This window comes from Medicago sativa, chromosome 1 (assembly GCF_051527215.1).
Source record: "Medicago sativa cultivar Bolivia chromosome 1, Bolivia_mono, whole genome shotgun sequence".
Lineage (NCBI taxonomy): Eukaryota > Viridiplantae > Streptophyta > Magnoliopsida > Fabales > Fabaceae > Medicago > Medicago sativa.
Window position 1 is genome coordinate 62010234 of NC_140749.1, and position 71593 is coordinate 62081826.

The 71593-nt window shown below is 32.8% G+C and overlaps 5 protein-coding genes, 1 long non-coding RNA gene and 1 pseudogene across 17 annotated transcripts; 6 read left to right on the plus strand and 1 right to left on the minus strand.

Moving 5' to 3' along the window:
• Positions 1 to 7586: 7586 nt before the first annotated feature.
• On the plus strand, positions 7587 to 8839 carry LOC146956137 (uncharacterized). Its single transcript, XM_085717280.1, has one exon. It carries the CDS (start codon positions 8184 to 8186, stop codon positions 8628 to 8630), a length of 447 nt encoding a protein of 148 aa, XP_085573406.1. The 5' UTR covers positions 7587 to 8183; the 3' UTR covers positions 8631 to 8839.
• Positions 8840 to 21341: 12502 nt separating this feature from the next.
• LOC146956138 (protein CANDIDATE G PROTEIN-COUPLED RECEPTOR 7 pseudogene) lies at positions 21342 to 23172 on the minus strand (annotated as a pseudogene). The gene has a single exon (XR_015019303.1). The product of XR_015019303.1 is annotated as a protein CANDIDATE G PROTEIN-COUPLED RECEPTOR 7 pseudogene (transcript).
• Positions 23173 to 29476: 6304 nt separating this feature from the next.
• Positions 29477 to 35463, plus strand: LOC146956139 (phosphatidate phosphatase PAH1-like). 9 transcript variants are annotated; one of them, XM_085727052.1, is made up of 11 exons: positions 29477 to 29672; positions 29813 to 31484; positions 31585 to 32150; positions 32249 to 32322; positions 32515 to 32599; positions 32965 to 33051; positions 33123 to 33195; positions 34041 to 34084; positions 34183 to 34311; positions 34398 to 34496; positions 34589 to 35463. In XM_085727052.1, the coding sequence occupies exons 2-11, from the start codon at positions 29963 to 29965 to the stop codon at positions 34640 to 34642; spliced, it is 2733 nt and encodes a 910-aa protein (XP_085583178.1). In that variant the 5' UTR covers positions 29477 to 29672; positions 29813 to 29962; the 3' UTR covers positions 34643 to 35463. The 9 variants fall into 9 exon arrangements, with proteins under 9 accessions (XP_085583178.1, XP_085583192.1, XP_085583216.1 ...); XM_085727066.1 differs by having other exon boundaries at positions 29813 to 31475; XM_085727090.1 differs by having other exon boundaries at positions 29813 to 31451.
• A 470-nt stretch (positions 35464 to 35933) lies between these two features.
• On the plus strand, positions 35934 to 37855 carry LOC146956140 (uncharacterized). Of its 2 annotated transcripts, none has more exons than XR_015019368.1 (2): positions 35934 to 36075; positions 37630 to 37855. It is a non-coding gene; the product is annotated as an uncharacterized LOC146956140 (long non-coding RNA). The 2 variants fall into 2 exon arrangements; XR_015019365.1 differs by lacking the exon at positions 37630 to 37855 and adding an exon at positions 36238 to 36440 and having other exon boundaries at positions 35963 to 36075.
• Positions 37856 to 38996: 1141 nt separating this feature from the next.
• LOC146956141 (uncharacterized) lies at positions 38997 to 50383 on the plus strand. Of its 2 annotated transcripts, XM_085727024.1 has the most exons (18): positions 39006 to 39420; positions 39893 to 40111; positions 40216 to 40311; positions 41209 to 41261; positions 41390 to 41486; positions 41605 to 41678; positions 41804 to 41909; positions 46819 to 46929; positions 47398 to 47474; positions 47783 to 47849; positions 47971 to 48036; positions 48174 to 48281; positions 48363 to 48493; positions 48656 to 48722; positions 48826 to 48890; positions 48961 to 49054; positions 49170 to 49240; positions 49769 to 50383. In XM_085727024.1, exons 1-18 carry the CDS (start codon positions 39226 to 39228, stop codon positions 50085 to 50087), a joined length of 2016 nt encoding a protein of 671 aa, XP_085583150.1. In that variant the 5' UTR covers positions 39006 to 39225; the 3' UTR covers positions 50088 to 50383. The 2 variants fall into 2 exon arrangements, with proteins under 2 accessions (XP_085583157.1, XP_085583150.1); XM_085727031.1 differs by lacking the exon at positions 49769 to 50383 and having other exon boundaries at positions 38997 to 39420; positions 49192 to 49240.
• Positions 50384 to 51726: 1343 nt separating this feature from the next.
• Positions 51727 to 59791, plus strand: LOC146956142 (DNA topoisomerase 2-like). Its single transcript, XM_085727036.1, has 18 exons — positions 51727 to 52316; positions 52848 to 53140; positions 53241 to 53310; positions 53405 to 53669; positions 53759 to 53919; positions 54144 to 54347; positions 54471 to 54587; positions 54683 to 54793; positions 55863 to 56024; positions 56119 to 56454; positions 56542 to 56675; positions 56791 to 57139; positions 57223 to 57409; positions 57501 to 57550; positions 57648 to 58067; positions 58828 to 58947; positions 59034 to 59097; positions 59228 to 59791. The coding sequence occupies exons 1-18, from the start codon at positions 51903 to 51905 to the stop codon at positions 59422 to 59424; spliced, it is 3654 nt and encodes a 1217-aa protein (XP_085583162.1). The 5' UTR covers positions 51727 to 51902; the 3' UTR covers positions 59425 to 59791.
• An 8489-nt stretch (positions 59792 to 68280) lies between these two features.
• On the plus strand, positions 68281 to 69594 carry LOC146956143 (putative membrane-associated kinase regulator 4). The gene has a single exon (XM_085727040.1). The coding sequence runs from the start codon at positions 68405 to 68407 to the stop codon at positions 69428 to 69430; it is 1026 nt and encodes a 341-aa protein (XP_085583166.1). The 5' UTR covers positions 68281 to 68404; the 3' UTR covers positions 69431 to 69594.
• Positions 69595 to 71593: the final 1999 nt, after the last annotated feature.

The window sequence follows — 71593 nt, forward strand, 5'->3', positions numbered from 1 at the left end:
AAAATTAAATGAGACAGAAAAAACAATTATCTCGTGATATTAACAATCATCTAGATAATAGCAGCATCTTTATATAATATAATACAAAAGCATACATCTTTGGGCAAAAGTACAAGTGGCGTCTCAAGTTTTCTCTCAAACATTTATTGCTCCTCTAATAAAAATGTTCAATGCATTGTACATTTGATCAAGAAAGTTGCCTTAATTACGTTTTGTGTATATTACATTCATTCTATTTATTTAAAATGAAATAATTATATGTATTATCTACATTTAAATTGAACCATATTGTCTTTTTTTTTTTTTTTTTGATAAGTCAAGAGCAAAATGACATCAAAAAGAATAGTGTCCAACCATATTGTCTTATCACCGTAAACTAAATTATATAAAGATTAGAACAAGAAGAATAAATATATTTTTTTCTTTTTCGACTCTAATTTCAAAAAATTATTATTGAAAAATTTCAAATGTTCATTCTCACGGTTCCATGTTCTATGCTAAATTATTGTAGAAAAATTTCAAATATTCATTCTTCAACTTTCATCCTCATATTATCGCCACAATCCCATGTTTTATGCTAAATTATTATAGAAAAATAATCAATGTCTTCAACGCTATTAGTGTAGAATAAATATTACCCTTGATTTGAAATCAATCTCAGAGTTTATGCAAAGTATCATTCTACCCACGATTAGTATATAAAGGAAGCATTGCTACATTTTCAACCTTATTCTCTTTTATTTTATCCCTCAATACTCATTCTATGTATTGCTAATATTTATTTCTTATTCTTAATCTGCTTTTTGTTGTGATTTCTTATCTTGCCATTTTCTTTTTCGTATTTTTCTCTTTTTTCCGGTGCTTATACATTTTTTGTTTTCGACCGGATTTTTATCTTAGACATGTGGAAGCCAATCAAGAAAAAAGAAGAAATGCATCATGTATCAATTAAAATGTATATGAAAGATGCTATTACTACGTTCAAATATATCCGCTTTCAGCCCTCTTCTATTTATTTTAATACCTTAATACTCGCTAATTTTTCTATCTCTTGATACATTCATATGTTCTTTGTTTAACATTTCTTTTCTTTTTTTTTTTATTTCTTATGTTGGTATTTTACTTTTAATTATTTTTCTCTTTTATATTTTATTTTGGTGCTTAGATTTGATTTATTCTTTATTTTTCCTATTTATACTTGAGAGGGAAACAAACCAGTAAACAAGAAGAAATGCATCATTGTAGAGTCGAGATCAAACTCGAAGTGGATTTTAACTTTGGAGTGGTAATAATAAAAAGAGTAGTGATATTTGCGCAATCAATTTTGTGACAACTTTTAGGATAATCTTCTAATTGGTTAACCAAAATCAGTTAATGATTTAAAGATTGGGGATTTTTTTTTTCCTTTCTCATATCCAAATTCAAATGTTAATATAAGATAGCATCTTATATACGCATATTCTCTCTAGCAAGCTCCACAAATATTTGGATTCTCTCTAACCTATTAGAACATAAATAAACTGCCTTAGTGGATTGTTTTAATATAGTTCCCCAATTTTTTTTAAATGGTTTGTTATCAAAAAAAAAGTAGAATTGCTTTAATAGCGCATAAAATAAAATTAATATCTAAATTTTGTAGTTTAAAGAACGACAACGACACTGTCATATATTGCAAGTGGTTCGTGAAACTACTGCCACGATATTAAGCATTACCCTTTAAAGCATAAAACATAAAGTACACTTGATACTATTCATTGGTAAACATAATTAATATGTTAAATTAACATTGTTAATACACCTCAATATGACTAATACACAAACCAAATAATCGAGTTCAAATAGTTAATAAGTTCTCTAAGGACATGTTGAATGAAAAAACCCGGATTACTATGGGTTAACACAAAACATCACTAACACACGCACACTCCTCATCATCTAAATAAAGCTTGCTTATTGGTTATTGCATAGTCACTCATTCATATTAGCACGTATATTTTTTTAATAAGTTTCAACACATATTGAATCACATGCATGATACATATTAAAATTTGTCATTTATTCTAATTGCTTAATAGTGAAAATTTTCCAAAAAACATTAACTTACAAGGTGCAAATTAACCAAATTTTCTTCTTACTTTTAATTGCTAATAAATGCATTACTTTTCCTAAAAAATGCATTGCTTTTCAATTCATGTAATCGATCAGGCAAAGTAACTAATTAGCCTTTAATTTTAGCAGATTCCCTCACTTTTTCTATTCTACGATCCACAAATCATACGCAATTACTTATGTGATTTTTAGTCATATGTGGTTTTTTAACAAGACCATAATCACTTCTTTTTTTGGTAGTGAAGACCATAATCATTTATAATTACTGAATTCTTTTCTAACGTGTCTCTATTAATCTTAAGTTACTGTAAATATAGCTTCCAATCTAAACGTTTGTCATAGAAATAGAATAGTGATCTATCTTCTACCAGTTTTATATTTCTTCAACCTGTTTTTTGTGTGATAGTTGATAATTGATTTTTTGGTTTTGCTTATTTTTTTCTATTTTTCGTGTATGGTTGATTTGTGTTAACTATAAACTAACATATTATTCTACTATAGGTTTGTTTAACTATTGTTGGTTTATCAATTAAACCATGTGTACTTAGTTGTATCTCTCTCTTTGTTGTTTTCACTTTTGTGTTTAGATGCTATCTTATTCGGTTTTAAAAAAAAATTGCTAACTACTTTGTTATTTGTTCACTTTGTTTTCATGATAGCCAATATACCATATAACTTAGCAGTTAGCAATTTCATCTCACGTGATCTTATGGCCTTTTCCTCAACACACTTCATAATAGATCACAATAAGACATATTTGAATAATTCAAGGATGTAAGCATTAACTCACAATTCCCATGATATAGCTATATTCTATGAAGCCAAACGCAAACACGACATAAACACCAATATGGATAATAATCTGAGAAAATGATGTAATTCAGTGTCACCATAAGTGTCATAGGCTATGTGGCTATTTTTTTTTAATTTTGTGGAGCAAAAATAAAAATAAATAAATAAATAAATAACTATACGTATTCTAAAGCGTCAATGACATCAAAATATAAAGCCATAACTTTTCCCTCAAAAAAAAAATAAAGCCATGACTTTTGGAGTGAATGACTAATGACAAATCTTATATGCAGAAGAATAAGATCATATATAGTCTTGAGTACGGTAAGATTATATTGAAGGACTTCATGTTGTATTGCCAAGATTTTTTTCCAAAGGATGTTGTATTTGTGAGATAGGAGTTTTTTTTTTTTGTGGTGGCTGGGGTTTGAACCCCGGACCTCGCATATATTATGCATTGTTCTTATTAACTGAGTTAAGCTCACGAGGACAGATAAGAGTTTGAAACATTGCAAGTTACACTCATAGTCAAAATAAAATGCTAATTATCACTTTATGCTGAAAGATTTAAATTTCAAAGAAAAAATGAAAGCAAAACTCCAGTTAAAAAATTAAAGAAACTTCATTTCACTTCTGACAAGTACGTTCATTTAGTATTAGATAGATTTCTAGATTCACATGTTCTCTCTTCGTGTGTAATCAAAATTTTCTAAAGGATGATGATTTCAAAAATAACGGTTATTTCAAGCATAAATGTAATCAAGTAAAAGAGGTAAGGAGATCTTTTCAATTAATCCCCCCTTCAAGAATTTTTTTTCCATTAATTTCAGTTATTTTCCTTGACTGAATTGTTTTTATTGTCATGTTGAATTTCATTTGACAATAATATTGCATTTTGAATTATCCCCCTTTATACATTTCTAATTTGTCAGTAATTAATCAAATAGACTGTATTCATCAATAAGACCAAATACACCCACAACAATATACAAAAGTATAAATTACCTCAAAAAAAAAATATACAAGAGTGTAAATATGGAAAAAAATCATATAACAACAACAAGAACAACAACAACAACATTTTGAAGGAGAACTAAATGATACCCAATGATTTTTTAAATTTAAATTTTACTGATTTTCTATAAAATTTGACTTTAAAAAAGGAGCATGTCATGTTTTTTCATAGCACGTAAATGCCTTTTAAGGTAATTTTTTTTTATATATTTATGACTAATTTAATAAAGAAAAAGGTTTACTGGATAATTCTTTAATGATCATTGCATGATAATGACTATTGAGGTATAACGTTTGATGTTTTTATTGAATAAAACAGACACCATAAAAAATGCATGAGAAGAGCAAAAGGAAGTTAGAAAAAAGAAATGGATTTAAAAATAATTTAAACATGAGAAAAATGATAAGGAGAAAAATAAGGTGTATGGTTTGATTGTGAGAGTATAAGGAATAAAGTGATTTGTTGGTAATCTAATGAGTTTGTTGAAAGAGTTGAAGATTTTTGGATAATTATATTACCAAGAAATTAGACTTAATTAAAAAAACTCCACCAAAGAGCAAATGTGAAGGAATTTTTAATAATAAAGTTTTAATAAAAAAAATAGTATGAAACCAAATGACATCTCAAAACTAAATTTTAGGGTAAAAATGACATCCAAACACAAACAAAATAATTCATCATAATGTTAGAACTTCGGGGGAATCTACACTATGATGAATCATCATATTAGACTAAGAGTAACCATATAAATGAGATTGATATCACATTTTTGCTTCAAATGTCTAATAAGCATCTATTTTGTTAACATAACACATTTACATTTTTCTATTGCCAGATCTCACCAAAGAACAAAAGTGAAGGAATTTTAAATAACAAGGGTTCAAGAAAAAAATGCACCAAAGTGAATGACATACGTACAAGAACTAAAATTTAAGATAAAAGAATTTAGCATATGACATCCAAAAATGAACAAAAGAATTCACCACAATGTTGGGACTTTCAGCGGAGTCTATACTAAGTTTGATAATCGCATTAGACTAAGAGCAACCACACAAGTGATATTAACACCACATTTGTATTCAAATCTTTAAGATATATATTAGGCATAAGGATCGTCTCACTTATACGCTTCTTATCGTCTACTCATGCATCTAATGTGAAACTTTAACTCACATATGACATATGACATATTAACATATCTCTCTTTATATGTGAGACTCTCTGCATATGTGATCTGGTAACGTAACCAAATAAGATAAGATAAAGGTATAACAAAAGCTTAAGATATATAAATTAAATAAATGACATGTAAAAATTAACAAAGAATTTATCGCAATGTACAATACAAGTGAGATTGATGCCACGTCCTCACACAAAATCTTAAGACATTAGGTAAATGAGACGTCTCACTTATATGTTGTTCAAACTCTTTAATAAGGTCAAACGGAAGCACAACATCTGTAAAAAAGGTGGGTTAGTATAACGGAGGCACAACATCTGTAAAAAAGGTGGGTTAGTACGTAGTGGTTTCATGAAGGAAGATTTATGTACCTTTCTTTCATGAGAAGAGAGACAAAAATTATAAATAAAAAAACAAATACGGAGGTTTATGTATCTATATTTGTCATAATATTCTACCCATTTCTGGAAAATTTTATTAAAAAAAATAAAGGTTAGACATGAGTTGACTGAAAAGTAGGGACTAATTTTATGGATGGAAAAATTTTGGAGGGACTAAAAACCTAAAGAATCTTTTAGGGGAACTAAAATCAAATGTTTGTATATTTAGGGGGACCATTTACTTATTTGAACAAAAAAATTAAGCAAATGGAATCCAAAAACTAACAAACCTAGAATCATAAAGTTCCGAGTTCTGAGGAAGTCTACAATTGGTTGGATCATTGTATATAGCTAAGAGAAACCCCGCAAATGAGAATAACACCACATCTTCATCCAACAACTTAACTTATATGTTGCTCAATTTCTACTATTGCAAATAATAAAGAACTTTAAATACACATGACACATTAACACCTCTCCCTTAAATGTGAGACTCTCTATGTCTATGATCTGGGGTCGTAGGTACAAATGGTAAAAAAATGTGGGTTGATGGCGATTTCATAGAAGGGTATTTTTGCTCCTTTCTTTCATGAGAAAAGAGAAAGTAAATTAGAAAAGGATATAAGATGAAAAACGAATTTAAATATATAAAAGAAATGATAAGGGAAAATAACGAGTTATTGGTAATTTTATGGGTTTGTTGAAAGAGTTGGATATTGTTAAGTAACTATGATACCAAAATATTAAACTCATTAAACAAATTCAACATCAATTTCAAATGTCTAATAAGCACGTATTGTGTCGAATCAACATAACACATATTTGGTCAAATTTCAGATTGACACCACATTTTCATTTAAATTCTTTAGGTTTATGTATATGATCATCTTACTTATAAGTTATTCAACATCTATTGTTCCATCCATTGTAGAAATTTAACTCAAATTTGATACATTAACATCTCTCCCTCAAGTGTGCGAGTCTCCGTGTCTGTGATAAGGTCAAACGAAGGCACAACATGGTCAAAGTAGCGATTTGATTCTAATTTAATATAGGGGGTTTATTTTCTTTTCTTTCATGAGAAACTAAAATGAAAACTAGAAAAATAAAGAAGATGAAATAGAAACTTGAGATCGAGAAATATATATGTCTAATAAAAAGGAAACTTTAAATTCAGAGATTGAGTGAGTTGCCGGTAATTTTATGAGTTTATTGAAGGAGTTGGATATTTTTGTATGATTAATTTAGAAAAAAGTTAGACACATAAAATTGGATTTTTAATTGTGTCTAATGTTTGAATTTTCATGGGAGACTATGTTGGGTTGTTCAACATCTACTCTTTCTTAAACCGTAACTTTAACTCACTTGACACATTAACATCTCTTCATTAAATGTCGGAGTCTTCGTGTTCGTGATTCATCACCAAGAACCACTCCTTCTCTCCCACAATATTAAACCGGGACATCATACAGCTGTTGGGCCTTATGGGGAGCCAACACTGTTGTGGATTGACACATTTGAGAAAGACCAACCACACAAGTGAGAGAAATATCACATCTTTATTCGAAATTTTAAGACTTAAGCATGTATTTTGTCACTTATTTGTTGTTCAATGTGCACTCTTTTTATCCAATGTTAAGTTTTAAATGACATTTGATACATCACAATATCATCTCCCTTAAGTATGACGAAATTCTAGCCCATACTTGGCACGGGTGTCCATACTAGTTACGTCACATTTACAAAATTTGATGAGAAGTATTTGGTTCACCAAAATAGAAATGAATTTATTCACATAAAAAAAAATAAAGAAATGAATTTATATTAGTACTATTTATTTATTTTTCATTTCTTTCACGCTGCCTCCAGCCTACGTAAGCCATTCAACTTTCAACTCGAACATAAATGCTGCCATTAACAGTATGCTTTTCTGGGCAAACACTAATCACACGTGTTCCCTGTCATCTTGTTTTGGTTACAAACGTGTATGCAGCCGTTTATAAGAAGAAAGAAACTAAGTTTTAAATAGAAATAAAATAATTATTTTGACGAAATATTAAAATACATAATTTTATCATCTTTCTTTAAATTCGTTTAGTTGACGTATTTCATAGTTTATTGTTATCATTAATGGTCATTAGATTAAATAGCAATTCCATTTAATAACAATCGTCAACTGTCAAAATTGTCAAATAAAAGTCAACTGTTAATAAAAAAGTCGCGTCATCAAATACCAACAAACAATTAAAGTAAGAAAAAAGAAGCAATGGGTAAAAAAAAAAAAAAAGAGAGAGAGAAGAAACATGATTATTCCACATAACCTAAGCATTTTTGGCACATCATACATACATGTCACAAAGCCACAAAACCCTTTTTAATATGCATTTTCTTTACGTAATCTAACTCTGGCCTAACACCACACTCTTATCATATCTACAAACAAAATAAAACATATTCATTTCAAATCATCACACATGATAACAAAACGTGACCACCCAAAAAATAAAACCATTATAAATAAATTCAATCATCCCCTCTCCCTTTACACACTCTTTTCTTACAATCCAAGCCTTTAATTGTTTTCCATTATATCATTAATTAATGATTTTCCGTTTTATTATTAATTAATTACCTTTGTCCCTTTCAATTTATATACCCCAAACCTGCCTCTAGACAAGTGAAAAACAAGCAAACACAAAAGCCAAAGATGAGTTCTGTTTGTATATCAAATTGTGTGAACGATGCACGTGACCCACGCGTGCCAGTTCGAGCCACATACACAAACCTCTACAAATGGCCGGAATCAGATGCAGAATTTGTGAGATCGGTGAGCTTAAACGGAAGAAAAGGATCATCACATGTGTCCGGTCATGGTCATCCAAGGGTGGTGGATAGCATCTCTTGCAGACAAATGTATCTTAGGAGCTATACATTTTCGAGAGAAGAAGAAAAATCCCAAAAATGTTTTGGGAGAGTGAAAGAGAAAGTGGATCATGGCGCAAAGAAGAAAAGAAATCAAAGTAGAAGAAGGAATAAGTGTTTGGTTCTAAGTAAAATGAAAGAAATTTCTTGTAACACTTTGTTTCGGATTTTTCATAAGTTCTTGTCCTGCGGCACTAGTGTTGATGTTGTGAATCAAAAACAACAACATTGACCTTTGTTTTTAATTTTATCAATTAATCAATGGTTTGAGACTTTGAGGTGAGAAATTGGTTTTGTTTTTTGCTAAATATATATTTTGGGTGTTCTTATTTTTTTTATGTTTTTGATTAATTTATTTTTTATGTTTATGGCAGTATCTCTATCTATTTGTACATTATTTTGTAATTTTCAATAAAGAGATTTGGGTAATTTTGCTTTGGATTTTTTGTATGTGTATCTGTCATTGTTTTTACCCTAGAAACTTCAGTTGGTGCCTTTTACAAAAGTAGTAGAGGAAGAAGATAAAGATACCCCGTTGGCATGTTACAGATTTCGCACTTGGTTTTTCTTTCATATTCATTTTCTTTTCTAGAAACATTGCTTCATGATCATCATCTTCATGCTGTTACATTTTGATTGTTATAGCACGAGGATCCAAAGTCAACGTGATTGTTAATGTGAGTAATTTGTTCTTTTACAAACAAAGTAGTGAAAAAACGTTTTGAGTTTTGAAGGAGTTACTTTTTTTAAAGAAGAACGTTGTAATTAATAAAAGTAAATAAATATTGTGACATTTTAAGTCAAATTAGGGTTGTGAATATCGTGCCTATTTCAATTTGACTATAAATAAATTTTTATATAGTTCAAAAATTTTGGTTTTTTTTTTATTAAAATTAAAAAACATTTACTCCCGAATCATTTATTGTAAAACATCTCAACTCAAAATGTATGTTTGATTTGTCAAACAAAGAAGGGACTGCATATGACAACCATAGTAGTTTGTTTAATTTGAGATGCATCAAAATTATTTAAAATATCAAGATACATTTTTATTCAAAATATTAAGATACATTTTTATTTTCTACTCTAGAAATATTCTCTCTCTCCCTCATCCCTCTCTACTTCCCTGCTCTCTCCTAACTCATTTCCATCTCTCCCTCTCTATCTCCTCTATTTTCAACCATATTTCACTTTATTATATCTGTGTTGCTATTGCATACCAAACATCAATCATATAAGAAAAGTTAATTGCTTGATCTTTTGCGGATCAAACAAACGATAAAACTTCACGATCAATGCACGTATATGATGAGGTGAAATGGTGAATTGACAAGTCAAACTAATAAAAACATGAAAGTTGTGAGTCTTGTGAGATCAATCCCTGGTGATGTTTAATATTTTCCTTTATTTTTTATTTTTCTGATAAGATGAAAATTTTAAGTTTAAGTTTGAATATTAAACATGGAAATATATTGAAGTTTTCTTTGATGAATACAGTATATTTTATGCTTATATATATTGAAGTTTTTTTTTTTTTGTTGGACATTTATCTACTATATAGCTAGTGATCGCTATCGAAATTCAGAAATACTATATAATTAGTCTTTCTTATTTTTTGACACCTCATAAGAATTATTGGTTGATTTGTAATTTGATCACTTTTAAATTTTCATCATTATTTTTAAACTTAAGAGGGACCAAGTTGGAAGTACAATTATTAAATAAAAATTAAAGGGTTAATTATGTTTCTAGTCCCTATAAAATAGCGACCTTGTAAGTTTAGTCCCTACTTAATTTTAATAGCATTTTTAGTCCCTATAAAAAAAATTTACTTATAATTTTAGTCCATGCTAAAACAAAGTTTGATTAATTATCCTTAAACTCTTAAATTTTTGAACGATTTTTTTGAGACAAGATTAGAACACTATGAAAGGTTCGTTTACTAAAATTTAGAATTTTCTGACATGAAATGAATTAAATATGAATTTTTTAAAACGGCAAAAGTTAAAGATAAAAAGTAATAAAATCTGGATGTAGAAATCAAATTTTGCAATAATTTTTTGCGGACGAACTTTTAGTAATGTTCTAAACATGTCTGCAAAAAAAATGTTCAAAAATTTAAGAGTTTAAGCATAAATTAAACAAATTTGAATTGAGTAGGGACTAATACTCAGTGCAGAAAAACAAAATTAGGGACTAAAAATGCTATTAAAATTAAGTAGGGACTAAACTTACAAGGTCGCTATTTTATAGGGACTAGAAACATAATTAATCCAAAATTAAATTGGCAAATGCATAAAATATACAAGAAATTTAAGAAACTATAAGATATATTTGGAGTTAAAATATAGGATTAAATATGTTTTTGGTCCCTATAAAATTGGGACCTTTTAAGTTTAGTCCTTAGTTTTCGAACAATTTTTTGCAGACGTGTTAAGAACATTACTAAAAGTTCCTTTGCAAAAAATTGTCGCAAAACTTGATTTCCACGTTCAGATTTTGTTAATTTTATCTTTAACATTTGTCATTTTAAAAAAATTCATATTTAATTCGTTTCATGTTAAAAAAATCTAAATTTTAGTTAATGAACCTTTCGTAGTATTCTAAACTTGTCTCAAAAAAATCGTACAAAAATTTAAGAGTTTAAGGATAATTAAACAAACTTTGTTGTAACAGGGACAAAAATTAGAAGTAATTTTTTTTTGTAGGGACTAAAAAACCTATTAATATTAAGTAAGGACTAAACTTAGAAGTTCTCAATTTTATAGGGACCAAAAACATATTTAACCCTAAAATATATCCAAGACTATAGGAAATTTCAAGTATATAAGAAAGATGAGTATCTTGAGGTTTGCCACTAAATGACTTGACTAAAACAATTTTTGAATAAAAAGACAGAAAACATGAAACAAAGAAAATGCAAACGTATGAATTCACAAGGAAAAAGGACTAGGTAATCCGTTGTCTTAACACCCTATAGAGATATCCACGAGCAAAATGATATCTAATTGAGGAGGGAAAAATGCCCACATTTTCAAAGAATCGACGTTGGTATCACCAAATTTGGACAGTCAATCAACACATTCATTGTCTTCTCTTAAGGTATGAGTAAAGGAGACCATCCAATGAAGAGAATTGAGCTTTCTGGTGAGAGATAGTAAGTTTATATGTGGATGAAAATCATTCTATGGAGTATCTGCAACCGAATCCAAAGTTGTTTGAGAGACGGATTTTAAAATGATAGACCTATAACCAAAATCTCAAGTCAATTGAAGACCTCTCTGTATAGCGAAAGTTCAGCCAATAAATTAAAAACTCTACCACAAAATTCGGGAAAAAATAATCCAAATTCTGAATTCTATTTCAATGATAGAAGCCTGGTAAAAATTTGAAAATCTATTTGGCTGTACATTTTTCATCATAGATTTATCCTTGACAATACATTTCTTTTTCAAATTAAATTAAAATCTTCACCATAATTATAGAAACTCCAAAACTAAGTACAGATTTCGATCTAACAGTTTTATGTTAGAAAGTTCCATTTGATATCGCAATTCTCTTTAAATTCAAATTTTTAAACAAAAACTTGAACATTAAAATGGAATTTAGATAACAAAAGTATTATAAAGCTGAAACAAACAAATAAAATTAAAACATACATTAATACGATAAAACATACATACAACGAATCACAATAGGAAAAATATGGATAGACGAACACATAACGTCCATCCGTACTGGACCTCCACTTGAAAGGCTTAAATCCACCATCGAATAACTCACAACCTCTTCAAATAACCGCATCCATCAAATGGTGGTTAACATCGTGTGACGCGTTCCTTGCTATACAAGGTAACATATCCCTTCTTTTTTTTTTTGACAAGGTAACATATCCCTTAAAATGCAAAAAATAAAATAAAAATAAATACACTACATTCCATAGGTGCCAAATTTCAATTAACTCTCGTATTGCTTCCAGCTTGAGAGTGCTTCCAAGTACACCAATATATACTTCCGTTGGAGAGCTCGTTTCACGGTCTTCTACCACACTTCAAATCAATTTTATTTTAAATAAACAATTAAAATCAGATATTAACATAATAAATTTCAATTTGTGTTCTAAGTATATAAATTAAGGAACTTAAAATAGAATATTGTTATTTAAAAAATAAAGTTTTAGAATAATTATTGTGTGAGTGTTTTCAATAAAAAAAATTATTCCTTAATTCCTTCTCAATCGAGTAGCTTTATCAGCATGGACTACCAAGGCTCTAATAAGATAACGGTGTAATGATCATCCTCTAGATGTTACGATTGCAAGTTCCATGCTCTGAAGTGGCAGCCAAAAAAGAATGAACATCCATGGCCATAAATTGACAAAAATATAATCATAACTACCACCAAACCATATAGTACTTGGTTGGCTTTAATGAAACTTGAGTTTTACTCCTAGTTTTGGTGCAGGTCTAATCAGTATGATCCTAAGCTCACTGTTCACTTAATTATTAGACTAATGTATAACATGATGACTAGGGCAATCCATTTCTACACCAAGCCAAGATAACATTGACACACAATTAGTCTTGCAATCCGACATTTTTATAGTTGTTTATACTTTGCAGTACATCATTTCATTTGTGGCCGAAAGTGTAGCCATAAACATTTGCTTAGAAAATGTAGTTAAATTAGTATTTAGGAAAATGTTAACAAGTGTCCGTGGGGCATTAGTTAAAATACTAAAATAAGTAACTTTACAACTAAAAGTTGTGTAATTATTGCTAAGATAAAGGTAAAAATTTGCATTTCCAAGACAAAATTTCTACTAATGGATTCCTTAACCATTACTCTTAGGACACCGGTTGGCAAAACCCAATTATTTATTGTGTTTTTTTCGATTTTTTAACATTTTGTTATATGGTTTGATGTGTGTCCTCGTGAGCTTAGCTCATTTGGTACTTGGTATGAACAATGCATAATATATACAAGGTTTTGGGTTCAAATCCCGGCCACCACCAGAATCCTGGCAAAAAAAAATATGGTTTGACGTGTGTAACATGAGGGAAAGTTTTTGATAAACTTAGTTTTGTCCCAACGAGTGTAATTGTATTAATGCCTAAAAAAAAGTGCAATTATATTAAATTCAGTTAGTTAATTATTTTTGTAGCTTTGCATTTAGCAACCAGCAGAACAAGAATATGATTTGTTAAATAATGTTATACCTTAATCATATGCTTAATTTGCTTTTCTTCGCATTTAGCAATCAGCATAAAATTGAACTCGTTTAGTTAATCATTTTCGTAGCTTCCGCAACTAGGAATCAACAGAACAGTAGTAACATGTTTTGTTAAGTAATGTTACACATAAACAAGTGATTGAGCTCAATCAATTAATAGATTTCACTCGAAAGACGTCATTCGAGAGAACCCAAATTTAATTCCTTGATAGAACAATATGACTAAACTATACTTACATCACCTCAAGGTCGAACTTACCTTCATCATAATACTAAATTTGCTTTTCTTCACCTTGTATGGTGGCTTGCATAATAAGGGCTACTCTGTAATGATATGTGTGAGTATAGTCCTTCGAATAAGGGAAGTTATACCTCACACCCCTATTATTATCCCTTCACCCCAACATTTTATACAAACTACCAAATTTACCCTTCATATAAAATAAGACATGTTTCACCCTCTCACCTATTCACTCCACCTTTCACCCCTACATTTATGAAAAAAACGGTTTCTGGAAAATGCAAACAACGCAAACAGTAAGCTTTGTTCTTTCTCTTAATCGTTCAATGGACTTGGATTTGTTAATCGCTCAATTGATTGAGGTTTAAGGTTTTTTAGGGTTTGTTAACGTTTTATGGGGTAGTGGGTTTGTTCCCGGAAAACGCTTGTGAAGATTTTCCGGAAATCGCATGCAAAGCGTTTCGATTGAGTCTTCCGAAATTGTTTCGAATTCTTTCCGGAATCGTTTCGATTTCTTTTCGGAATGGTTGCGTGAATGATTTCCGGTGCAGGTATATATATATATATAGGGGAATGCTAATACACACCCACCTTAATTTTAGAAGGTGTGCATTAGCATCCTACACCTTTCAATTTAGACAAAAAATACCCTTCCTCTCTTTTTAATTGTTATAAAATGCATGTCCTTTATAGTAATTGTCCAACCCACACCAGCCATAGTTTCTCTCTCCACCACTCAAATCCTTCACGTGATCCACCCAAAAAAATTCTTCACACGTCTTGTGTGTTTGAACAGGAAGGTCCATAAGCCATGGAAATTGGAACTCAACGGAGATGATGGTCCATCCAATGCCAAAAAAACATATCTTCCTACCCTGATCCGTCAAAGTAATAAGCTCGGCTGTGGTAATGTCATAAAAAAAACCTCACGACAGATCTTCCTACCCTGGTCGTTTCGCTGGACTGAAGTCCCAACCCCTCCATCCTCGTACCAGAATATATATATTTTTTTTTTTTTTTTTCCAATTTTAAGTTCTTACTTTTTTTTTTTGGACTAAAACTGTTTTAATGAATGAACAAACTGTTTAGCTAAGAAATGCTTACAGATAAATACCACTTACAGATTAATCATAAAAAGGCATATTAAGTCTGCTTGCTCTCCCAATAGGTTGCAACTTACTAGAATGCTATTAGAGTGAAATTATGCTCAAAATACGTAAACCTCCATGTGCTAAAAAAATCCATTTATGTTTATTAGTTCTAGATAGAATGGATTCAAATAGTAAGAAAGGTTTGATCAAATTATTTTTATTAATGGGTTATGGGTGTAACTTGCTTCTCTGTGTTAATCTTTTGTTAGTTGGTTAAAAATCCAATTTTTTTTATTAGTTGGTTAATCTTTTGTTTGGATGTATTTGCTTCTGTGTGTTCTCAATGTGTTGTGATGTTGAATTTTGTGAAGCATTTGCAAGCTTCGGGGTAATCAATTTTCAATCTGCATAAAACCACTCTTACAAAGAGTCAAAATTTTAAGTTGCAACTTAGACAATGAGTAGAGATTAGAGTTAAGCTTGTGGTTGTGTAAATAAAAAGTAGTACAGATGCATGGATCAGGGTAGAAAACATTGTTTGAATTTTTTTCTATGCATAGGACGAAACAAACGACGACAAGGTGGCAAGATTATATGCATAGGACGAAACAAACGACGACATGAGGTGGTTCAGGATCCACATTTTACCTCATCTTTCCACCCGAGACCATCTTTCAAGGTGTTGATCTAATTTTGAACGGACATCCGCATTTTTTGTAGCATTTTGTGTTGAACTTTCAGCTTGCTTGTACCTTCCACCCTTGTCACAAGTTGTATCTAATTTGTGACTCACAATCCAATATTAATTTATTACTTCTTCCTCTTTTTACGGTCTCTGTATCTGATCTAGTAATGGTTATGGTAGTAGTCACTTTATTTTTAAATCATATCTCCCTAGCCCAGCTTACTACAGCTTCTCTTGTATCAAACCTTTGTGTAGTTGTGATTTGTGAATGCTGCAGAGGTATCTACACATGATTGATCTTTATCACATACTTGAGGTATTTCCGTAACTATTTAAAAATTATATAAAAAAATAGAACTTTAGAAAAAGTGAAAAAACTAAAATATAATTTTTTAAACAAGAAACTATTGCTAAAATGAACATTTAAAAAGAAATATATAAGCAAGTAATAATATAATAATCAAGAATATAATTACTAGTATTAAGCAAGTTGGAATTTAAAAATAAAATAAAAATAAATGCACCGGAATACTAGCATCAACGTTTTCGGTTCCATTTTTTCTACAGTGAAATTGTGTATTGAAACATAGCTAGCATGAACCGGAAAGGTTGTTACATTATATCCGGTATACATATTCAGAAAGCTAGCATTCTAGTATTCCGAATTATTTTCGGAACCGTACATGAGTTTTCCGAAATGTTTCCGGAAACGTTTTAGAGAAAGAAAAAAACGATGTGGGGGTGAACTCATTGAATTAGGAGATGTTGAAAATAAGAGTGAAAAATTTATGTTTAAAAGGTTAAATAGTAAAAAGGGTAAAATTGGAATTTTTAAAGATTTGTTGGGGTGAAAGTACATGTGTTGGGGTATAGGGTAAAATTTCCTCGAATAAGTTGGATTGTTCAATTCGCTTGTGAAAACAAACTCGTTTGCATAATATTTTACTAGGGGTACCGAACCAAACCGAATTGAATTGTCGCAACAGTTGAACCGAATTGTTTATGGTTTGGAACGAACTGGACTGAACCATAAATATGATTCGGTTAACTATTTTATTGCCTACGAACTGAACCGAACCGAAATCAATATTTTATACCGAACTGTATTTTTTCTGTTGTTCCTTTTGCGAACTTAATTGTGATGGAATTGAAGGCACTTGTAACCAAATATTTTGTGTGTTGAATTCTGCTATTATTTATTTATTCTTTTTATTGCTTGTAGGTGAATATTAGAAGGTAATTTGTATTTGAAGATGGAAAATTGACAGTTATGTGGACATTTTTTGTTGTTATATATGCTAGTAACACACTTTTTTTAGGGGAAATTACATTTACCTTCCCTGAAGTCTCTTTAAACGACACAAACACCCATTCTATTTTTAAAATACACATTAACCTCCCTTAAGTTTTTATGAAATAGAGAGTATCCCCCCTTCTCCCTTAAATAGACAGCTAATTTTTTCAGTAACACTTTCTTCGAACAAGTGATTTTTCCATTGTTGAAGGCGTTCTTCTCTCACTAAGATCACATTATTAACTCACACAGTTGCCATCATTCAATTACATCAAATACTTCATCCAATGACCCCTTCATTCAATGTCATCTCCAATTGTGTAAAGAACCAAAAAAATACCCTTATGTAAAGAACAAGAGGGTGAGGATGATATCAATCCAACGTAGAAAGAGAACGAAATATTTTAACCAAGTGATTTAGCTGAGGATGATATCAATCCCATTTAAAAAGCGAATGTGGGTAGATGTGGACGAGTGCTTTAATTTTTTTACTGTGATAAGTATGCTTAATAATTTTTTGAAAAACAAAATTGACGGAAGATGACTGAAGTTTAACAGCAGGGGAGGTTTATGCTAAATAAGAAAATAGAGGGGGTGTGAGTTACATTTAGTTAAACCTCAAAGGAGGTGATTGTATTTTTTTCCCTTTTTTTATTATTAGTACAGTACTATAAGCTTTTAATTTGTACAAAACTCAGCCTGAACCAATGATCTAATATGTTGTTGATATGTACAACACCTTCCCTTACTCAACGAAAGTATGAACCAAATTCAACACAAAATTCAACATAAAATTATGAACCAAATTCTCAGTTCATATGACCCAGAAACCAAATTCACAAAATACCCAGAAACTAAATTCATAAAATACCCTATGAGCCATTTGTACCTTCAAATTCGGTTTCAGTTTGCACACGAGAGAAGAGGATTTGCAGTTTAAGCTTCGCAAGAAAGAAGAGGAAATTGAAACTTATACAGTTCGGTTATGGTTTAACAGTTCGGTTATGGTTTAAGAATTGTTAAATTATTGGTTCGGTTTGCAAACCATTGTAATGAGGATTACTAAATTAGTGGGTCTGCTAAGTCATCTTGGCGGTATATGGAACAACCAAATTAGTTTTTTGTCAATTTAAATTCAGGATATGCAGTTGATGTCACAAGCCCAAAGCTTTAGTTTTTAACTGATACAACAACGATTAATTTGCTAATGAAAGTCGACTAGAGTCACACAAAAGCCTTGCACTTGCGAGACTGCTTCTACTTCTCAATCAGCATGGCACATACATATGGTAAATTGTCGCATACACCAACATATCATCTTCATATAAAGCATTAGAATGAAAAGCCAACACGTAGGAACTTTCTTCCATCTGGGTAAATTGTCCCAGTCATTGGCAAATACATAGGAACTTTCTTCCATCTCAAAAGCCAACAAGTATGAAAAGATGGAAAAGAAACTAAATAAAAAAGGGTGAGTAGCATTAGAATGAGGTCATGCAAGCTGAACTCAAGCCCTTCATGCCCACAAGATATGGATTTTGGTGGATCTACCAAAAGTGAAAAAAGGCAGACTTGAGTATGGAGACTATGAAGATGGCCAGCGAGTAAGCAGGACCACGTGAACCATGGCTCACTCAATATCACTTGCATGATTTTACCAACAAAGGTGCATTCCCAAGGGTTTGGAGGAGAGTTGTTTTCATGATATCAACACAGATTGAAGTATTTAAACAAGATTGTAATCTTGAACCATCAAACAACTGTCCCAGCACACAAAATCCCAACATCAGATCTGGGTCGAGATTACAACCCAAATAGTCCAGCTGTTGCGTAGCAATTACCATGGCTAAAGTTTAATCTGATTCCCAAATTTGTTTGCAAGGGAGCTCTCACAAGCTAGATAAACTGCTTAGTTTTACTGCTGGGGATGCTGAAGGTTTTTATTTTGACAGTAACTTGGCTAATGTTAAACATTTACAGATTTATTTCATAAGAACGGTAGACTATGAAGAGTTCTAATCCCACTTCATTCTTTACATAGTATGCTCTCAGTCACTACGTATCCCACACAGTAACTTACCATGGAAAGTGGAAACATCATTCATAAAACCCAAGAAAGACAACTACCAATCTACAGTGATTGTTCAACTACAAGGATGAAACCCAAAACTTAATTTCTTTTTGTCTAATCAGTCCACAACCTAAGATTTTGACTAGCCATCTGTATAGTATTCATGTAAGAGTACTGTGATTTGCAAATTAGCAATAGGATGCCTTGTACACTACTGAAGACGTGCATCATTCTAAATATAAATGGACCCACTTGAACAACTTCTTACAAGGCTTGGATGTTTTACACCTTCCCACTAAGCATGCAAGAAACATTCACCCAAGGTAAAATGTTCGCAGGCCTAAACAGAAGCTACACCAGCAGTTAGACACTAACTTATCAATCAGAATTAACTGACCGAGAAGTTCACTATTAGTAATATGTAAAATGATGGAAGACAAACTATAATGATTTTGGCTCTTAAATCTTAATAGCCTTAGTGCAGTTAATAAGTCCCATATGTAAGCCGATAATTGCAAAAAAGAAACTTTATTCGACTGAATTTACTGTACAACACAGCAATTGAAAACCAAAAAGCATATGGATGCTTAAGGTCAAGTTCAATGGAAGGTCAGACTGGCTTTCAAACTATGTGGTAGTAAGTAACCATAAGCATTTCCATCAGGCATAATATGTATTGCATTCTTTTGAAGTCCATATATTTCTGAGCTACATCAAGTAACTTCTAGAACTTCACTCTGTTTCTTCATGAACATTCACTTTCTAAGACTAAGTTTAGACACTCTCATATAGAACTAAAATCTCTCCATGGCCATGCAATTCATTGTTGAAGTTAAAAGACAAATGTCATAATAAATGCAGAAAAACAAACCTGGCTCCCCACCACAAATTCTAGCCCAGGTCATTTTCCACACAAGGTCAAGTTGATGAGTTTGTGTTTGTTCTCAATTCAAATTTAAATTTCACAAGTACTAAAAGCATTGGTATTCCTAGTAGATCTTTCACCAAAATGACCAAGTTACAAACACAACACACACACTTAACAACTAAATAGTTAGAGGGTCAAGCATGCTAAGCAACAAGTTGCTTTTCTAGTAACTAAGTGGGGAATGAACAAACCCTTTGGTGAGCCACTAATAGGTAATCTGTTCAATTACACACTTAACTTGCTCTAAATAAAGTTTCACATGCTACCAACAAATGAAACCATATTACTTATATTAGGGGTGGCAAAACGGGTCTGACCCGTCGGGCCGGCCCGTTTGGCCCGCTATTTTTGGCGGGCTGAGTCAAAGTTTTGAACTCGCTTTCTATAGTTGGCTCGGCTCGTCTCGTCTCGTTAAAATACGGGACGGACACGGGGCGGGGCGGGCCGGCCCGCTTAACTAGTTGGAAACGGGACGGGCACAGGGCGTGGCAGGGCGGCCCGCTTAACTCGTGTTTCAATTTGTTATTTTGAGTCTTATTTTATGTTTTTGGATTTATTTTGGTTGTTAGATATATTTTGAGACTTATTTTATGCTTTTGAGTTTATCTTGGTTGTTGAGTTTATTTATTTTGAGACTTATTTTATAATTTGGTTGTTAGATTTATTTTATGATTTGTTTTATGTTGCGCATTTGCCTTATTTTGCTATTAGTTTTTTTTTTTTGAAGAAAGAAAGCTATTAGTTATGATGTTGAATTCGACAATGATAATTATCTGGTTTTTCACAAATTTACTTGCTACCTATTCTTTTATATTTTTTTACGATAAAAGCAACATAGTATTTTTGTAACAATTAAGTTGTAAAAAAAAAAAAGTTTTTGTTTGGCGGGTTTGCCCGCCAACTCGCAAGCCCGCCACAAAACGGGGCGGGGTGAGATTTTGGACTCGGTCACAAAATTTGACTCGGTTCGTCTCGTCTCGTTTTTAGCGGGCTTAGACGGGGCGGGCCTAAATGGGGCGGGGCGGGGCGGCCCGCTTTGCCATCCCTAACTTATATAAGAAAATATCACGGACCTTGGAAATGAAAACTAAGGATCAATCAACAACATGAATTGCGACAGGGAAGCCTCTTCTTATAGAAGACAGCTATACATGATTGCACAATTCCGATAAACTATCAAAGGAAAACAAAAATTTAAAGAGAATTGGGCTATACATGATTGCACACTTCCGATAAACAAGCAAAGGAAAACAAAAATTTAAAGAGTATACAAAGTGTAGAATGTGAATTCTAAAGAATGTATGTCCAATTGATTGTGGTACATTGCTCGTTTTTACCATACAATTGGGAAGAATGTGTATATGTAACATTCAAAGTAAAACAATAACAACAACAATAAGTAACAAAATAATTCAGCAGCAATTGAGCAATTATCTCCTGGAGCGAAAACAAGATTTTATCTGAGAAAAAACATTAACAAACTTTTTCTATTCCGCACAAATACAATATGAGCATTCCAAACAAAAACAAAATAAAATCTAAAAACATACAGGCAGTATTTCAATATCTCTAACCGTAGAATAGAAAGTTAAAAAGTAAGGAGGTACAGCAATGCACTGACAGCAGACTTGAACCACAAATGTAGTTGCACTTGCAGTTATAGGCGAATCGTGAACAAAATATCCGTGATAGAGTTAAACACATTCTTTCAAAGCTCAAACTCTTCTTCCCTGAGAGCAACCTCCGCAGCTTCTTCTTCCTCCTCATCAAGCACAAAATACTCATTCTTCTCCACCGGCATAAACATGTAAAACATGACAATGTAAAATGCAAGACTAGCACCCTCCTCAGCAAGATTGCTAACCCACCTATACTTATAAGCAGTAATGGTCTTGAGAGCAAAAACAACAATGCGTGTGAAGTAAAGATAGCCGATAACAACAATGTAAAACTGCCTAAAAAGTGTTAACTTCGCGAGATTCCTAGCAGCTTTTCCATCGGTCTTTGAGGTTTCCCTAAGCGATTTAATCGACCATACAATAGGAAAAATGATTGCACAACAACAAATGATATCAACAAGCAAGAAAACCTGATTCCAAGTAACCCAATCCTTGATAAAAGGACCAGTTTCGCCGATTACAACGGAAGCTAAATTCGCCAAAACCTGAAGAGGAATAACAATCATAAGCACCTTCTTCTCCCTTTCTTGCAAAAAGGGCTTCAAAAACGACCATCCAGTTCCGATCAATACAATGACGGTGAAAAGCAACACGACACGGATAAACTGGAAAATGTAAAAGAGAACATCCCATCCATGTGGAGTACCGGTGACCTTGACATAATGTTTATCCTCGGCGGCGCAAATCAAGTTAAGAGCTTTCATCAACAGAAGTGCCGCCATGAGGAGATGGATCCGGTGAACGGAGCGTTTGTTATTGTAACAAACATAGAACCAAACACCGAGAAAACCGAAGTACACGACGGAGAAGAGAAAGAACAGAGACGGTAACTGAGTTTGACCGGCGGAAAGATAATCACGGACTCCGGCATCGAGGTTGAAAAGCTCGGTACGAACCGCCATGGAAACGGAGGTTTCCGGTGCACAGTTAGCGAAGAAGAGACTGAACTCATTCGGAGAAGTTACGGGGTAAGAACGGTTAAACGCCGCAGTTGGAGGTGGTGAAAGATCACGGAAAGTGAATAAACGCGTGATGTAATGTGAATCGAGAACGCAGAAGCTAGGGTTTTGTTGGATCTCGATGAGGACTTGTAGAAGCGATTCTTCGCTTAAGAGGAAGAATCCGAGACGAGATGGATCGGGTTGTGTTGCAGCGGCAGCGACGGAGACGGAGGAAACGGCGATCTGGATGTGGCCGGTGTGGGTGAACCCGAATTTCTCTAAGAGGATCATGGGTCGGGTATCGGAGGTTATTGTGAGGGATTTGATCTCAGCCGTTGATTGGGGGATTGTTGTGAGGATGAGGATTGTGATGAGTGAAACGACGGTGGTGATCACCGTTTTGGCCATTTTTGGAAAGAAGAAGCGATTTGAGTGAGATTTGTGTTTTCTTCTTCTCTATGTATGTTGTTGGCGTATTGTTGAAGGTAGCAAATTCAGTGCTTTCAGATGTGAAATGAAATTTGGTCTTTACAAAACGACGTCGTTCAGTTGACGCTTTTTTTTTTTTTTTTTGGTCGAAATTCAGTTGACGCTTTGTGGGTGCGCTTATGGTCTTGTAGCCCAATGTATGTTGGGAAGCTTAATACATTACTTTTAATACTACTCATTTTACTAAACACACCAACTTTTAATACTATTCATTTTACTAAAAATTTGAACCTTCAAACACGTCCAAATTAAAGATTTGAACTTTCAAACACACGTTCATTGATCGAGGGTTATTTTCAAATCTTCAAACACGTCTAAATTAAAGATTTGAACCTCCAACACCATAGGATCGTCTTCATGGGGGATTGTTCCCTTTTGATCTTTAATCCAGAGGATGATATCAGGGGTTAAAGGAAAATGCAAAAAATATGTTTGTAGCTGACTAAACTAGAGGGTGTATTTCCTTTTTCCCAAACCTAGATGGTGTTGAAAGCATGTAAGATCGGAGCCTTAGTGACATCGACCTATAGTTCATCTTTTCCAGATGCTCGCTTTCGTCTGAATGATGAGTTACTCGATGTTTGGATTCTCGTAAACCCTTCTTGTCGTTCAAAAGCTGCTGCATATTGTCTCATCTTCTCTCATTTGGTGACAAATTAGCGAAACTATTTTCCTCTTTTACCACACACGGTGCCAAGTGTTCATGCTAGAATTTGCAAGTGAATATGTAGGTAGGTTTAGTCACTCTCAAGTGCATAGAGGTGGATTGAATTAGGTCATACCATGGGAATCTCCTCCTATATGTATATACATGCATGGTTAGATCCAAATTAGGGTTGATATGGTGGACCAAATCCCTTGCTTGGATAATCTCCCACACCTTTGATCCCGCAATCATCGATTCCTAATTGCTCCATTTGAGTAAGCAGATGACTTGGATCACATGTGTTATTCGAGACTTCGAAACAAGCAGGGTGTCGTTGGATAGGCAACAAGTTTCTCAGGTACGGGCCTTGTTCTCCATATGGATTATGGGTCAAATGATAATTTGAAATCCATATTGATACAAATGTTTAAGTATACTAACATACAAATAAACCAATGAGATTAAATCCCATTTTGATATTTTTATTTCGGGTCAAGTAGCGTATTGGCCATACTTTTACTCCTTAAAGTGAATAAGTGGGAAAATTTGAATTTCAACCCGACCCCTGCATATTACAGTGTTCCTACCAACTAGGCTATGCTCACGGGGACACGCCCTTTTGATATTTAACATGTTATTTTAGATTATTTGATTATTCAATTATAGTTTATAATAATACATTTAAATATACGAAAAATTAATGTAGATTAATATGTTTAGATACCCGAAAAAGTTAACAAATTTGTTATTTAATTTAAAGTACAAAATTTAATATAATGATAGTAATACATATATTATTCATATTTATTGAAGTAAGTAAGTTTAATAAGAATATATAGTTTTTTTTATGACATGTGTTATTGCATTTTTAGCTAAATAAACTTTTATAAAACTTTATTTTTCTTTGTTATAAAAAGTTAGCCTCGTCTAGAACTAACATAGGTTAAGTTATCGACCTCTATAGTTTGACTTTTACTATTCTCATCTTATGAGAGACCTAAAGTTATATTATAGAAGTGAAATATTCTATAGGTAAGAGGTTTTTTTTTTTTTTTTAAAAAAAACAAACATATATTATAGATTAAACTTGTCCTTGTAGCACAAAGAATGTTGTTAAGCTAATTAGATTAAACCTGCCCTTGTAGCACAAAGAATGTTGTTAAGCGAACAAAAAGAGTATATTAACCAAGTCTCATTAAAGAGCTAACCAAAAGGGATCACGCTAAACTTGCAAAGTAATATATCAAAGACAAATCAGCGGATGAGACCATCACATATGAAAGTCGTTGAAATAATGAGAGTTATGCGACTGCAACCACGACTAAAAATGAAATTTTATGTGGTCAAATAATTGTTTGAGTGTTAACTCTTTAATACGAAAAACTCTTGCATTGCGTTCATTCCAAACAATCCACATAGTATCCCACCAAATAACATGGAAAACCGAAACAAATTTCTTTCCCAAAAACACATGAATCCATAGATTGAATTACATGTTTCAAAGCATCAACCAACTAAATTTATGAAATACCTAACCACCGATGAATGGATTACCAGATATTGCCGGAAAAACTGCACCATAAGAAACACAATTAATTGATTCATCCATCTCACGACCTTCAGAGCAAGTCATACCATCTAGAAGCACCACACCACGACGAAAAAAATTATCTTTCGTTGGAATTCGTTTGTTAAAAGCTATTCATGCAAAAAGCAACACTTTTAAAACGCTACTTTGTTCCATATAATTTTATAATGTAATCATATATATGGAGAATCGGGCAAGCAAACTCATTTATCCACAAATTTTCTTGCAAAAAATGTTATGTTCTCTAACAAAGAAACACATTCATCCAACTGCTCCTCCTCCCAAACAAAGAGACGTTTTCTTCACCGTCACTCTGACCCATCCACCCCTCAACCTTGCATCATCTTCTCCACTACAATAACAACCTTATCAATACATAAATAAAAAAGACATGTATATTTAATCTGCAAGCATTCACCATCCAACCAAAAGCTGCACCAAAACTAAAGTAGAAATAACCGTCGCAAGAATGAGGTTTCAATTGTGAACCTTTTTAATTTTAATCCTGGAACTTTAACAAATTTACATACTCAAAAAATTTCTTGGTAAAGGTTAGACAAATACAAAATTATATATTTTTAATATAAAGAAATTGTTATATCAAGGACCAAAATGTTTTGGATTAAACAAAGTTTATAAGCAGCTTTTAACTAGGACCAGAATGTTATGGATTAAACAAAGGTTGAGTGTTTAAGCAGTCATAATAAGGATCAAAATGTTATGGATAATGATTATATGATATGAACAAAATGATAAAACAATATTATAGATTAATTGAGCATGGGATGTCTTGTATATTAAGCAATTGTTTTATCAAGGATCAGAATGTTCTGGATGCAGGTATACGATAAAATTTAAAATTAATTTAGGACCAGATAACTCTGAATTAATTTGGTTGTGTTTAATTATGACCAGAATGTTCTGGCTAGATTAATAATTATTATTACAATCATGATAGTGTGTGTATAGTGTAAGCCAAATAATAAGAGAAAGTGAAGAGAGAATAACACAAGAGATTTATCCAGGTTCACCAAAATCGACTACTTCAAGTCCCCACACTTAGTGTGAGATTGTCCACTATAGTATCCAACTATCAGAAACTTCTGAATATCACTATATGTTCTTGGTCACACCAGGTCAGTATGTTGCACTCTGTATTATCAACCTCATCATGCTTCTACAATTCTTTCTCAAACTATTGTCACAAATATACTTGAGAACAAAATACAATTTGTATGATGAAATAACTTTGAATCAAAGATATTTCTCAACACATGTTTGAGATTTTAATAAACAAATTCAAATGAGTGTGATTCGAATGATATAGTGAGAGAGCTTGAAATTTGTTTGTGAAAAGCTTGTGTGTAGTGATGATTTTCACTTGTAAGAATGCTTGCTTTTCAAACTCTTGCTTTAATCCTTTAGATCATTTTGCATTTATAGATGAGGAGAGACTTGATGATCAAGTGTATGAATAGAGTTGCTGGACACTTTTTCCATCTGTCCTCGACTACTCTTGATTTCACTTTTCTTCTTTCAAACTGACTAGAATGTTCCTTTACACATCCAGAACATTATGGATGTCCAGCTTGCTTTTGTGCTTTAACTTGAGAGGCATACAACTGAAATGAGTTGTTTGTTGTTGTGTATAAGTGACCTTGCTTATGTCATTCTCCTACACTTTCATGGTGTCATGCAAATTTCCTTGTGCTTTAATTGTTTGATGAAATATTTATCCTTCAATCGGCTTTGTTTCAAATGGGTCGAAAATCATTAAGGTCCAAGACAACTTCTTGTATTGAATATTATGACATGCTTTCCTTTTTGCTGACTTGTCTTGTAAATGATTTATTTGCGTGAAACCAAAATGTTCTCGCAACAGTGACGAAAACATTCTCATGAAACAATTCTCACAAAACAAATTAGTAGATAACAAGATGATATAAATTTAATATATTTGTAATATTTAAAACATCAAATAAAGATTTTGTCAACAACAAAAACAATGTGCACTCCCATCCTTAACAAAAAATAACGAGGTTTATTTTTTGTTAAAAAAAATCACCTCTTTAAGTTCACGAGGGTGCACGATGTCGAGAACTTTATAGAAGAAAAACCATGAAATTATATGTCGTTATTTCAGGTGGGTCATGAGTTCATAAAATGGTCCACTCAATTTTCTCACCTACCTTTTCTTTCCGTGTGAACACAGCACTCCTAATGCATCTCAAATATAATAATAATAAACTACTAATACATTTTAAAATGCATAATAAAATGTAAAAATCAACGGTTGCAAGTACAATAATATGCAGGCGAGATTCAAACTTCGAACTTCTCATTTTTTTATATTTAAAATATATGAACTCAGTCATTATGTTATTTGATAAAAAATAAGATAGATTAATAATAATAATAGAGTAAATAGGCAATTACCTCCCTGAAATTGTAAGTTTCGTCAATTACACTCTGAAATTAACAAAACGTCAATTACCCCCTTGAAATTGCACAACGTTAATCAATTTACCCCTTCCGTCAAATTTTTCTGTTAGTCAACATGGCGTTTTGCAAATACCCCCTTGAAGTTTTGCACTTATGTGCAAAATGTCCCCATAACTTTAAAATCTATATTTTTTTTCTTAGCCTTAACTCAAAAGATATTAAAGACAAGCAATTAACAGTCAACTTTAATACTTTACATGACCCTTTTATTCTTAAAAGGGTCTGTTATTTTATTTTGTTTCTGTTATGTCATTTGGTTGTTCAATTCTCCATAACTTATGACTTATTTAAATAGAGACACGCCAATTCACAACAAAGTAAGCTGGAGACACTCATTCCTCATGAATAATTAATTCTAGCAGTTTCTCAAGATAAGTTTGAATAAAATTATTCTATCTTAAAAATTGAACTAAACATGCATTTTGCTAAAGTAATATGAAGTTATTAATTATGCATTATTTTTAGAGGATATATTATTATTGTAACGTGTGTTTGTTTCAAGTTTACCAAATTTATTCCTAGGAATAATATTCCTTGGAACATAAAGATGGGAATTTTATTCCAAGGTATTTAGAAAAAAGATGTTTGCTTAACATTATAATATTCCTGTGAACCATAAAAATAGGAATTATAATAGGAAATTCCTCATGAATTTATTCCCATCTCCATGGGAACTTTATTCCCACCCTTTTCTTTGGGAAAATTTTTCTATTCCCAGGAACGTTTTATACCCGGGAATAAAATTTAGCAAACTTGTAACAAACATAGGCATGTGTATTCCTATCGTTTTATTCCCGGGAATCTACAAATATAACTTGAAACAAACGCACCCTAAATATTAAAGATAACCGTTAATTGTTTGTCTTTAATATATTTTGAGTCAACGATAAGAAAAAAACATATCAATTTTTAAGTTTGGGGGGCATTTTGCACATAAGTGCAAAACTTCAGGGGGTATTTGCAAAATGTCATGTTGACTAACAAAAAAATTTGATGGAGGGGTAAATTGATTAACGTTGTGCAATTTCAGGGGGTAATTGACGTTTTGTTAATTTCAGCGGGGTAATTGACGAAACTTACAATTTCATGAGGGTAAAAGCCTATTTACTCAATAATAATAATAATAATGATGATGATGATGATGATAATTGCAATATAGTTTTATGATTGGTAAGTGGTTGTTGAAAATATGATTTTTTTGTGTACTCTTTTCTGTAAAAAAAAAAAAACAATTTTTGTACTCTGTAGAAAGTTAAAAAAAAAGAAAGTTTAATTTAGTATACAATATTTTTTTAAGGCAAGTAATCTACTATGTCAAAAAAATAATAATTACAAAGATACAAATAATATTCGGGAGGAGAAAGAGAATAAACCTTCATAGCAAAACCGGGACCAAAAAACAATTTTCGTCCCCTAAAAAAATAATTTGTTTGTTGGCAATAATTAGACATTGAAGGACATTCTCGTCATTCCAACAGAAACTCATCATGTTTTGATTACTTTCATAATTATTTTCAGTCGTTGATACGAGGTGGTCGGTGTTAACGTCTGTCCTTTTCATACCCACAAACGTATAAAAAGACCAAAAAGTCCTATGTAGGATACATTATCCACAAAATTCACGTGTAAAATTGTTGCATCAACGGAGTAATCGAAGATTATAAGAAGAATAACTATTTTAATGCGTGTCACTGAAACAGGTTTCTGGGGGGTTTTTTTCTGGTATCCAAATTCTCCAGAAACTTCAAACTTTGATTAAAGCCTCCACCAAAATTTAATTCTTAACCACCATTCATCAATAGGTTGTTCATGATTCAAATCATCGAAGGGTAATCACAATATTTCAATAATCGCCATCAATTGTTTTCTGAATCTGTAAGTGTAAGGTTATTCTCTTTCTATACTTTAGATTGTTAATTGTTTAGTTTCTTCTTCATTTTGGTGGAAATAAATTTTATTTTTTTTAATATTAAATTGGTTATTATGTTTTTTTTGAAAATAAAACATATTCATGTTTGCCATGCAGTGTTGTCGTTGATCAGGAACAGTAATCATTGGAAAGAGACAGAGATTGTAGGAATAAGTTATGTCTGTTGTTGGGGTTGTTTTGGTTTGAAGCAAGGTTTGAGTTTTTTTTTTTTTTTTTTTTTAATTAGTAAATTTGGTGTGAGAAAAAATGAATGTAGTTGGGAAAGTTGGGAGTTTGATAAGTCAAGGTGTGTACTCAGTTGCTACCCCTTTTCATCCATTTGGTGGTGCTGTTGATGTGATTGTTGTTCAGCAACAAGATGGTACATTTAGAAGTACACCTTGGTATGTTAGGTTTGGTAAATTTCAAGGTGTTCTCAAAGGTGCTGAAAAAGTTGTTAGAATAAGTGTTAATGGTGTTGAGTCTAACTTTCATATGTACCTTGATAATTCCGGGGAGGCTTATTTTGTGAAGGAGGCGGATGAGGATAAAGGGGTTGATCTTGATCAAGATTCTAGTAGTAAAAGTGATAACTTTTTAAGTAATGGTCATAGACTTGATCATAGTATTTCGGATTCTGGGGTGCTTCGGTTGAAAGATGAAGAGGATTCGTCGGTTGGGCCAAGGATTCAAAGGACGGAATCTGATGGGAGATATTATGATTTCCAAGATTCTTTTGATGATTTATCGGAATACGGGTCTAATTCATACGGGACTTTAGATGGAGAGAATTCTGTGGACTCGCAGGGTTCTCATCCAGAGATGGTCTTGGTGAGTGTTGATGGTCATATATTGACGGCTCCTATCTCGGAATCAGAGCAGAATGAGGAGAATGTGCAGTTAAGAAATCCTCAATTTCATCTAGGTCCGGCTGAGGAGACCGACATATGCGAAGGCAATGGAGAGTTTAGTTCCGGCGAAACTGCTTGGGCCGCTGATTATATTAGCAAGCTGGGTGCTTCAACAACTGATATTAAACCCAGACAATGCGACACCGATACTAATGGTTATGGTTGTACCGCTTTGGCCCCACTCAAAGTTTGTCAAGAAGAGGAAGTAACCATTTGTCAATCACAAAAAACCCTGGAGGTCGAAATTCGAGAAGATCTTTCGCAGCAGGCTAGAAATGCTGAAGTAAGAGATGCTAGTTCGTCACTGGAGGTTCAAAATTCATCTCACGAATCTAATGCAAGTTCTCCTGTAGTTGATGAAAATGAACAAGAGAGCATTGTACAGTCTAATGCAAGCTCTCCTGTTGTTTATGAAAATGAACAAGAGAGCATTGTACAATCTAATGCAAGTTCTCCTGTAGTTGATGAAAATGAACAAGAGAGCATTGTACAATCTAATGCAAGTTGTCCCGTAGTTGACGAAAATGAACAAGAGAGCGTTGTACAATCTTCAAACATTGACGAGTTATCCTCCACAAATAGTCCTGCTTCTTCTGGTGGCCATAAATCTCCAACTTCAGAATCAGGACTTCAAGATCAAGAGGTTGAGAAGGATTCATCAGGAGAAGTTGAAACTGCTTCGTGCTCTCCTATTGCTGATTATACCGAACAGAATAACAAACAAACTGACATGTCAGTATCAAATGACGGCGTCTATGAAACTCATCAAACCACTTCAGTTGAAGATAATAAGAATAATAATTCAAGTGAGGTGGTGGAACCTCAAGCCGAAACTTCAAGTAAAGGTGACCAAATCCATTCTGGTTTGGGTAAGCCCGGTAAGCCCTGTGCTGAGAAGTTGTTTTTCTTGGATTCAGTAATTACTTGTTTGATAATAGCGCATCTTGTTTTACTTTTTATTCATCTTATAATTTTCAGGATTGGAGATCTCCCTCTGTGGTCATGAACTTAAGGCAGGTATGGGTTTGGTAGCTGCTGCTGGAGTGTTTGAAGCCCATCGAATATCGGCAGAGGATTTTGCAAACTCTGCACCGGCAATACTTAAGAATCAAAATCTTGTTATCAAGTTTAAAGAGATGTACTTGACGTGGGAAAAGGCTGCTCCTCTTGTTCTAGGAATGGCTGCATTTGGTTCAATTTTACCTGTTGAGCCGAAAGATGCAATTCCTGTGGAATATTCCAGGGATGATGATCAACAATCACCCTCGCCTGGACGCAGATGGAGACTTTGGCCTAATCCTTTTCGAAGGGTCAAGACAATTGAACACACTTTTAGCAACGCATCCAATGAAGATGTATTTCTAGATTCCGAGTCTGGAACTCTTTTAGAACCAACTCCAACATCGAGTACTCAGGGATCTCCACAGAAGCAATTTTTAAGGACAAATGTTCCAACCAATGAACAGATAGCATCCTTGAATCTTAAAGATGGTCAAAATACAGTAACCTTCAGTTTCTCTACAAGGGTTTTAGGAACACAACAGGTTTTGATATTCATCTACTGTTTAGGTTCTCATATGAAGTTATATACTCAGCTTATTGAGTTTTGTTTATTAAGAGAGGTATTTCAATTACACAACAGGTTGATGCTCATATATACTTATGGAAGTGGAATGCAAGAATCGTGATTTCAGACGTTGATGGAACTATTACAAAGTAAGGATACTAATAAGTAATAATGCTTCTTAGGCTACAAAGGGTTCATATGTTTGAAGCTTAAAATGAAATGAAAGTGATTTTATTATACACCTTTAGTTTTCCCCAGAAGCTATTATTACCGATTTTTGAGAAAAGTGCTCTAAACAGTTTTGTGGATAACTATCAAATTCTTTTTTCCGCTTCTTTTAGGTCTGACGTTTTGGGACAGTTCATGCCTTTAGTTGGCAAAGATTGGACACAATCTGGTGTGGCAAGGCTTTTCTGTGCCATTAAGGTGCGTATTTTTTATGTATTTATTTATGCAGGTCTAACTATCCAGTTTAACTGGAGTAGGATTTTTAAGGCCAAAATGCAATTAGTTAAATGGAAACAAATCTTTATAGAATGTTTCCTTAAGAAGCATCTTCTACTGTGAATGTGTAATTAAATTTCTGCTTTCTTCTTGCTTTTGTTTATTATGTTTCTATACATTTCTTTCCACTAGAATGAAAAAGTAAATACACGAAATGGATATCAGCAAAATTTTACTGTCTTTCAAAAGCAAAATACAGCTATGGATGATCTTATTGCGGTACCTATAGTTGTGGTGATTTATCTCTAGAAGATTAATATTTAATGCTTAACTTGGATTAATGTCAGGAAAATGGATACCAACTATTGTTTCTGAGTGCGCGTGCAATTGTCCAGGCATATTTGACCAGGAACTTCCTACTTAACCTGAAACAGGTATTGAAATAACCAAGTCTTTTATGGTAATTGTCAACTTCTTGCCAATATTAAAACCTCTATATTTACAGGATGGAAAAACCTTACCTAATGGACCTGTTGTTATTTCACCCGATGGATTATTTCCTTCACTTTTCCGAGAAGGTGAGGCACTTTTGATTTTGAAATAAGATTTTAATTCTTTCCTAATTAAAGAAATTTTCCACTTGCTTTGGGGGGTAGGGTTGAGAAAAACACAGTATCAGTTACGATTGCAAATTATGAACAAATGGTATTTTAAGGTTCCTAAATTTTACAATATTTGGTCACTTCAACTATTATTAGTAAGCGCACTCATCAAATAAGGCCAGCGACTGATGATAAATGGAGGTTGTGCTATCTATTGATGTATGACACAATTCATAATCTTAACAAAATTGATTTGGCAACCCATTATTTTTGTTTAAGTCATGAAGTTCAAATGTTTTATGTAGGTGATTTTTGCTTATGCCCATCATAATCAGTTTTTATTTTTTATATTTAGACAACAAAAATATTATAATTGTTAAGATTCCCACATTGGATGAGATATGACCTGAAAATATGTTAATAAGTAGTAGGAGGCTTTCATCTTACAAGCCAATTTTGTAGGGGTTGAGTGAGGCCCAATCCAAATTCTAAGATGGTATGAGTTTATCCTAGATCTGTTGAGCTATTTGCTATCAGGTCACTGCTATTGGGTCATGCTCCAGATGTCCAGTCCTTTAGGGGTGTGTGTTAAGACTCCGGCGTTGGATGAGATATGCTTTGAAAATATGTTCTTAGTAATGGACAGTCTTCACCTTACAAACCAGTTTTGTAGGGGTTGAGTTAAGCCCAATCCACAATCGATGAATAACCATGCATTACCTTTGTGTTTATACGTTTTTATCACCTGTTATTTTTGCGCCCTGGATATTTCAAGTCTCTGACTTGATATATTGTATTTTTGGTCCCCGTTCGGATGGAAGTGATAAGAAGAGCACCACATGAGTTCAAAATTGCTTGTCTAGAGGTAACTTCCCGAACACAAAATTATGTCACTGTATAGCTCAGAAATGCTCTTACAAGGCGTCTTCTTACCAACATTCAATTTTTTTTTTTTTTTTGCAGGATATCAGAAGACTTTTCCCTTCTGATTATAATCCATTCTATGCGGGATTTGGCAATAGAGACACTGATGAACTTAGTTACAGAAAGATTGGAATCCCAAAGGGCAAAATATTCATCATTAACCCGAAGGTGTGCTTTCTTGATTAATATTCAGAGTGATTAGTATTTTGTCTAGTTCTTCCCAGGCACCAACTAAATGATGCAAAAACTAACAGGGTGAAGTGGCTATTAGTCAACGTATTGGTGCAAAGTCGTATACATCGTTACATACCCTCGTCAATGACATGTTTCCACCAACTTCTTTGGTCGAGCAGGTGAGAAATCATCTCCACAAATTCCACATTTTAATGACAAGTTTGAATGTAACACCGAAGAATTTTAAAATTTTTATTTGTGAATATTGCAGGAAGACTACAACTCATGGAATTATTGGAGAATGCCATTGCCAGATGTCGACTAATTTATAGGTTAATTTATTTACTTCCCTTTGACAAGGATCCATTGGTATGCATCAATTCAGCACGTCAACCAAAAAGCCAAACGAATCTGCCAATGTGACGCACTTATGTGCCGTACCGAGTAGAGAGTACCTTCTATCACGGAAGTCATTGATGATTGGGCATGTAAGTTCTCCAAGGACAATTTATTATGATGGCAATGCCCTTGTTTTCCTTCTTTTTTGATCTGCATTAAATCTTGATTCATTTTTACTCATCAATAGAGTTGTATAACATTTGGCTTACATGGTAACTGTCACATCTTGTATATTTCTCATTCGGTTATCAGGAAATAATGGTATACATGATTCTAAAAAATACTGTCTTTCCTCTCTAATAATTATGTGTCGGTGGATTCAGGGCCTAGGTACTAGCTTTTGTAGGGTATATTTAATTTAAGATAACATTTTCTGTTTTCATTAATGAGTACATTAGCGTAAGTGTGTGTGCCTTAAATTTGATGTTGTCTTTTATTTTGAGGATCTTTTTGCAGCGTTTATGTTGTTTCTTATACAAATATCTGAAATCAAGAAATCAAGTGAAAACGGAAAATTACATTGTGGCCCTTAGTTTGTCCAATGCATTAAAAAAAATCCAAATTGGAATCTATTGGATTAAGGAACTAGAAGAGGATGCTACATGAAAGCCGAGGAAACAAAAGTTGTTTAGCTTACTCATTATACACTGGCTTGAATTGCAGAGTCTGAAAATATACCATCCTAGGCATTGTAATATCAATATGGATTACTCAATTAGCTTAATTATTTGTTTGACTTCTATTCCACCGAGATACCAAATTGTCTTACTTTGCATGGGAATCGAGACTAAGAATAGTTTATAAACTTTCACTCTTCTCAACCCACCGAGATACACTTTAACTAGAAAAAAGTGATGACTCACTCAAGACCGAAACGGATGATACCTTAGTAGGCGGGGCAGCAGACTTGAGGTTTGAACATGTTTACTCCTCTTTTTTTGTGTGTGATCGAAACTAAACAATCACATATATAGCTAGTAGTATCAATTGCACACATTCAAATTAGGAGAACTTCATATCATTGGACAGCCCGTCTACAATTCAAGGCATACACATATTGCATATTCAGATTGGATACTAGCTCATAGTTTCATTCTAGTATATGAAAATATAGTTGGTTGAGAGTTTTGGTGCTTACTAAGTAAATGGATGGGCAATAAATCAATTACTCTAGATTGGATATAGTAACAAAATAAATGGCAGTCAATTTTAATATACTTGATGCACTAATTAAAAGTTGTGTTTTGTGTAATTTGAATTGGGTGCTTGATTTCCCTGACAAAGTAACACTACAACAGCAATATGATTATTGGAGAAGAAAGAAGCTTGACTTGAAGATGGTACTATTATCACTTGAAGGTAATCTTAAAAGTGTAAAGTAGAAGTTAATTGGTTGATAGAAGTTTTGGGGATGTATAACACATAGTAAGAATAAGACTTTGGTAGGGAAAGTAAAGTATGATGCTTTAGTTTTTTTGAACGGAGTATGATGCTTTAGTTGTTTGGCTGTTCGGAAGACAGGTGAGAATTAATAATTGGTGATATGATCTGTTCATCCCGAATCTAGTATCCAACTTCGAGGTATGAAAATATGAAGTCAGATTGGAATGCGGGAGAAAATATAATAGGCCTTGACGTTGCAACATTGTTGATAAGAACATGAGGTTTCTCTGATTTATTTTTTAATGTAAAACTGTGTTAGAAGAAGCAGGTTTTTTACAAAATGGATAGTAGTACGGATTATCTTCATTCATTTCTTTTCATTTCTTAAAAGAAATGGAGAGTGAAATTACTATAATTTTAAGTATACAACGGCACACGTTTCTAAAACTTGTGGACCGTCATTATATTCCTAAGGACCTAAGAGACCCTCAAAAGGACTCTTAAGCCCTCCAGAAGGCCTAAGCGCCCTTCCTAAAGGCCTCGGCGCCCTCCAAATAGGCTTTAAGGCCCAAGGCCTCTAGAAGACCGCCTAAGTACCTAATTACCCCTATGACTTGCTGCCTAAGTAACCATAAAGCAGGCCCATAGAGGACTATAAATACAACCCTTGAGAGCCTTCTCAAGGCATGACCAATACAATACAAACCCTAATACGATTATTGTACTTTTTGCAAGTACAACTTGTGTCGTAGTTATGCTTTTATACACTCGAAGTCATAGTAATGGAACATTCTATTCCCTTAAGAAACATAAATGATGCGTCGTACCTCAATGAGTGCATTGTTTCTTAGATATGCTTTTTAAACTGGACGATTGTCCTTTGGAATGACCTCACCTTGAAAATAATTTAGGAACAACTGGTTTGCTTGATCTATAAGGATGGTGCAAACATAATCAGTGTCTGTGTTGCAGCGTTTCTAATAGTGCAAACTGCAAAGAGTATATTTTGATAATGGTTTCTTGGTAGGGTCCTCTACAAAATTTGAATTTATTCATCCCAAGAGCTATTATCATAGCTCGAATCCAGATATCGTTGCTGTAACCTTCAAGAAATAGGAAATCAATAGTAATGGATGGTTTTCGTTGGGATGAATGTAAGAGATGTTTATGTTAATAGGCTCTTTAGTAAGGATTTTGTTGTGGTGATGCCATTAAAATGGTGAAGAAATATTTTAAACGCTGGTAAATATCAACTTATACCATATTATGAATTGAACTAATGAAGTAGCTTAATTTCACTTATCGGTGAATGAACTATTTGCACACGAGTTGTGAGTTATGATTAACATGTGATCGTGAGCCAGAGATTCTCTACTTTTCAATATTTATTTTCGATGACCTTCTATCTATCTATCTATCAAACCTACTCTCTCTTTCATTCAAATAATTTTATTTTGATCATTTTCTCTTCTAAATACACTAAAATCACCACATCCTAAAGCTAGAGGATTCATTTCCCTAATCGTGCAGCGTGCGCAACAATTTCTTCACCTAGCAAAGCATAAAATTTCGGCCATAGAAAAAATGCCTGGACATGGAACTTTCTCATATTGAAGTGTGCTTTTCAAGATTTTGTATACGATTTTGCTTAATAAAAATATTGTATAAATGTAAAATAATGTTATTACTCCCTTCGTATTAAGATTTTGTATACCTTTTGCTTTTCTCACTTTTATTAAGAAAAATTGTTGTGTAATCAATGACTCAATGTGTCTATTTTACCTAAAATACCCTTTGTATGTGTATGTAATAAATTTTGTTTTTCATATTTCAAGACACATACACAAAAGAAGCAATCAAAATATAAAAAAGGGTTGTATTATTAACTAAGGATTTATTTGAAAAAGAAGCAATCAATGTATCTAGTACTTTTTTGAGGAAATGTATCTAGTATTTTGAAAAGGGTCTTGTATTTATGAATAAATTTTTAGTTAAAGGAGTGCTTATGTTTAGAGACAAAAAAGTATTTTCCATAATAATTATAAAATGTAAGAGATCCGCATTGTTCTTCAAAAACTAATTATTTTTTTTAAATTTATTTCTAAAATATTACTCGATCTGTCTTATATTGAGTGCCATTTTAGGTTATTAAGAAATTATGTAAATAAATGAAAAAGTGTATGAATTTTAACATATAAGATAAGATATTTGATGACGAATGTCGATAGTCTAACCGACTGAATTTTTTAGTAAACTTAGAAGCTTAACCGATAAATATAAAATGATTTAGAAATATGCTTTTTCATTTAAGAAAATGAGGATAAAAATGAGAAAAAGTTGATAAGCTATAATCTCAAGTGTTTTTTCTTTTTGAAACAACAAATTTATTAAGCAAGGCTAGTACGAGATGCACTATCCCTCTACATGAAACAAAAACTTCTTCTAACCGTTTTACAGTATGCCTAAAACTTTGTATATTCCGTGACACTTGTTCATTGATTAACGATAAATAATAAATCCATTTCGGACATAACACTTCATTAATCTAAAGATTTCTTACACTGCAAGGTACATAGCCAAAAACACTATTTTCAACACATCTTCTATATTTGGTTGAAATTTGAGTCTTTTCAAATTTATATGGGACCCACTTAATTTAGCATGATGGGAAGATTGTGTTGCCTCATATGTAATATGGACACTTCAAATTAAAAACATACTCGGTGTCTGAGACGTGCACATTGACTCGACCCTAAAACATGTTATAACCAGTGTCAATGTATATGATATAAGAAAATATGATATAAAATTAATGTATAATTTTTTTGGTAAGTAAAACAATATCTTAATTTAAACACAAAGCGAAAGTGAAGGCAGAGGAAACGAAATTGATGCCAGCAAGAAACCGTAAAAGCAATGAACGTTTGATCTCAACATTTCCCCGATGCTTTTGCTTGACTTCTTCTTCCTTTCTTTCTTTCTCCATTTTGTCTTCCCACAAACTTTTCATCTCCATTGCATTTCCATCACCACCATTTTCATTCTTTTCTTTACACATGCATGCATGCACATTTTCAAATAACATTTACACGTATAGATACACAAACATTGTAAGAGTGTGTGTACATGTGTAAAGAAAAGACATATATTAAGGTGTGGGAATTTAATAACATGTCGTGGGTAAGATCAGCCGTAAACAAAGCAGTTGAGGCAGGTGGCCAAAGCAATCTAAGCCGTACGGTTCGCAACTATGCGGATTCTGTTGTTCTCCATGCAAGCAATGCCGTCGTCGGTGGCGCTAAAATCATCCAGGAACGCATTGTATGTGACAACCACTGTACCCCTTTTACTAAATTTTCCATCTGTGTTTTTTTTTTCATTTTTAATTTTGGGTTGAGGATTGTTGGGCAACCGATGAAGCATTGACATGGACCACAAACCATGAACACGACACATTAACACCGATAATAACAACATGTTTCAGGGCCAAGTCAATGTGCACGTCTTAGACATCGGATATGTTTTTAATTTGAAGTGTCCATGTTACATATGAGACAACGCAATCTTCCCAACACGCTAAATTACGTGGGTCCCATATAAATTTGAAAATAGTGTGTTGAAAATATAGAAGGATGTGTTGAAAATCACGCGGGACTCATAAATTTCAACCAATATAGAAGAATGTGTTGAAAATAGTGTGTTTGGCTATGTACCTTGTAGTGTAAGAAATCTTTAGATTAATGAAGTGTTATGTCTGAAATGGATTTATTATTTATCGTTAATCAATGAACAGGTGTCACGGAATATGCAAAGTTTTAGGCTTACTGTAAAACGGCTAGAAGAAGTTTCTGTTTCATGTAAAGGGATAGAAAGAGTTCAGTTGCTTAGAAGGTGGCTGGTTTCTCTTAAAGAAGTTGAGAGATTTTCTGCTACATGCACCACCACTGACACCGATGCAAAGGATTCAGACGACCACTTTGTTTCTAATGATTTTAAGGATTCACCTACTTTGGTTTGTTAATTAAACCAATTGGTTATTATTGTTGTTGTAACTTTGTTCTTGTTTATGTTAGTAATTATTTATTCTCATAGTATATACTATATAACCATGGACAGATTTACTATGTAGACCCTGGTGTGGCGGATGAACCAAGAACTTTTCGAGACGTCTTTCTTCATAGTCAAGCTCTTGAGGGCATAACACTGTCAATGGTGAGTTGATGCAATATTGTTACCTATAATCGCTGCAGTGCCAAATGTTTAGATTAGTATTTTTCAATTGGATGAATGTGAAGTCAATTTATATGTAGTTTCTGAAGACAATTTTCAAGCAACAATGAGTTTGTTTCGATAATGTTTGGTTAAGTAAATTTGCATCTTGAATTTCAGCTTGTACACATCCCGTATGGAAATGGGAAATGTAAATTACACAATTCTAAGTGAATGTTATAGATTAGTAGGAGAAATTAAGGCCTAATTGTAAGAGACTAAAACATTGTTTGGATTGACTTATTTGAGTTTATCTACTAGCATGAGCACTTTATGAAACAACTTATGACATGTCCATAAGTTGCTTTCAACGTATTTCCATCATCTCTCCAGGACAGCTTATGAAAACAACTTATAGCTTATATGAGAACAATTTGGCTTTTTGTTTATCTTTTGTTATAAAAATATCTTATACATAAGCACTTATATGATAAGTGCTTAATTAATCTGTTTATCCAAACATGGCCTAATTTCATGACTCAAGTGTTTTCTTACATGTAAATTACTTCAACTATTGCATCAAGACTCTCATTATTCTTTTAAGCTGTTAGTTTCTTTTTATTGTGGAACAGAAATGTTCTTTTTCTTGTACTAGTGTGAAATTGTGAATCATGTTTATAGTTCATTAGCAAAATGATATGTTTAAAAATCAAAACACTAATGTATATAAGTAACTAGGATCCTATAGAATGTTCAATTATCCTTTTGATACGAACTCCATGCATGTGACTTGCGGTACAATTCTTAACTTATACATTGATTTGCCATTTACAGTGGCTAAGCTTTACATTTGCTGATTTATGGAACTTAACCGCAGGTTAACTCTTTTGTGTGACTCAGATTCTTGAAGCACCAAATGAGGAAGAAATTTCACTACTTTCAGAGATATATGGGTAAATTTGTCTTTTTAATTTGTAAACTGGATCTTCTGCAGCCAAATATTGTTTGAAAATAGTTAGTGGTTTGCATATCAGGATTAACTTCCTTAAAACTTTGCTTTGGGTTCGGTATGGTTATGTAGGCTCTGCATTAAAGGAAGCAAGGAAGAACAAACGGCCTTATTATCCAGTGTGCAGGAGTTAGCAAAAGCATTTTCTGGATATGAAGATGAAGTACTCGTAAGGATTTAATATATTTTAAAGACTTATTTATTTATGGTTAATATAAACACGCATACATTGTGAGGAACATGTATGCTCATACTCATTTTCCTTTTCCACTTTATTCTTTCAACAGACGAAACGAGAAGAATTACTTCAATATGTCCAAGCTTCAATTTCAGGGTTGAAAGTAAATGCGGATATCATGAGGTTGTTGCAAAACCTATATTTATAGATGCGTCTTCTTGACCTATACTGCTTCAAACCATTGTTAAGGATTCACGAGTAAACTTATTATTCTTTTGTCCTTGTATGTGATACACTCTAATACTCAGAATAGACGTTGAAGCCTGCAATTTGAAAGAAAACATTGACAAGATAAAGACATTGAATTCAGATGAAAGAAAATCATCAAATGAGACAACTTCTGTTGCAATAGAGGTGAGCTTCTTATATGGCTGTTAAAGGACTAATAGTTATGGAATGCTTGAGTGAAATTCCACTCAGCTGATCTGGTTTATATACACTCTAGAGAGTAAATACAATATGGGAGTTACAAGAATGTTAATCAGCTTTCTAGTTCCTAAGTACATGAATGTGATTTACTAGGCAGATAATTAACTATTGATCTTCTAGCTACATCAATAACTGTACATATTAATAAGGTATTTATTTTATAATTCCAACACTCCCCCTCAAGATGGAGCATATAGATCAAATGCTCCAAGCTTGGAACAAATACTTTGAATTCGCGGTCCCCTTAAGGATTTTGTGAAGATGTCTGCCAATTGATCGTTAGAGCTAACCGATTCGGTGATGATTTCTTTAGAAAGGACTTTCTCCCGGATGAAGTGACAATCAATCTCAATATGTTTAGTTCTTTCATGAAAGACTGGATTGGAAGCTATATGTAGGGCTGCTTGGTTATCACAACAAAGTTTCATTTGTTGAGTATCTCCAAATTTCAATTCAAGAAGAAGTTGTTTAATCCAAATGAGCTCACATGTAGCTACAGCCATAGCTCTATATTCAGCCTCTGCACTAGACCTGGCAACAACATTTTGCTTCTTGCTCTTCCATGATACAAGATTTCCTCCAATAGACACACAATACCCTGAAGTAGAACGCCTGTCGATGGGTGAACCTGCCCAATCTGCATCGCAAAATCCAACTATTTGAGTGCTTCCCTTGTCTTCATAAAGCAGTCCTTGTCCTGGTTGTTTTTTAATGTATTTCAGAATTCGAATTACTGCATCCCAATGATCTTTATGAGGGGATTGCATGAACTGACTTACCACTCCAACCGCAAAAGAAATATCTGGCCTTGTAATAGTGAGGTAGATGAGCTTTCCAACCAATCTCCGGTACCTTTCAGGATCGGAATAAGGCTCCCCTTGGTTGGGTAACAATTTTTGATTTGGATCCATAGGACTGTCAACTGGTCTACAGTCCAACATAGCAGTTTCTTTAAGTATATCTAATGCATAACTCCTTTGTGAAATGATAACCCCGTTCATTGACTGAGCAACTTCAATACCAAGAAAATATTTCAGCTTTCCTAGATCCTTGGTCTGAAAATGTCGGAATAAATGTTCCTTCAGTTGAGAAATTTTTTCTTCATCATTTCCAGTTATGACTATATCGTCTACATAAACCACCAAGTAAACACATCTATTAGGAGAGGTATGGCAATAAAACACTGAATGATCCGCTTCACTACGTTTCAATCCAAAAGCCTGAACCACTGAGCTGAATTTCCCAAACCAAGCTCGTGGGGATTGTTTGAGCCCATAGAGAGAGCGCCGCAATTTGCAAACCAACCTAGACCCCCCCTGAGAAACAAATCCAGGTGGTTGCTCCATATAAATCTCCTCTTCAAAATCTCCATGTAGAAATGCATTTTTAATATCTAATTGATACAATGGCCAATGACGGATGGCAGCTATGGCAAGAAATAAACGAACAGAAGTAATTTTTGCCACAGGAGAGAAAGTATCACCATAATCGAGGCCATAAATCTGGGTATAACCTTTGGCCACCAAACGGGCTTTGAGACGATCAATCTGTCCATTAGGTCCAACTTTAACAGCATAGACCCATCGACACCCAACAGGTTTCTTTCCTGGAGGAAGAGGGACCAAATCCCAAGTGCCATTATGCCCCAAAGCTTGCATTTCATCAATCATGGCTTGTTGCCATCCTGGATGATCAAGTGCCTCACAAATATTTTTAGGAATAGAAATAGAGGATAAAGATGCTATAAAAGAATGATAAGAAGGAGAAAGACGGTGATAACTTAAGAAATTATAAATAGGATGAGGATTTCGAGTTGACCGATTACCTTTCCTAACCGCGATCGATAAATCAGGGATTTCGTCAATCAGGTCTGTAGTAGGGTTGACGCCTGGAGTAGGACATGATTCAGTTGGTCTTTCAGTGCCTTCCAATTCGGTATTAGGAACATGTGGTCGTCGTTGGTATGTAATGAGTGGTCTATGAGATGGTGCAGGTGGAGGAATAACTGGGGTTGAATCTGTAGCTGAAACTGATTCATGAAAAGGAGAAAATGATGGACCAAAATAGGGAATTGGAAAAACTTCTTGAGTGGTGTTAGATTCAACCGATGATGGTAAAAAATATGGTTTTTCTTCGAAGAAGGTTACATCTGCTGAAACATAATAACGGTTGTGAACTGGAGAATAACAACGATAACCTTTCTGCAACCTAGAATATCCAAGAAAAACACACTTGATTGCTCGGGGGGACAACTTATCTAAACCTGGAGAAAGATCATGAACAAAACAAGTACTTCCAAAAACACGTGGATTAATATGAAACAAAGGTTCTTTAGGAAATAAGATGGAGTGAGGAACTTTGTTATTGATAGAAGAAGAGGGCATCCGATTAATCAAAAAACAAGCGGTTAAAATTGCCTCACCCCAATGACGGACGGGTACATTTGCATGAAGTAACAATGTCCGGGCAGTCTCAACGAGATGTCTATTTTTCCTTTCAGCTATTCCATTCTGTTGAGGGGTATGAGGACAAGAAGATTGATGGAGAATTCCATGTGATGTCAAAAAAGAAGTAATAGCAGAAGAGAAATATTCTTTTGCATTATCACTTCTAAGAATACGAATTGTCTTATCAAATTGGGTTTTAATTTCATTAACAAAAGAAGTGAAGATGGACAAAATTTCAGATCGTTCTTTCATTAAGAAAACCCAAGTACATCTAGAAAATTCATCAATAAAGGTAACAAAATATCTATAACCCATAGAAGACACACGACTAGGACCCCATACATCTGAATGAATAACTGAAAAAGGTGAGTCGACACGACTTTCAACTTGTCTAACAAAAGAAGATCGAACATGTTTTCCTAATTGACAGGATTCACAAGAGAGTGTCTTTATTTTTTCAAGACCTGGAACCATTATTTTTAGTTTGGATAGGTGAGGATGTCCAAACCGTTCATGAATAAGTTTTGGTGAATTGGAGGCACTGCAAATCCAAGAAGAATCAGACTTTAGATAGTAAAGACCATGTGATTCATGTCCTACGCCAATCGTCCGACCCGTACCACGTTCCTGTATAACAAATGAGTTAGCATCAAAGGTTACTGAACAATTATGAGAACGAGTAAGTTGACTGAGAGAAACCAAATTGAAAGGGCAACCAGGTATAAACAAGACAGAACTTAAGGACAGAGAAGTAGTGGGTGACACATGACCTATACCCTTTGCTGCAACTCTAGAACCATCGGCTAGAGTAATAAAATGAGGATTTTTGTTAGGAGAGATAGATGAAAATAATGAACCATTACCAGCAATGTGATCAGAGGCACCTGAATCAATTATCCAAGAACTTTGATCATGACCAGATTGAGAAATACAAGCAGTGGAGTTATGAGCAACTACAACAGATGAGCTTGGAGATTCCTTGGCAGCTTTTAGCTGAAGGTATTCTTGATAGTCAGCTTCTGAAAATTTCATCTCTGATGTTTCAGACTTGGAAGTATTCGCAGATTTTCCAGGAAATCCATAAATAGAATAACAAGTGTCTTGTGTGTGGCCCATTCTTTTGCAATAAGAACATTGAGGTCGACCTCCTCTTCCACCTCGTCCTCCACGACTTCCACGGCCTCCTCGTCCCCCTCGGTTGGAAACCAAGGCAGAAGCTTCAACAACATCAACTGAATTTACTTCTGTTTTAGGCGAAGGGACTCGAAGGAGACGAGTTGTTAAATTTTCTAAAGAAGGAACTTCTTGTCCAGTTAGGACTTGATCACGAACATGATCAAAATCTGGGTGCATTCCTCTTAGAACCAACACCATATATAGATTATCAAGTTTTTTCTTCATTTCTTCAATTTTGTCGGCTTCCAAAGATAATTTTAACTCCTCTACCGCAGATTGAGCTTTGGAAACATAGGAAACCATGTCATGGTCTGTTTGCTTTAGAGTGGCCAATTTTTGTGCAGCATCATACAATTGTTGGATGTCATTAGCAAAGACACTTTGAGCCTTCTGCCAGAAAGAGTGGCAAGTTTTAAAGGCTCTAAAGTCCGTCAAGATGGTCGGCTCAACAGATTGCCATAGGAGAGAACAAAGCTGATAATCAAGCTTTTTCCATTCATCACGTTTTTCTGTTGAAATACTTTCTGATGATTGTTTCAGATGTTCCTCATAGCCTTGGCCAAGAAACCAAAGTTCTACAGAGGAAGACCAAGCTAAATAATTTTTTCCATTCAATTTTTCTGAAGTGATTGTTGGTGTTCCAGAGAAAGAGAAAGTAGGTCCATTATTTTTTTGAGAGCCTGAGGCCATTGTGAGAAAAGCAAGAAAGAACTAGAAACAAAGGACCCAAAAAAAAAATAAAATAAATAGATCCTGGAAACCAGAAACAGAGGACCACAAATGGAAGAGAGTGTGAGAGTGACTTTTGGACTAGTGGTACTGCAGGACCAGAGGCAGTGACCCTTCAAAGAGAACCTGCTCTAGATACCATGTTAAAGGACTAATAGTTATGGAATGCTTGAGTGAAATTCCACTCAGCTGATCTGGTTTATATACACTCTAGAGAGTAAATACAATATGGGAGTTACAAGAATATTAATCAGCTTTCTAGTTCCTAAGTACATGAATGTGATTTACTAGGCAGATAATTAACTGTTGATCTTCTAGCTACATCAATAACTGTACATATTAATAAGGTATTTATTTTATAATTCCAACAATGGCTAACCAGGATATTATCGGCAATTCATAATGAATTATGATCAATAGATCATGTATCTATATGTAAATTTGTGTCATTGTCGCAATTGAGCATTTTGATTTATTTTCAGGCATTTGATGAAGTCATGAAAAATATTCAGATGTGTTCTAAGTTGGAGGAACTCTTACTGAAAAAGAAATACTTTACTTATGGTGATTCTCCACAACTTCATGCTGAAAAGGTCATTTTTCTTATCTTTTACAACTGAAGTGTCTTATCTCACTACATTATGGTTTCTCCAAGATTCACTGAAATGAACATAAAAAGTATTCAAAAATGGTATTGTATTATGTGATATGGTTTGTAATTCATTAAATAAGTGGCTTTGAGGGGCGCGAAGCATTGCTGTGGTGTTTTCAGTTTCTATATTCTAACTATTTTACTTGTTTGAGTTCATTCAACAACAATTGATATTTCCTGACTCCTGCTTTATGCCGATGTAACATGAATTCAGGAATTTCCGTGATGCATGTAAATTTTAATTTTGTCAATTCTTTGCCATAAAATTTTATAGTCCTAAAGTTTGAATACATTTATGTGTTCTGAATCGAGTGCATTCCATATTGTACTATTAATACTTACTCAACTGCTTTTGCAAGTAGGCATAATTTTTTTTGTGGGTGATGGTGTGTGATTGAATCACTTCCAGGTTGATAAATTGAAAATCTTATCAGAATCTCTTGCAAATTCTACCACAAAAGCTGAGAGTCGCATTTTGGAGCACAGGTGCCAGAAATTATTATTATGCCTCTTCTGAGTTTCTTAACATTAAAGAAGAAAAGATAAAAAAAACAGTTTCTTTCTTGTATGTGCAAGTGTCTTCATATCGTGCAAAGGTACTGAACATACTTTATGACTATGTAGCGCGATACATATATATATTTTATTAAGAAGTAAAGTTTTGATACTTGATGCATCTCATCTATATTTGGCTTGTTGAAAGTTGGTATGAAAAAGATAAATATGTTCAACTTAACTGAATTTTTGAATACTTTTCTTCCAGAAATTTTATTGTTGTTTTTATTCTCAAGCAGATCTCAGAAAGAAGAAGCACTTCATTTTCGGGTAACCAAGTCCAGCGAGGTTAGCCAAATAGAGAAGGTACATTCTCCTGAAAAGCAACATATTATTTTATCTTATTACATATATAATGAAGAATGAATGCATATGAAATTAAATCAATGAAAAGGTCAAGTCACATCCCTAGCTAAGTATTTTTCAGGAATTGGGGGCTGAGATTGAAGAACTCGAGAAGCAGAAAAATGAGCTCGAAGACAAACTGAAAAAGGTTTTCCATTCTACCTCTTCTTGAATACTTTGAATAACAATGCTAAAAGACATTTGAATTCAGAAACTGCACCTTTTTAAGTTTTGTTGCATCTGCATTGGTTATATCAAGTTTATGTGACAAAGATTCTATTGTAGGTGAACATTTTGTTGACAACTGCTCGTACACGCCTCCGCAATGCAAAAGAAGAAAAAGAACAGTTCGATGATGCAAGCAATGACATTATTGTACATTTAAAAACAAAGGTACCAAAATTTTATTCCATGCGCATCATTTGGAAGTTCATAATATGATCTTCACATTTTATTATTTGTTTATAATATTAGGATGACGAGATGCAACGAGCCATTGCTTCTTATACAAGCGAAGCCAATGTTGTTAATAGATGGATCAATTTTCTTGAGCACACATGGGTATTTCAAACCTCTCTTAAGAAGAAAAACGAAGAGCAGGTCAAGTATGTCATGTAGTTTAATACTATTATGCGATCAAATAACATTTGCAATTATACATTATTTGATTTTTTTTACAAATTAATATATGGTTGATAGTTCCTTTATGTGACTTAAAGTGCATGTTTTTGTTTATTAATCATCTGTTTTTCTTATTACATCTGAAGTGCTGAACTGGAGAGATATGGAGATTATTTTGTGAATTTGGTTGTTAATCTTCTGACTTCTTATAAGGTAACAAATTATCCTAACTTGATATTTCTCTGTTGTTTTTAATATATTATCAACGCTTATTGCATTTTTCTTATCTTCACATAACTGGTTACTTTAATGTTAGGAAAAGCTAGGCTCGTCTGTTACTCAAATAAGAACACTTGTGGAGAATTTAAGCACAAGCCAACGGTATGGCGTTCTGCCTCTCTGAATTGTCTTTTATGTCAAACCCATGCCTTCAACTGTTGATTTATATCAGGTTAGAAATACCAGTTGAAGTAGATAACGATGGTTCGAGAGTAGTGAATCCAAGGAAAAAGCTTGAAGATGAATATTTGGAAATAGAATCCAAGGTATTTATTTATCTTTATGATGTTTTATCTCCTTATATGAAGTTATAATCTGCATGGTTCTCATGTTAGTAAAGTCATCATAAAACAAATGAATGTTTCTTTTTCTACTTGTCAGTTTCTAACCACTTTGAATATAGTGGACACCATGAACAAGCAGTTTCACATTCAAAAGGAAGGCATTTTCAGGTACGTTGTGTCTTGGAATTGGATTTTAGGTAGGCAGGTACTGCCACAAATGTTAATATCAATGGTTGGATGAAGATCAGACGACTCGTATTTTGAACTGTATTTTAAATTAAATTTGGTGAAATCAAAATACCGATCATCTCATCTCTATTTAATAGCTAAAACTTATTGATTGTGTGAATGCCTTTCTCATGTCTTCAAAGATTCTAGGGTTGTTCTCTGTTGAATGAAGATCAGACGACTCATATTTTGAGCTGTATTTTGTTAAGTTGGAATACAAGTCGTCTGATCTCTATCCAACAACTAAAATCTCTTGATTGGATGAATGCATACTTCTCATCTCTTCAAAGATTCTAGGGCAGTTTGCTGTTGGATGAAGATCAAATGACTCGTATTCTCAGCTATAATTATAAGTCAATTTGGTGAAGTTAGAATACGACTTGCATATCTCTATCCTTGTCTTTTTTTTTTTCTTCTCATGTTAGAACGTGTTGCATGTTTCCTTATACATATATAATTTTGATACAGAAAAGATAAGGACAAGGTGACAGAACTATTGCATGCCATTGAGAAAATAAAAGAAGAATTTCACTCAATTGAGAGACCAAAGTTGCAAATTGAGGCACCAATTGAAAAGTCAGAAACACCATTACAATCAACAACTCCATCACCTACATCCATGTTACCTAATAAAAACAAGCAAGATAAAATAAAAACGTCTCCATCAGTTACTATGAAAACGATATCAATAGAAGAACTCGACAAATCAAGCGACTACGACTCAGCAGAAGAGATAAGTGAATGGGAATTTGATGCAATTGATAAAGATCAACACACCATGAGTTGACTCTTGTTGACCCACTTGGAAAAAGACCAGCACTGCTCATGTTGTAAAAAGAGTGAAAAAAGGTTCTGTGTATTTGGAATGACTGTGACAATGTGTTAATGTGCAACTCAGATACCAGACAACATATCCTTAACTATGTTGTCTCTCAAGTTCACTTAACGAATGTACATGAAACAACTTTGGTCCACTGAAAGTAGTTGTATTTGTATCATTATTACGACATTCAATCATTGATGATGAAATGCAGATGTTCAATCATGTAACTTCATGGATAAAAAGCCTTGTTTGTGTAACAACTTTGTCTGCGAGGAAATTCCTTTTTACCATAAAGTAGTACCTATCCCTTCAAGGTTTTGAAGATTGAGGGTCATGCACATGCAACTTCAAACATGAATGATGGGGTAAAATCTCTTGAATGTAGATGTCTAATAGGAAATGCAACATTTTATTACTCCTCCATCCCATATTAATTGATAAATATTCTAAAACAAGTAAATATTTTACCAGGCTGAATACTTAGTATTTGGATCCGTTGGTAGATACATTGCAATATGCATGATTGAAGTTCAAACTTGCAATTCCCACTTATTTATTATAAGTGATGAAATTCTGGTCATAAATTAACTGAAAAAAAAATTAAGGTCAATAAATTTTTTATGGGATACAAAAGTCAGTTAAAATTGAACTCCAATAATACGTGACTTACATCAACAATCATGGATGAATATTTCATTCATTCCAACTTTTGGGTGGTTTTAGTTTTTATTGTGTCTAAACACTGCTATGATAAACATTTGATTTTCTCTTGAAAAAAAACATGTGTGAGTGTGTCCAAACTTTATTAATTTGGGTTTGTTCTTAAGCAATTATCTCTCAACATATACAATCGAAATGAGTAAATAAAAGATTCATTATAGAGGTATTTGTAACCAAAAAAAAATTATAGAGGTATTTAAATTTGAAACACAGCCGCATATGATTCAATTGAGGGCTGAACGCACACAATTGAAGGTTTGAAAGAAAAAAAAGTAAATAAAAGATCATTTTACAAAATATAAACTAATTTATTAATTTTTTAATAATGGGACTTTTTTTAAAATATAATAATTGGACTAATTGGAAACAAATAATTGGCTGGAAACAAATAATTGGCTTTTATTTTTTTTTTGTTGAAGGAATTGGCTTTTAATTTAATAATTGGAAACAAACAACAAACTCGTATGATGATGATTATTGGCTGGAGTACGATTAGCTGAAAAATGACAATTAGTTATTCTAATTAATTAAATTCTTAAAAAATATATAAATTAGTTTATATTTTGTAAAATGATCACTAACCACATAAAATTTAAGAAGATCATCAGTTTTAAAAAAGAATAATTGTGAAATTTTACTGGAGTAAGATTTTTTTATATTATATTATTATATATTTAAAAAAAAAATAATTGTGAAATTCGGCTAGATTTTGTATTATTATAAATTGATATCTCTAGTCTTTTTTTGTAAACAAATCAAAGCATAATCAGTTTTTTTTTTTTTTTTTTTTAGCAACAGAACCAATTCTTGTCCCTCAGGGAAACGCTTCAATTCCTATAAGAGCACACACACTGACACACACACACACTCTCTCTTTTTCTCTATCTGGGATAATAATTCTGTTATTATCCAACAAACACTCTCTTTCCCTCGCTCTCACTTTCAAATCCAAAGCTTCAATTTCCATCGTAACAGATTTCTATCCGACAACGACACCACCTCCCTAATCACTTGGAGAAACGTCCTCTCCAAGCAACCACCACCACTGCGAACATTACAATGGAAGAAAAAACAGAGCTCAAACACATTCTCCGCCATCCAGATACCTACGTAGGTTCAATCCAAAAACACACTGAAAAACTCTGGGTTTACGAAAACAATGAAATGGTTCACCGCAAAATCTCCTACGTCCCTGGTCTCTACAAGATCTTCGACAAAATCCTCGTGGATACTGCAGATAAAAAACAGCGAGATCCATCCATGGACTGGTTGAAAGTGATTATCGATCCTAAGGCGAATATGATTTCTGTTTATCATAACGGTGTTCCAGTTGAGTTTCCGGAGTTGATTTTCAGTGATGACAACGTGAAGAAAACTACTGGTGGAAGAAACAGCTATCTGCTCACGAATATTTTGTCGACTGAGTTTGTTATTGAAATTGCTGATGGACGGAGTTTGAAGAAGTATAAGCAGGTAGTTATTATTCCTTTCTTGCTTGAATTTTTTGTTTTTTGATTTAGGATTTTGCTAGGGTTTTGGTGCTATGAACTAAAATTGAATTTGTTGATTCAAGATTCTGAATTTGTTAGGGTTTTGTAGATTTTGCTAAGGTTTTGAATTTGTTATGGGATCATGCTAGACTTTGTGGTGTTTGATTAATGAAAAGTTGTTGTTGATTTGATGATATTTTGGTATATGCTCAATAGGTTTAGTGCATACAATGTAGTGTAGATTTAGGTATATTAATTGTGGATTTTGAATTTTTAAGGAAATGGACCTATATTTGACTATTGTTAGGTTGATTTTCAGTTTGACATTTTTGTTATCATCTTTGCATTAATTAATATATCTTTGCATTAATAAACCAGTATCATTGCAGTATTTGTTTGAATCTTTGGTCTTTGATTTTGGTGCTTTCTTTGTTTCTGCTAATGCTCAGTAAGTGCTCAAATTTTTTTGTCTTTGATTTTCAATCTGCGTGGATTGAATTTTTGTGTTATGAAGGTGTTCGAAAACAATATGGGTAAGAAGTATGAGCCAGTGATAACCAACTGCAATTATAATGAGAACTGGACCATGGTGACTTTTAAGCCAGATTTGAACAAGTTCAAAATGGATTGTCTTGAAAAGGACGTTGTAGCTTTGATGAAAAAACGTGTGCTGGACATGGCAGGGTGCCTTGGAAAGACTGTTATGGTTGAACTCAACGGCACAGTGATTCCATTGAAGTCTTTCAAAGATTATGCTGAGTTCTTCTTGAAATGTGCCGAGAAGTCCAAACCCACGCCCCTGCCAAGGTTTGTTGCTATAGAGATACGTAGTTGAGAACTCAATCTGCGTGTGGGTTGGTGTATTTTCCTTTGTTTTTATCTAACATGATTTGGCTGCTGTTATTAGGATTCATGCCAAACTAGGTGATAGGTTGGAGATTTGCGTGAGTCTAAGTGACAGGAGGAAGTTTCAACAGGTGACCAGCGAACCTCTAAAGTATAGTGTAACTTGCAGGTTCATTGATGTTAATTTCTTGTCTTACACAACTTATTTTTTATTTTTTTTACCAGGTCAGCTTTGTTAACTCCATTGCTACAATTAAGGGTGGGACTCATGTTGATTACATCACCAAGCAGATTACTACCTATATAAAGAAGGAAGTAAAGAAGAAGATGGGTGTCATTGTGAATGCTCACCCTGTGAAGAATCATCTGTGGGTTTTTGTCAATGCTCTGATTGACAACCCTGCCTTTGATTCTCAAACCAAAGAGAAGTTAACCACTAAATCAGCTAGATTGGGTTTGAAATTTTTTCCAGATGCAATGCTGAATGATGGTTAGTAATTCTTCATTTGCTGGTTGTTTTGCAATGTTATCAAATTAAAAGGAAATGGTGTTTTACTCAAATATTTTATATTTTTGCAGTTGAAAAATCTGGAATTTTGGACACCCTCTTACCACAGATAAATTTGGAGCTATGTAATTCTTTATTTTTAAGCCACACGGATGCCAAGTTGGCTGGCGGAAGCGACTCTGGCAAATGTACCTTGATTTTGACACAGGGAGAATCTGTTGAGGCCATTGCTGTAAGTTGTTGTCTATTGTCTATATACAAAAACTAATTTAAAAAAGTATATTTCAAATTTTGGTATGAATATTTTTCATTTAAGTACAAGAGGTTGAAGCTTATAGTCATTTATTTACATTTAATTAAAGTCAACCACATATCCCTAATATTTACAAAGAATGAAAAAAAAAGGGTTAAATATGTTTTTGGTCCTTATAAATATGCCAACTTTTCGGTTTGAAGATGAGCGGGCTCTCTTTTGTGGATCAAGACCTCTATGGTGTGTTTCCCTTGAGAAGCAACTTGCTCAATGTGAGGGACGGTAGAAAGCTTATAAAAAAGGAAGAAATTCAGAATCTGATGAGCATTCTTGGACTTAAGCTAAACAAGGAATACAGTAATACAAAATGTTTGAGATATGGCCGTTTGATGATTATGGTCAATCAGGTGAGTGACATAAAGATCATAGTTTATTAATGCCTTGACTTTTATGTTCAATGTATGAGGCATGATTATGTTCTACGTTTGATTTTCTTGGATTATAATAGTTCAAATTTATGTGTGATTTAGGATGACGATGGATCTCACATAAAAGGACTATTGATAAGCTTCATTCATTCATTCTGGCCATCACTACTTAAAGTTGATCCATCTTTCATGGTTGTGTTTACCACTCCCATTATAAAGGTTAGTATGTATAATTGATAATGAAAACACTGAACTGTACATATTGAGTAAATAATCTCGTTTTTTTTACGAGATACATTTATCTTTCTCTGCAGGCTTCTCATTCAAATGGGAAAAAGTTATCATTTTATTCTATGCCGAAATATGAAGCTTGGAAAAAAAAATTGGGTAACACTGCAAATGATTGGGAGATAAAGTACCGTAAGGTTTGTTGTTGGAAAACCTCCATATTTTTACATTTATGACTGTAAGTATAAACCACTATGTATGGGGGGGCTGATTGGAAACTAGTTCTAGTCTGTTTTACTTGCATCTGTCGGCACTTGGTATCATTTTGTGTTTAAGATTGATTCCAGCCTCTTTGAGAGTGTGTTTTTCATCAGAAGGGATACTATCTAATTCTATTTTGGTGTGGCATTGGTGTATTTTTTTCTGCATATCAATCATGGTCTGCTTCAATGCTGGTCTTGTGCGCTTTTGCTTGGCTCTTTCTCAGCATCACCCTTTGCCTGCACTATTAGTAGATTGGCTTGCTTGTTGGTATTTTAAAGTTGTGGCTATGCATCATATAAGTCTTGTCTTGGCTTTGAGTTATTTTTAATAAATTTGCAATTTTTTCTTTTTGAGGGGAATAAATTTGCTCTTTAAAAAAAAAGAAAATTAAATATGTATTCATAAATTATTTTGAATATTTTAAAATAAGTTGATAAGATTTTATGAATATTTTTTTTTATATAAATATATTTAAATATTATAAGTGCCTATTATAAAAAAGTTAAAATGCCATGAAAAGTAAAGGGGTCTTTTATGAGTTTGATTTCACTCAATTTATTGTCCATTTATAAGAGATTGACACAAGTGATAGCTCAGTGAGATCAACTTAATGAAATGAGTCCCACTAATCTATCTCTCGTGTATATCTCTCTTATAAATGGAACAAAATAAACAAAGATGAACACATGTCGGGTACTAAAAGAGCAACCCAAACAAAACTCTTGTCTGTCTGTTTGAAAGACATGTTTGTTTTCACCCATCATGTTTGCACTTTATTGCCTATAGAAAAGGTTGAAGGGAAATGTGGGTTTTCATTCTTTTGGATTTGGCTTGGCCAGTTGGACCATGGCTGCACAACCTGCTACCCATGAGCTGTAGGAAATAGGCGATTCCATCATGTCAACACAATAAACGATTTTTGCGCTCAAACCAAAATACTTTTTTTGTTCCTAATTCTTTCATTCAGTCTTTACTTATTTTAAATTTTTGGTGTTTTTACAGGGCTTGATTACAAATACTAAGCAGGAAGTGAGAGAGTACTTTGAAGATCTTGATAAGCACATAAAACATTTTGTTTGGGAAGATAAACTCGATGGAATATCAATTGATATGGCATTCAGTAAAAAAGCTGAGGAAAGGAAGGCATGGATTTGTAACTTTCAGGTTTGATGTTTACCAATACCGCAATTTTCTAACACAAGCTTACTCTTCTAGGGTGTATAGTTAACATATAGTTTTCCATTTTCTGATGATGCAGCCTGGCACTTGTGATTATGAAGGCAAACATATAAATTACAAGGATTTTGTTAACAAAGAATTTCTATTCTTCTCAATGAAAAATCTCCATAGGTCCATTCCGTCTATGGTAGATGGCCTTACACTTGTTCAAAGGAAGACTCTTTTCTGCTCCTTTAAGATGAATTTGACCGAAGAAACAGAAGTTTGCTGGTTAGTTTGTTATGTGATTGGACATTCTGATTGTCACTATGGTGAACAAAGTATTGCTAGCACAATTATTGGAATGGCAGATGATTTTGTGGGCAGCAACAACATCAATCTTCTCACGTCTCGTGGTCAATTTGGTCGTAACCTGGTGAGATGAACTGGCGTAGTTTTTTTTTGCACTATTCCTCATTTTCTTTCTTAAACTTGTATTTAGTGGATAATTTGCTCGTTCCAGGGTGGTAGAGACCATGGAAGTTCCAGAAATATATACATTAAGCTAAATAAAAATGCTCGTTTCCTCTTCCCTGTGGATGATGATAAGCTTCTTGAATACTTGGATGAGGAGGGGAGGTCCATTGAACCAAACTGGTATTTTGTTTCTCTTTTCTTTGTAATGGCTATCTAGTTTTTGATTAGTAATAAGTAACAACTAAGGAACCCCATCAAAGTTGAACTGATTCAAATTCTGTTTGTCACCACACAGGTACATACCAATTATTCCGCTCGTGCTTGTCAATGGTTGCCATGCCACTGGGACATGTTTTAGTTCTGATATTCCCAAATATAATCCACGTGATATTATTAACAATGTAAGACGTTTGTTGAATGAAGAGGAAATGGTGCCAATGGATCCATGGTACAAAGGGTTCAGAGGAACCATTAAGAAAAGTGCCAAGGAAATAGGCTATATAGTCAATGGCTCAGTGGAGACAATAAATGAACAAACTTTCAGAATCACAGAGCTTCCTATTCGAACGTGGACTCAATATTATGAGAAATTCCTTGAACAAATAACTGATGGGGCGCCTAATGTCAAGGATCCTCTCATTGAGGTGACGTGACCTATACTTTGACTTACCATATACACCATAGGGAAATTTGTACCTTTTTCATATGTAAATTTTCTTTGTTGCAGGGTTTTAGGCAAAACGGGGATTATAAAATAGTAGACATTGAAGTCAAGATGAAGCAAGAAAAAATAGCTACAATAAAGGAAGAAGGATTATTCAAGAAGTTTAAGCTGACGTCCACTATTAGCACAAGCAACATGCATCTTTTTGATGCAGAGGGAAAAATTAAGAAATATAACACCCCAGAACAAAGTATACCCTTCTTTATGTATAATTACTTTGAATCACATTATCATGTAATGTTTTTCATACTACTCAATTTTCTGTGTCATTTCTTATGCAGTTCTTGAAGAGTTCTATACACTTCGGCTGAAGTATTATGAGAAGAGAAAGGTGAATTATTGTTGCTAACAATAACATAGATCTTTCTCTATATCATGTACCTATTTATTAATATATAAACTGAAATGCAAGTTGTGCTTGCCCGCAGGAATATCTAGTGAAGAACTTTCAACAACTTTTGCTGATTTTGAGAAACAAAGAAAAGTTTAGATCCGATATTGTGAATGGGAATTTAGACATGTCCAACCTGACAAGCGCTAAATTGAAGCAGAGAGGTTTTAGTCCCATTCCGAAGAAAGGTAAATCTGCAGAACCACAAGTTGAAGGTGCAATTGATTACAGTTCAAAAGAGCAGGAAACTGTATCTCCGTCTGTAAGTATTGAAGAAGCGACATTGGATGACTATAAGTATCTTTTAATCGTGAATCTTTTCGATTTCACCCTTGAAAACCTTGAGAAGCTGAAAGCTGAACGTGCTGAAAAGGAAAATGAGTATAAGACTTTGGTGGAAACCTCACCAAAGTCAATGTGGTTACACGATCTCAATTTGTTTGAAAAGGAACTTGATGTAAGAGACAATTACTAATTTTTTTTTTGAATAAAGATTATTACTTATTTTGCTTAGTTGTATTTAAAATAATGGTCTGTATTATTATTATTATTATTATTATTATTATTATTATTATTATTATTATTATTATTATTATTATTATTATTATTATTATTATTATTATTATTATTATTATTATTATTATTATTATTATTATTATTATTATTATTATTATTATTATTATTATTATTATTATTATTATTATTATTATTATTATTATTATTATTATTATTATTATTATTATTATTATTATTATTATTATTATTATTATTATTATTATTATTATTATTATTATTATTATTATTATTATTATTATTATTATTATTATTATTATTATTATTATTATTATTATTATTATTATTATTATTATTATTATTATTATTATTATTATTATTATTATTATTATTATTATTATTATTATTATTATTATTATTATTATTATTATTATTATTATTATTATTATTATTATTATTATTATTATTATTATTATTATTATTATTATTATTATTATTATTATTATTATTATTATTATTATTATTATTATTATTATTATTATTATTATTATTATTATTATTATTATTATTATTATTATTATTATTATTATTATTATTATTATTATTATTATTATTATTATTATTATTATTATTATTATTATTATTATTATTATTATTATGATCATCATCATCATCATCATCATCATCTTTTACTTGCGTTTCAGGAACTAGAGAAAATGGAGGAAAAAAAGGAAAAAAAAAGATCAAGCATGGCAAAGAAAAAGAATGGTTTTGCTACAATACATGCAAAAAAGCTGCCACAACCACAAAAGAATACTCAGAAGGTATGTCAATTGCCAATTTCCTGTATTGCAATGTTTTCCTTTCAATCACGTTTAACGCTTACATTTTCATGTGCCTATATCATTAGGAAGCTGATGACGATATTCCATCTCTTGCATGTCACTTTGAATCATCTGATGAAAAGACACGAGGTAATTTTTTTTGGGATGTAGTGGTTAAATGTGTTTTCAATCATCAATTAATTTTCCATGCTTAGTAACATATGGTTACACCACCTAGTAATGATGTTGGTGTTTTTTCCCACAACCATTTTGAAATCAGATAGTGACGATGACGTCAATGTTGTTGATGACGATGACTTTGTAGTTCAAGAGAAGGCAGCTACCACTCCCAAAAAAAGAAACGTAGGCAGCAAACGAACATTGAGTCAACAATTGTTAACTGATATGTTTCCGCCAGCTGAAAGTACAGGTTCATCACCCGATAGGAAAGTGAGAAAGACGAGGGACTCACCATAGGGCTGGTAACTTGGATATAAGTTTAAATACAGATTTGTTCGAGGGATCTACTAACTATCCTATCTGAGCGACAATGATTCTGATGACGACAGTGATTCTGATGACGAGCATCTGAGTGGTTATATGCATTAGCGAAACTAGATGTGGGTTGTGCTATTATTCTGTAAAAATTTGATCAGTGTCTTGCAGATTTTCATTTTAATTTGATGTCTCTGATCTTGAATGAGTTTGCATGCATGAATGAATCAGATTTACGACTCTAACTGTAATTTTTCTATTCCTTGAATTGAATTGTTCAGAAGTTAGTTTTTGTATATATTGAGGATTACTTATTTCTTATATATTACATAGCACTAATTATGCATCATTTACAATTTTCTGAAAATACTTGCATGTATATCACAAACTAACTTGGGAGTTTTCTATTTCTTTGTTGTTACATACAATTGTGTCTACCCTACACCAGCTATCCATCATTCTATTTTTTTTTCATCTAGTCCATATATTACTTGCATGAATGATCAAAACTGAGATAGTCATTGAAAAGTCTCATCCTGAATATGTTAACTGAATATGACTGCCATATTAGACCTACATAAATCTTTCTAACTATTAACTGAATATGTTAAACCTATGACCTAAGTAGCCTCTACCTAGCAGCATCTTATACATCACATCCCAATGCCTTATTTTTTGTACTTTTGCATGAGGTCAAACCTCAAGTTTAAATTCAAAAATAACACACTGGGTGAAGCCAAAGATGATTAATGCTAATAAAAATAATTGCCAGTACGCCCTCAATAGAATGATTCATGTAGAATTTGTCAGTTATTGATTGGTCAGAAAAGGAAAAGGAGAAAAGCAAAAATCCATTCACAAACTTTATTGCTCCTGTAGAATTTCTGATACTTAGAGATTCACCATAGCAAATATGCAAATTGCAAAATATGTGCCTCCCTAAAAATATAAGATGTCTATTGTGTTAGAGAAGCCTTTGGGTAAAATGACATATCAACTGTTGATTTCTATATATCAGGTTAGAAATACCAGTTGAAGTAGATAACGATGGTTCGAGAGTAGTGATCCAAGGAAAAAGCTTGAAGATGATTTCTATTTAGGGTTTGTTCTCCGTTGGATGAAGATCAGATGACTAATATTCTGAATTGTATTGTTAAGTTAGAATACAAGTCGTTTGATCACTATCCAACAACTAAAATCTCTTGATTGGATGAATGCATACTTCTCATGACTTCAATGATTTTAAGGTTGTTTGCCGATGGATAAAGATTAGACGACCCGTATTCTTAGCTATAATTATAAGTCAATTTGGTGAAGTTAGAATACGAACATTGGCGGAGGACCGTATGGGACCAAAAAATGATTTTTTTTTTCTAAAATGAAATTACAAAAACACCCCAAAACTTGCCTTGTATGTCTGTATGTAGAATACGATCCAACTTTCTCTTCTCACTCTCATTCAACTTCCACAACCCAACCAGCCACAGCACACCGTCCACTAGACCACTACCCTCTCTCTCTCTCATCCAAAGAAACAAAAATGTTTTTCTCTTTCACTAATTTTCCTTGGCTATCGTTGAAAGGTAATTCCTTGGCTATCGTTGATTTTAGAAATGAAAGATTGTTGTTTGTTGATTGTTAACTAATTTTCTTGTTTGTTGCTCTTGCTTGTTGATTATTGGTAATTGAATTCTAAAACTGCATGTTTCCTTATACATTTACAACTTTGATACTGAAAAGGATAAGGACAAGGTGACAGAACTATTACATGCCATTGAGAAAATAAAAGAAGAATTTCGGTCAATTGAGAGACCAAAATTGCAAAATTGAGACACCAATTGAAAAGTTAGAAACACCCTTACAATCAACAACTCCATCACATACATCCATGTTACCAGTTACCTAATAAAAACAAGCAAGATAGAATAGAAACATCTCCATCAATTACTATGAAAACGATATCAATAGAAGAACTAGATAAGTGAATGTGAATTTGATGCACTTGATAAAGATCAAAACCCCATGAATTGACTCTTGTTGACCCACTGGGAAAAAGACCAGCATTACTCATGTTGTAAAAAGAGTGAAAAGAATGTTATGTGTCCTAGGAAGGAGTGTGACACTGTGTAACTCAGATACCAGACAACATATCCTTAACTAGGTTGTCTCTCAAGTTCACTTAACGAATGTACATGAAACCGCATTGGTCCACTGAAAGGAGTTGTATTTGGATCATTATTACGGCGTTCAATCATTGATGATTAAATGCAGATGTTCATTCATATAACTCTATGGATAAAAAGCCTTGTCTATGTAACAACTTTATCTGTAAGGAAATTCCTTTATATCATAAATAGAAATTAAAATGCTTACATAATTGATTCAAAGTAATGATTTATTTTAGGTCTTGCTAACCGATGTCTCCAGGGTATCAGTTAAAAAATCCAAAAATAAAAATTTTCTTTTAAAAATATAAACTGTTATTTTTGATCAAATAATAATTACACTTTTTTTAATAAAATTAAAACTTATTTGTTTTGATTGCTTAACTAATACCCCTAGACACTATATAACATTCGTCCACGTGAGCTTAGCTCAGTTGGAAAGGACAATGCATAAATATGCATGGTCTGGGGTTCGAACCCCGAACACCACAAAAAAGACACTATATAACATTCTCATCCTTTATTTCTTTAAACTTGAGTTATTATACTTTAAACTTGAGTTTGCTGTTCTAACAAATACACTTGAATGTAGTAAAATATTTTTATTCTAAATATTAAAAAAAATACAAGTTTGCATATAATTTATAATAAAAATATTTGATGTACAAATAGTTAGATTACTTGATTTTTCTTATTGATAAGAGAAAAGTAGAAAAATGTAAAATAAAGAAAAGTATGTTGAATAGAGAACTGTGATTGCATAAGGAAGTACAATATGACTTATATAATATATATGGTAAAATTATTATAACATTCTCATCCTTTTATCCTTTATTATACTTTAAACTTGAGTTTGCTGTTCTAACAAATAATACTTTAAACTTGAGTTTGCTGTTCTAACAAATACACTTGAATGTAGTAAAATATTTTTATTCTAAATATTAAAAAAAATACAAGTTTGCATATAATTTATAATAAAAATATTTGATGTACAAATAGTTAGATTACTTGATTTTTCTTATTGATAAGAGAAAAGTAGAAAAATGTAAAATAAAGAAAAGTATGTTGAATAGAGAACTGTGATTGCATAAGGAAGTACAATATGACTTATATAATATATATGGTAAAATTATTCTTTTGGGTGAAGTAATACATAATATTTAATTTAATTGGAATTGTTTTTTACACTATTATTATAGTCACGCTAAAAAATGAGTTTTTGAATTGGCCTCTGCCAGTAATATACCCCCACTCCAATTGAACTTGTTTCATAATTCAAAGCATAAGCATACTCACTCCGTACCAAAATCTAAGTAAAAGTTGGTCAACAAAAGTTAATGTATTTGGTTCAAAATTTGTATTAAATACATCAACTTAGGTTGATTCATTTTTGCTTACATCTTAGAACGGAAGGAGTATATGTACATTAAGATTTGGAATGATAGTAGAGTTGATTTGTAAGAGCACTAGCATGGAAGCATATATACCATTTTTTTAATTAGTACAAGCCTTTTGTTCCCTTTTACATCCTTTTCTTTACAGCAAAGATAGGTGGTACCATTGTTCAATTACCACAGAACTTCAATACATCCTCTGGCCATCATGAGAGCCAGTTATGAAAAGTAATAACCTTTTGAAGGAAAAAAGTTAAAAGAAAAATTAAAGATAACGTTGACACCACCCTTTGGACTCTCTCACCTTCTTGAATAGTGAATACTGGAAAAAGATATAAGAGCAAGAGGATCCTTTATCTATCAATGCAATGCAATCACACTATCCACTCACTAAATTTGGACACTGCAATTCTGGTTATACATTCAATATAAAATATTTGCAGCCTTTTAATGCAAACGATGCATTTTCTATGTGACAGCCAATTAGCTTTAAAAGGTCGCACTGGATAAAAAAAATTACCATGTGACTATAGTTTGATGACCAACACGTGATGTGGCACTGACATTCTTTTTCTAGTACTAGTACTTTAGAAAAGAGTCATTGAAGCAGAAATTTGCTGTATTTTTCTGCTGTTGTTTCATTTTAATTTTTCTATATGAAAGTAATGTTTAACTTTTACAGCATCTGTGCTTGATTTGCATTTGCATAAGAGAAAATAGGGGGAAAAGAAAATAAAAGTACTTTTAATATATGAATTTATTTTAATCAAAAGGACTATCTTTGATTGTCTTTTGATTTCATGTTATTTGATATAATGAGTTGAAGATTTGAACTAAAATAGGTTTAAATCAAACTCGAGTCAAGTTTTGAGTTGAACTAATTTTTATTGGATCAAGTCAGGTTGAACTAAAATTGCTTCAAATTGTCTTTTGATTTTTGTCATTAATTCAAGGTAACAAGTTAAATTGAGTTGTAGGTGAACTGAGATTGAGTCAAATTCGAACAAAAAATGACCATATTGAAAGTTGAGTTTTAAGTTAAACTAATTTCTGTTGAGACAAGTCAAATTAAACTATGTGCAGAATAGATCAGGCAAGATGGGCTCGTAAGGTCTAAGTATGATTTACTTCAAATAAAAAGTATTAGTTTGAGTATTGTCTATTACATGTCACCCACTCATTTTTAAAGCTTAACATGCCCTTTTTTAAGGTTCGATAAAGCCTGAAAACCTATATCAAAAAGTAATTAAAGATGTATTGAAAATTAAAACAAATATGTTATTTTGGGACAATTTTTTCTTATAAATCAAGGGTTATACTAACAAATATAATAAATTTTACCTTTCTTAACAAATGTTCTAAGGCTAATTGTAAGCATTTCCCATAAATCAAACAACTAAGTTTTACCTTACAAATTATAGGTCATTCTCTAATTGTCTAAGCTATTTTCACCATAAATTGAATTTACTCCTTTATTTCTAACCCTAAACGGGAGAATCTACTAAAATGGCAACTTACAAAGGGAGTACATTGAGCTGTTAAGGAATCCATTATTTTTACTCAATCTCGAAACACACGTTGAACTCTTTTCATAGTTTACCATTAACTGAATACTATGTTAAACCTATGGCCTAAATAGCCTCTACCTAGCAGCATCTTATACATCACATCCCAATGCCTTGTTTTTTGTACTTTTGCTTGAGGTCAAACCTCAAGTTTGAATTCTAAAGATGATTAATGCTAATAATTCCTAGTTACTACTCCCTCCGTCCCATATTACTTGACCTATTTAGAATATTTGCACTATTCATGTACCATGCTTTGACTCTATTTTTCTACTAATATATAAAAACAAAATATAGCATATAAGATGTTGTTAGATTCGTCTCGATTAATATTTTCAAAATATCAAATTTTCGTAATTTTTTCTACTAGATTATTAAAGAAATTTAAGTTTAAAATTGTGCATTGGCATACGTGACAGAGTCAACTAGGTCAAGTAATATGGGACGGAGGGAGTACATTAAGAAATAGGAGTAGTCAAATGAACACATCACTGACCGTGACCAAAAAATAATTGCATGTAAGCCTATTGATAGAGGGACAGAGACTGGGCCTTCAAAAGAGTGAATTATGTAGAATTGGTCAGTTATAGATTAGGCAAAAAAGGAAAAGGGGAAAAGCAAAAATCCATTCACAAATTTTATTGCTCCTTTACTTAGAGATTCACCATACCAACCAAATATACAAATTGCAAAATATGTGTCTCCCTAAAAAAATATAAGATGCCTATTTTGGTAGAGAAGCCTTTGGGTAAAATGACATATCATGTTTCATATACCTTCCATGCTAGTACTAATATTTAATATAGCCACTTCAAAGTTCAATAATCTTTATTTGCTTAATCACACTATAATTTCTAACTTAATGATTAAGGATTTAAGGCTATCATATTCATATCATACATCTGAGATAATGATATGTAGACTAGACAGTGGATGTGTAGATTCATTTCATTGAGACCACACCCAAGTACATGTATCTTGTACCTGCTGCGACACTAGGTGTAATCTAGCCTATAAATCATTATGTTCATACTTTGTTTGTCATGGAATGTTGAGTATGTGTTTCAATGAAACTCTCCATAAAAACAAGGTTTGTGTCTGTCAACATCTTCTTTGAGTTGCAAATTCTTAACTTGTACATTGACACATCAGAATCAAATGGAACAGGACAATTGAGAATTATGAAAGCACTCATCTTACACATGGTTTTGGGCCATCTTTTAGATTCACTTGGTAGACCAATTCAGCACTAACTATGCATATTTTAAAATGCATCTTGTTTAAACTGCATGAAAAATAATCGGTGATTATGATTGAAATTTGACAAGCTTATAATAATCTCTATACTTTGCATTATTTAAACTGTTTCATTGTTTGGAATTAATCACACTTATGCATATTGTTCACTTGAATACACAAAAAAACAAAGAATGAATAAATGATTAAGGAAATGATTGTTTAGAAAGGAAAGGATAAAGATTCAACATTACAATAATACATGAATTTCATGCTTGGAAAGCAACATGTACATTGCTTAAAAATTAGAGTATAACATTGAGGTGATTTAAATGGTTGAATAGGATAACTTTGAGACGTTAACAATTGCAATACATGGAAGTATGTGTTCATTTCATGTTCCTTGTTTGGAATTATTTCATCAAAAGTCAAAACAATGCAAGCCATATATAGCCATGTTACTTTTCAAAATGTGAATTTCAATCCATTATATCCCTATTTGCATTTCAATTCATTCTTAGCCACAATACGTTTTAGGCAATTCAAATATTTATGAAAATCGAAATTCAAGTTAACGGCAGGGAAAACTATAATCTGTCAATTCAAATAAAAAAGTGTATTTATATGATGAACTTTGGAGTAATTATCATGATAGAATAATTTGTAGAAATTTTCTCATTTTTTACTAAATAACCCATAAAATAAACGACAGAAAATAAACTCACAAAAGTAGCATAGCATGATATTAATAGTAACGACCTCATAGTAGAATAAAACGTATCATAACCCAACAAAGGTTATGAGTTCGACCGGAAATGTAGTTAGGGGCTTTGCTAATATGTGTCCTTGCATGTCTCTTTGAATGTAACGTTACAATTCTTGCGCGAGTTTTGCTGTTCATTTTTGTCCTATCTAAAAGATTAGTCTCTATAATTACACGTAAACCATATTCAATTTAAAAAAAAGTTTTATACAAAAGAAGAAGCATATAAGCAAAATGAAGCCGGCTAGCTTTTACTCAGCCGGACCAGTGTCCAAAAGGGTACCTCTCTAAAGTTGCCTTGGCGGCCACGGAGTAGTTGGTTTTATTGCAAAAGATTAGCTAGAAATATCAATCATTTTGTACAAACTTTCATAGAGAAGATAGTCTTGTAGCATAGATCTGAATTTTCTTTTCATAGGTTTTCCACCATGAGACTATGTTGTATTCGTTCGGACATCTATCTTTTATATTTTAGTGCTTTGATAAAAAAAAAAATTGTGGAAAAGTAAGAATTACAACGTTGATTGAACTTATAAACAAAGAGAAACAGAAAAAAGAGAGAGGATAGTGAAAGCAATCAAAACACTTTCAAGGATCATCATTACTCTCTTTATTCCTTACTTTGACAATATCAAGCAGTGCGGGTATTGGCCATTCATAGTGCCTTAGAAGTATACACCCAATGAAAAATAAAGAAAATACTTCACTCACTTACATTATCTTTGCATATCTTAGGACCGCAAATTTGAATTTCATCTAAACTGTTCCACTGTTTGGAATTATTCACACTTATGCATATTGTTCGGGGAGCCAACAGTTGATTAACACTTGAATACACACAAAAAGACAAAGAATGAATAAATCATTAAGGAAATGACTGTTTAGTAACGGAAAGATAAAGATCAAACATTTCAATAATACATGAATTTCATGCTTGGAAAGCAACATACATAGGAGTAGTTTAAAAAATAGATATTTCTCTTAACATTAACTTTGAGGTAATTCAATTTCAAATGGTTGAATAGGAGTAACGTGAAGAGCTTTTCAAAAAAAAAAAAAAAAAAAAGAGTAACGTGAAGACAGATGTGATAACATTGATTTTTGAGAGGCGATAACATTGATATTTTATAAGGAGAAAGTTGTCGTATAAATGAATGTTCAAATAACACAACTTTTTTATAAATAATACATCTAGATCCCATAAATCTAAATGTGTGAGAATGTGTCGTATAGTTCTTGAATGAATTAAAATTACAAAAATATCTTTGAATATACTCCTCTTCTATGGGTAATTTCGTAGATATAATTAACATGATCTTGTTTTTTTTAATAAGATAAATTAGCTTACCCAAATTGACACCGAGGAGAATCGAACTTGAAACCTCGTGGAGGAACACACTCCCAGATTTCAAGTCAATATCATCATGTCAACCCAAGTGGGTTATTAATAGGATCTTGTTAACGAGTGTATATGAAAAATCATGCACACAATGTGTGAATATTGTAAACTTTAAGGTATTAAATTTGATTCCTATTGATGAAAAAATAAACGGGCATTATTAACGAAAGATATATGTAAGGACTAAAGATCAAACTAACCAACAAAAGACGCATACAAAAATCAAACAGACTAACCACGTGGATATTGTTTCCTATATTCAAAGAGTAAAATAATTATTTACTCAAACTCTATAAATACAATGTTTGGCAAACATAATTCAATTCAAATAATTCCCTTCTCTCTTTCATTGAGGAAGCTCAATTTCCAATAGGCATCTCCACATTTCAAGTCCACCAAACACAAATAGAGAAAAACCATCATCACAAAAAGAGTCACAAATGAAAATTGAAATGGCAACTAAACAAGTCACTTTGGTTCATGTAGATGAAGACTACATTGACATGGAACTATGTTCTCCCTCACACTTCTTCTCTTATTCCTTTGGTTCACCACCAAAGAATAATACTAGAGAGTTTGAATTCCAAATGAGTTCCATCTCAAATGAAAAAAATTCCAAAACTACCCCTGCTGATGATCTCTTCTACAAAGGAAAACTCCTCCCTCTTCATCTCCCTCGTCGTCTTCAAATGGTTCAAAAGCTTCTAGAAAACACAAATTTAGAAGATAACACTTTTCCTTTCACACCTCCCACTTTTTCTACTTACACCCCTCTTGAAACCTGCAACATTTCAGGTTCAGAATCATGCAGAGTTAGCAGTGATGTGAGTCCAAATGAGTACTCATTTGAAATGAATGGTTTTGTTGTTCGTGATTTACCAAAGAATAAATCTTGGCCTAAGAAACTGAAAATGATGAATCAGTACTTATTGTTTGGTCAAAAACTCAAAGCTTCAAAAGCTTATCTTAAATCTTTGTTCAACAAAACTAGTTGTTCAGAGAAAGCATGTGCTAGTGATCCTAACAACAAGGTTGGAATTGGAATGAAAAGCAAAAACAAAAACTCATTTGAGGTTTTTTGTGAGGAAAATAAGAAACAGGTTAAAAGAGACATGGTTGAAGATGATTTTGTCAACCATAGGAAATCTTTCTCTGGAGTGGTTCAAAAAAGACATTGTGGTAACAACAAGGCTTCATCTTTATCAACATCTTCATCTGGGTCTAGTTCTAATTCTTCGTCTTTTTCGTTTAGTTCATCGGGTTATTATGATTTACAATTGTTTAAGAGGAGTATTAGTGCTAATTATGAGGTGGAAGGTTCAGTTGAAGGAGCTATTGCACATTGTAAACTGTCTCAGCAACATTGTAATTCAAAGAATGGTGCAGAAGATGCTAGGATTTGTTCTCAATATGGTGTAAAAGTTGAAGTTTGTGGTGATAAAGAAAGTACTGAAACAGCAACATAGTGTGAGTGTAGAAAATTCCCTGTAAAAGTAGAAAGAAAAAAAGAGACATTTTTCCTTTGAAATGTTGTTGCATTTTAATGGAGTTTCTATGTTTTGATTTAGAATTAAAAGAGTGAAGTTTCTAGTATTAATTTGTTCAAAATTGAAATTTTTTGCTCTTCTTAGTTCTCTGTCTCTCTGTCCTATTCTTTGTACATTTTTCTGAGTACTACTAAATCCCTTTGAAGTACAACCAATATTATCATTAGCTGAGACGAATAATTCTTTTGGGAAAAAAGTGGCTTTTCAATTTTAATTTTTCAAAAGATTATTCGCCCTGCAACAAATATAGGTCATTTGAATTTTCGTCCCTACTAATTCTTCCATTTTGTCATTGCAAATATTAATCATTTGAAAAATGGTCCTAATTACATCTGATTAGTAACTTCAGGGATGAAAATTCAAATTGTCTATATTTGCAGGGACGAAAGACCTATTTAAGCCAATCATCACTTGCCACATGGGCACCACATTGCTAATGCAGCCCACCTCAGGAAAAAAATCCAATTATAACCAAAAGTCAAATGATTAAATTTTGCAATGGCAGATTGAAAGGATTAGTAACTTCAGGGACGAAAATTCAAATGACCTATATTTACATGAATGAAAGACCTATTTAAACCTTTATACTTATTATAATAATGGTGATCAGTTCATGACTCAAGAGAATCTCAATATAGCAATGTAGCTAGGATAGGTCCCTAGCTTGTTTTATTATGTTATTAAATGAGATAGGTCCAAACTTGGACCCAATTATTTATTTATTTCATATGACTTGAAGCCAAATTTTTACACTTAAAAAATTCAAGCAATTACATGTTGTAATTAATTTTTACTGATGATTTGAGATTGGATAGTTTAAATCATACAATTCATAAGTCTTTCTTTAAACAATTTTGATCATTGATTTGAGATTGGGTGATTGAGATCGTGACACCGTTACATGGGGAAAACTATTTTCGTTCAAGCCTTTTGATTGTATACTAGTATGTGATAGCAAAGAACATTTAAATGAGATGCCAAATAATTTCTTCTAAATTAACCAAAGATTTTGGATTCGAATGCACGTCGTGAAATGCAACAATATTAAACCTGAGTTTTGCCGCTTATTTCAGTTCTACTCATCTCGGATACTAATCTATGCATTTTGATTAAAAAAAGCAGTCTATGGTGTGATATCAACGATTTTATGGATCTGGTTTCTTAACTCAGCCAAAACCATGACTCACAAACCAACTTTATCTGAAGTTATTTGACCATGATAAATTTTGTTTCCTTTTTAATTCACTGTAACTAGTCAGTCTTTATGCCAAGTCTCATCTCATGTGCTAAAACTGACTATTTTTCCCAATGTAGATTCTCAATGACTGTTTATGACTTTATGATCTGCCAGTGCCATTATTCTTTCAGCCTTCAACAGATAGACAATGGTACTGTAAAAGTGTAAATAGAATTTATGAATACCAAATTTTATCCTCTCACATATTCTTTCTATTATGCTACTAGTACTACCACCACTACTTTTAAATTTTCTGTGTAAAGTAGAAAAAGGTTAAAAAATGATATGTCAAATGAAAATGACCATATAGAGTAAGATGATGTTGTGGAAATAATGGTGTATTTGGCACCTGAAAGCTTTTCTTTGACCACTAATATGCTTTTTTGAGAACATTCATCATTAGTAATAGTGAATTCCCAGCAAAGCAGCATGGTTGACTGCTGATTAAAGCTAAAACTAATGCAATTATGAACCCTTGTTGCAATTACCAAAGTATAACAGTAACTGAAAATGATTGTGATCACAATGTATATAGTATATAGGTCATGTTAATCAGTGCCCCCGGAGCACTGTGGTTACGGAAGCAAAAAGTGGAAATTTTAAATCAAAAAAAACATTTTTTAAGCTTTTAATGCAATGACATCACAATTTTCAATGCAAGATACTACTATATTAGTATATTTATATGCCAGTGTCAATTTTAAAAGGACTAACCCAATCTTAAAATTTCTCCAGTCTCTTTTCAATTTGACCCACAAAATATCGGGTTTGCTCGAGACGCATGATTATCTAAAGAATTGGTCCAACCAAAATTTAGTGACAGGTTAGAGTATGGTCTTTTTCTC

Bases quoted from the DNA above. Each gene is read 5' to 3' on its own strand.
- LOC146956141 (XM_085727024.1), top strand. From the start codon at position 39,226: ATGTGTAAAGAAAAGACATATATTAAGGTGTGGGAATTTAATAACATG. The intron at 40,312-41,208 runs GTGAGTTGATGC...TGTGTGACTCAG, and splicing joins AGGGCATAACACTGTCAATG to ATTCTTGAAGCACCAAATGA. The intron at 41,910-46,818 runs GTGAGCTTCTTA...ATTTATTTTCAG, and splicing joins CAACTTCTGTTGCAATAGAG to GCATTTGATGAAGTCATGAA.
- LOC146956142 (XM_085727036.1), top strand. From the start codon at position 51,903: ATGGAAGAAAAAACAGAGCTCAAACACATTCTCCGCCATCCAGATACC. The intron at 53,141-53,240 runs GTTTGTTGCTAT...TGCTGTTATTAG, and splicing joins AAACCCACGCCCCTGCCAAG to GATTCATGCCAAACTAGGTG. The intron at 56,025-56,118 runs GTTTGATGTTTA...CTGATGATGCAG, and splicing joins CATGGATTTGTAACTTTCAG to CCTGGCACTTGTGATTATGA.
- LOC146956139 (XM_085727052.1), top strand. From the start codon at position 29,963: ATGAATGTAGTTGGGAAAGTTGGGAGTTTGATAAGTCAAGGTGTGTAC. The intron at 34,085-34,182 runs GTAACTTCCCGA...TTTTTTTTGCAG, and splicing joins TCAAAATTGCTTGTCTAGAG to GATATCAGAAGACTTTTCCC. The intron at 34,312-34,397 runs GTGTGCTTTCTT...AAAAACTAACAG, and splicing joins TATTCATCATTAACCCGAAG to GGTGAAGTGGCTATTAGTCA.
- LOC146956143 (XM_085727040.1), top strand. From the start codon at position 68,405: ATGAAAATTGAAATGGCAACTAAACAAGTCACTTTGGTTCATGTAGAT.
- LOC146956137 (XM_085717280.1), top strand. From the start codon at position 8,184: ATGAGTTCTGTTTGTATATCAAATTGTGTGAACGATGCACGTGACCCA.